Source organism: Prinia subflava, chromosome 2 (genome assembly GCF_021018805.1).
Source record: "Prinia subflava isolate CZ2003 ecotype Zambia chromosome 2, Cam_Psub_1.2, whole genome shotgun sequence".
Lineage (NCBI taxonomy): Eukaryota > Metazoa > Chordata > Aves > Passeriformes > Cisticolidae > Prinia > Prinia subflava.
In genome coordinates, this window is record NC_086248.1 from 95,873,130 (window position 1) to 95,945,218 (window position 72,089).

Here is a 72,089-nt window from a genome sequence, read left to right on the forward strand (position 1 = left end):
GGCATCATGGGTCTTCTACACTATTCATGCAGCCTCATCCCTCTTCCTTATTAACCCAAAATCTTGAGTGAAAATCCCTCCTTTAGCAGGAACTGCCCTACAATGGACAGTATCTTAAAAACAAATTCTTGGTTTCACATCTAGTCAAATATTAAAGAGGTTAAGCAATGAAACAGTCTCACATTCCCAGGCTAACAGAGACATCACGTTTCTTTCCATAGCTCCTTCCCCAAACTCCAGCTTTTCTGGAGGTTTTTGGTTAGTTTGTTGGGTGTTTTGTTGGCTTGGGTTTTTTTTTGGCTTTTAGCCCTATTTCAGTGTAAAATCCCTTCTTCTCCATAACCCTCCTTGCTCACAGTTAATCCTTTTAACATTCTCTGGGTCCTCCCAGCACTACCCTATCCTATTTCTCTTTCTGCTTCAAATTCAGGAGCAAACACATGATCCTCACTCTTTCTCTCTCTTTCCCTTCCCTCTCCTGGCAGTCCCTGAAATGTTTTTCCTCTCAATAGATCTACTGCTTTCAGCTTCCCAAAGCCCCTGCCACACATGGAATCCAGAATCTCAAAGTGGTCTGGATTGAAAGGGACCACGAAGATCATCCAGCTCCAACCCACTGCCATGGCCAGAGACACCTTCCACCAGACCAGGCTGCTCAAAGCCCAGTCTGACCTTGATCACTTCCAGGGATGGGGCATCCCCAGCTTCTCTGGGCAACCTTTGCCAGGGCCTCACCACCCTCACAGTTCAGAATTTCTTCCTAATATCCAATCCAAACCTACTCTCTTTCAGTGTGAAGCCATCCCCCCATGTCCTAGCAGTAATTTTTCTTGTAAAAGGTCCCTCTCCAGCTCTCTTGCAGACCCTTTCATGTGTTGGAAGGGGCTATAAGGTCTCCTCAGAGCCCTCTCTTCTGTCCACTCCAACCCACCTGCCCTTGCCTACTGAAGGCATTTTTACTGAGCATTTTGAGTTGCCAGCCGACCTGGGCAGTGTCCAGCAGGCTGTGTTGGAGGAGATGGAGCACAGCTTGGCATTGGATGCAGGGAGGGTGCCCGAGGGAGCCGTGCAGTGGGAATGCTTGGCCACACCAAGCCGAGAACATCCCTGGGCTTGTGGAGCCAACACAGCCCTGCCTTCCAGAAAAGCTTGAATGTCTGCTGGAGAGCTGGCAGGCTGGAGCTGGCAGTGCTAATGGCAGGCCTAAAAATACCTCCCCCTGGGAATCCAGAGTGCATGGCACTATCGTTAGGACTTCTCATTCCCAATGGAGTCATAAGGTGTTTTATCTATAAAAAACACCTGATCTCATGAAAGTTTTCAAAGAAATCTTCTGGCAGTTCCAGCTGCTACTAAAGTGCTTCAGATTAGGTTTCATACAGGATGTAAGTATAGCAATGCACAAACAAGCCCCAGCCCTTCCCATGGAAACAGCACCTGCAGGGTCCTGTGGTAAGTGCTGCCCTTCAGCAGCCCCAGCTTCTCACTCAGTTCCTGCACATACAATACAAGCTGAGACTGCGGACTGTGGAAATACAACACAAAGCAAATTTTGGAAAGGTTGGGATGGAGCAGATAGAGTTTTGCACCTACAGCTGGTTACATTGTCTGGAAGCAGCCAAGCAGATTCCCCAGTGGACCTTTTTCTCCCTGTAGCTCACTGGAGAGCATAATGAGGAGCTGGAGATACTGAAAACATTGGGCACATGTTAAGTTAAAAAAATACCTTTTATCCTGCTCAATCAAGCAGTATTTTAGACACTGGGACTCAAAAACCTGGCCCTGTTTCCAATCCTGCCACTCATCTGCTGTCTCAAGTTGTGACTTGCTTTCCCACTGGTGACATTTCTCTTCTCTCTGGAAAGCCCTCGAGTGCTGATAAGAACATGCAATGAGAGCTAGCATGGTGCTAACTGGAACAAGTACCAGAAAGAAAGAAGAAAATATTCCTTTCATTACTATTTTGCCCTCTTGCTTCTAAGGCAACCTCATCTCACACATCTTGAAAAAGACGCAAAAAGGCTGAAGCCAAATTGTTGCCTTGATCTGCAGCTAAAATATTTAGTGGGAAAAACCCCCAGCTGTTTCAGGAGTGATTGCTGCTAACATCTCAGTGAAGTCTAAAACAGTCCACCTCAAAAATACAAATTTATAATCATTTGGGCCTCAGGCAAAGCAGTCTAGAAAATTTGTAGCAGGAGCTGACAGAAAATGTCATGCTGCTCTGTGTAGGGAGAACAACTAAAAATAAAGTAATATCAAAGCTGAGACTACTGCGTCACGCTCTTTGGACATTGTTTTGATCTTTCAGTGCACCAAAAGTAAGGCTCATAAATTATAGATGTTTTTGGGAGCAGTATGTAAATACCACAAGACAGAAACAGGCTATTAGAGAGAATGCAAGAAATAAAGAAAGATGGAAATAAAATTGAGACAGCAGGGGAAACCAGGAAAATCTGTTCTTGGCTACAACTGTGTATACAGAGGGGTTTTAATTACAAGAAGTAGCTTTTTCTGTCAAATACAGCACTGTGTTGTCAATGACATCCCACCAACAAATACAAATACATGAGTCAATGCTCTGAAAAAAATGCAGGGCAGATTAATGTGTCATTATCTCCTACAGACCTCCAAAACCATGCAGGTGATCGGAGAAGATGAGATCTTGAAGCCTCCCTCTCTAGCACAGCTTTCACCTTCAGCATCATGACCATCATTTCAGCACTAGGATCTTGTTTCAGAGGTGTCAAACTGCCACAGCTAAAATGTGCCCATATTTTTTTACATTATCAGCAACACTTTCAACCATTTCCTGACTCAAGGAGGATGTATCTTGGCTCAGTCTGGAAGACAGCAAGGAGAAGGAAAATCAAACCAGAAACCAAGCGGTGACACTTTGGTACATGCAAGTGCTTTGACTCTTCATTTTGAGCACCACAAATGGAATGCCCAAACTGCTGATCTAAATCTACTCCCTGCCATTTCATCCAGCTAAAAATATTTGACAGTGACAAGAAAAAAAAAAAAAAAAAGGCACATAAAATTATGAGCTATCATCATTTAATAGCATTTTACTAAGTAACCTAGTAATGAAGAGTCCACATTGAAAAAAAATAAACTAAAAGCCCTTGGCTTCAAGAGAAGTAAGCAACTTGAAATAGTATCAAAACCCCAAGCTGTACACATGGCCAAGTGCAGAAGTTGTTAGCCAATAATACGAATTTAAATCTGAAATAACAGACAATTGAAAAAAAAATTAAATTTAACACTAAATAAAGGGAATTGGGTTTTTCTGAGGTTGCTAAGAAAGGAAAACAGTACAGAAAGAATGGAGCTATCTGTAAAACTAAGAAAATAGAAAAGTAGTTGATAGTTCTCTGCTACAGAAATAGGTAAAAGAGCACCGTCTCCTATCATATGGTGATGAAATACACTGTGTTATAAAAATAACAGGTGAAGGTTAATGAAAGCTAGTGTGGATTCAAGTTTTAGAAATAGTTGTCCAAAGAGTTGCTTAGACCACTGAAGCTGGATCTGGAAACCTCTGAAGCCCCAGGAGAGGGTGAGAACAGATATATTGTACCATAAAGGTACATTTTTGACCAAGACAAGAGGTGGCTGTGTGGGGCTGGAACAGAGATCATGGTTCTTACCCTTCTGTGATAACTTCCCTCCTGGACCAAAGAATGACAACAGTACTGATCCACATGGCACCCACCAAGTGGCTCTGGACCTGGGCAGACACCAGACCTCCAGCAGGCAGTAAAGGATCACTTCCAAACACAGGAGGGTTCTTGTGGCATTCTGAGCAAATGGGGCTCACCCAGTGTTATTTATCACTTCTTGTCAGCTGCAGCACAAATGAAATCACTCTTGATCCAGAGAGATCTGAGAGTCAGGAAGGAAGGAGGACAGGCAGTGATGGCTGCTGGCCTGAATTGCTGGTGAGCCAAGAACAATCTCCTGCTCTGGGAGAGGTGAGTGAGTGGCTCTGTACCCCTAAGGAAGGGACCCAGGCCACGCTCACAGGGAACCAGGCACTATTAGAAAAGGCTTATGTTGATGGCAATGATCAATCCACTGTGACTTACTGTGATCAGCATAATCAAAGCGTGCAAACAGCAGAATATCAGGAAGCCAAATGACCTCTCATGTGGCTCTGTTGCAGCTCCTGCTGTGCTGCATTCTGGTATCCACATTGCCTAGAAAGCAGTGGGGAACTGACGGGTTCGGTGGATAACGAAAACAGCTAAAGATGGAGGGATGTACACAGCTCAGTCTGGAGTATTTATGGAAAAAAACATTGCAAGAGTCTTCTCCACAACTTAATCAACAATTTCCACTACTGCCATAACTAATGGCTCTTACATTCAGCAAACAAAAATATAGTGGGAATCGACTGATGGAAGATGAATCTAGGCCAATTCATCCTAGAAATAAAACACATAGCAAGGGTGGAATGACTGGCATTAGGATCATGTAACCCATACCTTGAGATGGATCTTCAGCAGTGGAAAAAATGTCATCACCTGAAAGCTATGCTCCAGACCAGTTCTGAAGTAGACTTTGTGTTATAGTTAAATCTGGGGAATTTTTCTGACCTTTGCAACACCAGAGCTAATCACTTCTTATATCCCTAATTTCCTCCAAACAATTCTGCTTGTAAACCTAAACTCTTAAAATGGAAATTGGTATTGTTGCCCCAAATACACACTTTCCATTCATTTTAAGGCTTCTGTGTTATCCCATGACCTCACAGCAGCTCCATATGGATATATGTTTGTACATCTGTTAAGCTGATTGCTGAAAGAGCAGTTTCTTGGAAGTAAAAGATGTACACCTGAAAGCTGTCTCTAACCTATGATGTTCCCCTGTGGGATGATGAAAAGAGCAAATTGGGTTTAGAGCTTGAGAAAATGCTGCAGATGTTTATCAAACCTTACCCATAATGGCCACTGCGGTCATCCTGAGGAATGGGTGGATAAACCAGTGTTCAGGAGGAAAAGAGCTCACCACCAGCCTGCTGCAGGTGGACTGGCCCTGAGAAAGGTACAGGGAAATGAGGATCATTTTGCAGTTCCAGACAGGCAGAGCCCAGATTCAGGTCAGAGGCAAGAACCAGAAAACTCACCAAAAGAACCCAAGTAGGTGAGCATCTCTCCAAAAGCCCCACGAGGGCATTGACAAGACAGTGCTGTTTCACAGTTATGGATTTGTCCATGGTAAATTTGCCCATACTTCTGTCCATGGCAGACCAAGTCCCAGTCACAGTTTACCCCTCTTTGGGTCTGATTCACTACTGAAATAACACAGCTGAGCATTTGTCTTTGGGTTGCTGCAGAAAATAGGAGGCTAAAATTACTGTATAATTGTAATCAGTAAAAGAATAAAAAAATTCAGGATTATTACTTGCTTCTAAAGGGATAATTGGAGATCTTAAAAACCAAGGCTTGGCTGGCAGGAGGAATAATCTAGAAAAGCAGACTCTAGGTGCTCTATTTCCATGTGTGGAAGGGAGAGCAGTGTCTTTAAAGGCTGCCAGTTTGACAGGGGTGTGTTCACTGCCATGTACAACTCACTGCTACCATGGGTCAGGTATGGGCAGTGTGAACGTCCAGGGCAGAGTTCATGAACACACACTCAGCCTACTGCAGCAAAGTCTCCTTGGACACTGCAAACAAAGGGGAAGGGGCAGTGGATAACTAATCACTGATCTCTTCTTGTGCTACTAATTCAAGAGCACACATTATGTTGGTTTTCCTTAATGAAGTGCCTCCATCTATTTTCTGTGCCCACAAATGTTGTTTCTTCTTTTAGCAGGTTGAATGCCTGCCATTCAGTCACTGGGAGGGATTTGCCAGGATAGACCCAGCAGACATTTCTGTAGTCTGAAGAGGGAGAAGATCAGGATTCCAGTCCCCATTTTATAGTGCTGCTTCTGCTATTTTCAGAGATGAGAAAGAGCTATATGATTTTCTAAGATCACCACAAACAGAAACTCTGCTCCAAATTTTTGTGGAGTCCTTCTCCCTGTTCCAGCTGCAAAATGTGCATTGTATATCCTCCGATAGTTCAAGAGAACTGAGTCCCGTTTTACAAATGGAAAATACAGCAGTCAGCAAAAAGGATGAGGCATGCATTTTTATATAAAGCTTCACTTAATGTCCTTTTAAACCAATGCAAAGCCCTGCATTGACGTCAGTGAGCTTTCAGTCAGACTCATACCACTGTAAATGTAAATTCAAGCTTTCCAGTAGTAAAACTCATGTAATAAACCCCATTTTTGATGTACTGAACAGTGCAATCAGGCTCCCCTTTGATCATCCACAGCAATCTCCTTCTGTGGGTTTTAAAGCACATTATGAAGGGAGGAAAGCATCATCAGCCTCAATTTACAAGTGAGAAAGAAGATACAGGAGGAGACAAAATGATTAGCAAGGCTGGCTACTACGTCAGTACAGAAATGAGAATATAGCACACACTTCCTGACACCAAATTGGGCTCTTATCTAATAAGTCACACTGATAAGAGGTTTTAATTTATTACTGATACATCAAACAATCATTCCTCTTTATCTTCCTAGGCAGAGCTTTCTGTAGGAATGAGCTCCAAAAGCTTCTGACACAAATTCCGGTTGATACAGAGGTCAAAAACCTCAAAACCAAGCAAAATGAACCAAGAAAAAGGAGCCCTCCCCAAGTCATTAGCAAAAATTAAATGGTGCAAGTCCTTGTAAAATGAAAATGAAAAATTTGGTTTTGAAGTTGAAAATTCCATATTGCTTTAGCCAGGTTTAACACTTTGTGCTGGCCTTACACGGAGCACAGGTGTAAAGAGGACTAAATTTTGATCCATTTCTGTTAGGTGAAGCAAACACAAAATTATCCAGTCCTTTAAAAATCAGACTCATTCAAATAAATCCCTTATCTAATATTTTATGCATGATTTCCCCTGCTCAAAACCTAAAACACTGTCTTGCACTGACAGTGATTTGCAAGTAGTTTGCTTTCCCTAAATTTCAATGGACAGCATGAAGAAGAAAGTATTACACTTCTTGCCAGAGATCCTCATCATTTATGCAGAGAAAAGCCTGATTAATTAATCAGCCTTTATTTAAGCACAGAAGAGGGAAGGAAGGTGGAGATACACAGGCACTCCAAAAGAGACTCTGTAAGGAAGTGTTATTTTTAATATAAACGATTGGCTCCTGATGCAGCCTTCAAAGTCAGAAGGACTTAAAAAACACCTTCTATTTCTGCGAGCAGAGCAGTCACAGGCAGGAGAGCCGGAGCCCGCTGCTGCCCGTGCATCTGCAGCAGGCCTGTTTATGTAAGCTGCCGAGCAGCAGTGCTCACAAACCCCAGAGCACTCTGTTTGTGAGCAGGCAGGGGATGCAGTGGTGCCAGGGACACGCACATCCTGCAGCCCCTCTCCCACACGAGTGGGAAGCGCCGTGCGCTGAACTACCTGAGCCTGGCATCCAGAGGCGCCTCCGCCAGCCGGATCCAGAGCTGCCAGATCAATGTTCCCTGGGATGTGTGCCTGCTCATCGTGGTGACATCCCCTGGCAGGTTCGGTTAGGCTCAAGTGCTGGGTGTTACCTACGTCCTCCCCCTGCAGCACCACAGCTCCGTCCTTGCCCTCTCCAGGCCTGGGAGGAGAGAGGCTGCCGCAGCACAGGGAGCTGTGCTGGAGCCCAGGGCCACTGAGGGGGTTTTCACTAAGGAAATTAACCTCCCGGGTTAACTAATATCTGTTTCCTTGTTTGGTGGGCAGTTGTACCTCTTCTGCAATCGCCCCTGCACCCCAAGCCCTGCTGCTGTTTTCTCCAGGTTCTGTCAGGGGACACGAGGCACTGCAGATACCAGAACAGCAGAGCATCTTTCCGTGCTATGGGACTTACAGCACAGGGCCAAACTACTGCCAAAGTCCCCCCACGTCTCCAGCAATCTGTGTCTCTAGGGTGCTGTTACGTTTATCCCTAAAATCCAGTCCCTTCCCTGAGCTATTTCCTATTCATCTAGACGAGCACAAGCAATAGCTTTACTTTTTCCAGAGGAAAGCCTTCCTTTGGATTTTTTGTGCCTTGCCCCAGAGGGGGTCTCAGATGGCTCAGAGACCTGGCTGACAGCTTCACTGGCATGAAACACATGGAGATCCTTTATGCAGATGGCATCTGAGCTAACACTGTCTGTTAGGACCTAAGGAGGTCAAAACCTTAAACTATTTTAAAAGATGCTGTTCGGATGCAGATAATGGACTAACAAAGTCTGGGGAGCAGGCCTATGTCCCTTTCTTGCTGGATGGTGGTGATGGGGCCCATTCACACCTCACAGACGAACAGTTCTTACACTAAGACAAAAACCATAAAGGGCATCTGTATTTATCTGCAACAGCAGAACTGCCCGGAGCAGTTACACTAGGATTGTGTCTCTACAGAATTTACTAATCATCCATAAAATACATATGTTTCTCCCCTGGGACTCATTAAGAGGGCTGGGGTAGATGGGGCTGAGCCTGTCCTTCCTGGTGGCAGGTGGGAAAGGGAGCTTTTGCCTCCTGGAAAGGCTTGGAAATCACTGCCAGAGCAGGCTGTGATTTAATGCTAGGAAAAACTGTATCCCCTCAGTAAATGTACTTGGACTAGATTTTATGTAAGCAAACTCAGAAAAACCTTACTCATTCTTATGTCACTAATCCAGGCACCTCATAATTTGCAGGGGGTGGGGGGAGGAGAGGAAAATCGACACACTGCTGCTTGCCAGCCAAAACACAGCCCTGATTTCCCACCGCTTGGATTTCATTAATTTTCTGTGAGACAACAGCAGAGTATTTACCAATACCCAGGAAGCCACACACACCCCCCTGCAGGCGTTTATTGCCTTTGCTCATCAATAACTGCTCTAACTGGATGTCTGTGCGCAGCCAGATGGAGAGGCACAGCTTTCTTGACATGCCACGTTTTAACAGTCATAATGAAATGAAAGCATGCCAGTGGCTGCTATTAGGGACATCATCCCTCTAATTTCTGTGTTGTTGAAGATCAAACATTTTACAGATCAGGATGTAATGTCTTAATGTATCCTAGAGACAAGTCAATCTTCCTCTGCATCCTCGTGCCTTCCCTGCTCTTGCCAACACAGCACAGTCATTCTCTCCTCCGCTTCTCCATCCTTCCCTCTGCCCACAAACACTTCAGAGGCACTGAGCAGTTCAGTCACTGATTCTCAGGGCTGCCTCCTTGCCCGCTGTGGGAGCATCCTTCTGAAGAAGAGCAAACAACTGCAGAGTGTCTTTGAGGAAGCGAGACAGCCTGAGTGCACAGAATGTGGGGTCTCTTGATCAGCAGGAACACGCGCGGACAGAGCCCCAAGACACCAGAACAACAGAGTCCCACTCTGGGATTTGGTAAGCTTTGGCTTCATGAGGCAATAGATGCATTTTTATCAACCACTGGGAGGACCCAAAAACCATCTCTGCATAAGCAGAAAAGTAACCAGTTGCTAAAACCTTTCCCAGGAACCACATTACCCTCAGACACAATGATCTCATCGTGCTGCTTGCTGGCTTTGTGGTTCTCCCTAACAACCCCTGGTTCTCTCATTCCTCTTTCCCTAGGGATGCTGCATTTTTCACACGCAGGCATGTAATTGTCCAGGCCAAATGCTGACATCCCCTCTGTCCAAAGTTATTGCTCCACAAGCACACCACTGTGTCATGAAAAAGTCCCAGCACCCACAAATCTGTCTCATTCCTCCTTGGTCAGGCCCTACAAGACTTTAGGACCACAGACAGCAGGAAGGAACTGAACAAACACAGCCACCCAGCAAGCCAAACCAGAAATATTCACCAAAAAGTTTCTAAGTGTTCTCACCTTTGGAAACCTTGGTACCAAGCTGGACACTTTGCTACCAGTTGTGGAAATTAAAAGATAATGTCCTGATCTTTCTGCCTCATCACTTGGTGTTTGGTCAGAAGGTCTCCCTGCCTCTTCATTGGGAGTAGTCACCGCCCAAATTTTGCTTTAGTGACTCCCACACAGAGCTCCCTCCAACCAGCATCTCCCTCACCCATCCAAGGGTGGGAAATGCCTGTACCACCAGCCCTGACACGTCCTGTTCACAGCAGCACTTTCACAGAGCACCCTCTGCTTTCCAGCTGGAAACAGCAGAACTTCCTCCCTTCAAGGAAAGGGGAAGAGGAAGGTGAGAACTCCCCACCCTCTGGTCACACCCTGTTGTAACCCTCCAGGAAAAGGCAGTATAAGCTCAGGGGAGCTTCACCCTGCATATTTACCTGTTTGGTCTCCACCAAGCAGGGGAAGATGTGGACTTGGGATCACGAGAACCTGAAGGATGGTGACAAATGCTCCCAGATCTGCCCAGCCACAGCCACAAAAAGAACAAAAGAAAAAGTCAGTTTGGAGCTCCTCCCAAGGAAGCCAGTTCCTTGTTTTCTGGTGCATGATCAAAACCCCAAACCCAGCCCCATGTAAGTCACCCACACCTCCCTGTCAGGAGTATTCCACCACAGCTGCTGCTTTGGCCACTTCCAGCAATGAATGCATGAAAACTGACACCAAGTTTCATGAGCTTTAGCTGTGCTATGATTCACACTTTCCTAAATGGTAATTTAATGATACTGTAATATTTCGATCCTATTACATCTAATTAGATAAGACAGGGGCTTGTGATGAGACTGTACCTCACACCAGTCAATGACTATTCAGTTTTACGTGACATCCAGCGTTTTGATTCCCATTTAATTTCAGCTTTACTCCAAGTTCATATCACATTTCTAATGAAGGCTGGATTCCTGTCTGCCTTTGGGGCTCCCAGTCTGCAAGCCTGGGGAGCACAGGAATCACATCTCACCATCCTTTGTCACAGAGGTTTGAGTCAGGAGTGTCTGCAAGCTTGGCAGCGGACAACAGGCTGAGGACATGGTGACACAGGCCTCAGTAACTCAGTACTGGCACTTCATATGTGCATAAAACAGCATCTCATCCTCCCCTTTGTGAAGGAAAGCATTGGGAATATCAGGATCTCTTGGGAAAACCCACCATTACGTTAGGGTGAACTAGAACATTTATCACAGTATCTGGTGCAGACATTTTCAGGCAAGGGACTGATGTCCCCGACCCAAGGCTGTTTCCAAGTCACTTTTTAAGCTCTGCATAACAATTCTATCAACCCATCATTTCCTCTGGTGGAAATCCTCATTCACATCTGCCCACTTCCACTCTTTCCAATCAGTTAATGTTTCTTGAGCAATCTCGGCCATAACCTATGTCCTTGTAACCAAGTCCCCCCTTCCTTATCAACAAGGGACAGAGATGGAGAGAGGATTGTGGTTATGCTTATTATCCAGAAAGCTACTTTTTCTTTAAATGCCTTAAATTTGCTTGTTTTGAGTTATTGAATTCAACTTTTCTCGGCTCAAGTTTTATGCTAAAAAATCCCACTATTCAGTCCTGCCTGGCAACAATTACTATGGCCCCAGTTTGCTTCACGATATATGAAAAGGCTTCTATAGATTCTGGCAGCAGATTTGTTTGTTATTTTTATGGAATACTCATAGACTGCAAGCGATCACTGCAAGAGTTGGTGCTAAAGAACTTCCTTCAGGCTGGCAGTAGCTCAGTTTCCCTGCCCATGCACACAGACCAGGAACAGCAATGCCTTTAAACTGAAACTGTGAAGACTGAGCTGCCAATCATTAAATTCTTTACACGTTAAAAAAAAAAAAAAAAAAGGCACATTTGAATAGAGGACTGCAAGTTCCAGCCTCCAGCTGGGATTTAGCAATGCTGAAGTCCATTCACTGCTGGCACATTTTTCATATGCCACAGGTATCTCTCAGCTTTTGGAAACCTACCTGGTTGGACTGGATCTGAGAAGTGACCTGACAAAAGATGGATTTACCCTGTCTCCCCTCTGCTGAGCCCCACGTTCAACAGAGATCAGGGTTAACACTCAAACTCAACACCAGATTAGTTTTTCACAGAGAAATTTTAAGACCATGCTGTCCACTAGGGAGGGAGAAGATCACAGGAACAAGGTGCTTCAGAAATTGAACTTGTCAGGTCAGATTAGCTTAGAAGTCAGGCATAAGGTTTACTTTTTTTCTGATTAGAAGTTAATTTGAGTTATTAATTGGAATTTCAAAACCCAGCATTGCCATCAGGACTGTGATGCAGTAAGTATATAAAAACCTCAACACAATTAAGGTAACAAATGCTGTAAAGTACATTAATAAAATTATTACATTAAACAATTATCTCCTTACTTGCATTCAAAAAGAAATCCTTTAAAGGCTTACTGAATAAAATTAAATAATAGGAACAAAATTAGTCGATCAGCCAACTAGCCTGTGATTAGGAGGACAGAAAAATTGGCTGGCTAAGTGCTTGTGGAGGATTATTTCTGTGGCATTCAACCTCAGGGTCGGGTAAGGAGAAGATGATGAAGGAAGAAAGCTGAGCAAGTGCAAAATAAACAGGATGAACTTCCAGTTGTGGGAAAAGTACATTGTCAGTGGACTGAGATGGATCAAAATGTGAACATGACTGATGCACACCACCATCCATGGATCAGGGACTACAAGAAAGTGATAAAAAGCTGGTGCTAAACATGGCAAGGCTTAAAATCTGGACTTATTAGTAGTCACTTCCAAATAGACACTCAGATTTTTACTCAAACTGCCAGCAATAGTGAGTAATTTTGAAAGCATGGGTACAGAGAGGCAGATATATTTTGTAATAACCCCAACACTCTGATTTTGATAACTAGATTGGAATTTGAACTTTCACTGATTTATTTTCTGGGTTATAGTGGAGCTGATAAGGAAGAAAAAAGGATCATTTTTTCTGAGAAATATTGCATCCTGCCTGGAACAGGATAATCAAGTGGTCAAAACATAATAAGGAGGGAAGGGGAAAGATTCTTATCTCAGAACTTCCATTTACAGAACACAGAACCTGGCGAGAGGAGCAAGAGGAACCAGGTGTGTGGAAAGAGAATCAGAACTTGCAGGTCTTTGAGAGCTTCAGCTTCAGGCATCACTGGCAGGGCTTTGGAGATCAGACATTTCAGAGGGTTTCACTTTGCAGAAGCTTGGAAGCCTCGGGGACTTCATCCCCAAGGCATTAAAAAGAAAAATAAGACATATCAAAGTAGATTTATTCTTAAAAATCTACTCAAACTGCTAATTGCAAGGATATTTTTGAGTAAAATGGGTTGCTTAATACTGTGATCACAGGTCTGTAAAAATTTTGCTAGCAACTTTCAAAAATCACTTACAAACCTCTACAAAATAATTCTGAGGAGCCAACCCTATTATCATCCACGCAGAACTAAAACTGTGTATACAAGACACAAAATTCTAAAATTCTCATTTTAATAAAGACAAGTTGCTGAAAAGTTACTTAAAATAATATCTTTTACCTCATCAATGAAATTATCTGCATGAAATGTAACCAATATCCTTGACACCTGTCCTGCAAAAAAGGTGCTGATGCTTTTATAAGAAATAAGAGGTAAATTACCAACTAAATAATATATATCTCTGAATTACCAAAATATTGAAGTCCCTTTGAGGCAAAATTTGTTTGCTTCTAACTCGACCTTAGACAGCAGGTTATCACAGGCAAATGGTCTTATCATAATTATGAACCAGTTTGCTCTTTCCAGCATATTTTGGGCTGATTTTCTGACAGTGTATTGTGGGTTTTTCTACCAGTTTTTACTGCTTTACCTCAGAGAAACCAAATTTTATGTGTTGTTTTCTTCCCTTCTTGACTATGCCAAACATCAAGCTTCCTTTAATTCCAGTCATCCCCATTGAATACTTAAATCCCTTTGCTGCATCTCCAAATGTTCCTGCTTTAATAACAAGCACTCCCACCCTGATACCACACGCAGCACACCAAGAGTTTTCAGGGTGAATCCAGAGAGGTGCACCAAGGCAGGAATGGAAACAGATGATCTTTAACATCCCTTCCAGCCCAAACCATTCCGTGGTTCCATCATTTGCTCCTTAGGCCACAGCTTCTCCTGAAGGACCTCCAACCTATCCTCTTCCATCCACATTTTCTGCAGGCAGAACTGAGCCCTGAGATAAAACTCCCTTCCCTCATTGTACAGAGGGAATGCTGAGAGTGAGAATTAAGAGCACACTTGAGCAGATAAATGCCTGCCTGCCCAGAAAGAGGAGCAGAAACAAGAAAACCTCCCCTGACATGGGTGCAAGGTGAGGTTCCTGGGGCAGGGAGATCAGCCCCAGCTGTAACCACTGCCCTGGCTGGTGGCCAGCCCTGGGTCAGGACATGTTTCAGGAGCTCACATCCTTCAGAGCATTGGCGCAGCATTGCTACAGCCACAGCAGCACTGATGTTGGCTTGGAGTTGATAGTTTCCAGGGCCTCCAGCTGGGCTGGATCCTCACAGGGACATCCAACAGGGGATCTCCAGCTCAAACTCACTCTCAGCTCGACAGCAAATGAGCAGTTCACTTGTCAAGACCACAAACACAAGACTCCCCTAAGTCCTTCTTTTACACTTTCAGGGCATCAAGTGAAGGATTTTCCCAGTAAACATAGCTGAGTGCTTCTAGTCTGAGTGCTCCCCCAGAGGGGATCAGACAAGCATTAGGAAGGAAGAAAAGAAATACCTGCATAGAGTTTGTTGTTAGAAACCATCATCTAGAAGGGAAGCTTCACTTCCCTCAAAGTCTGGCAGGCTGAAGAGACTGAAGTTTTGTTTGGGAAAGCCTGAACCTCTGTGGAGCCTCTGCAAGTCAATTTTTTTTAAGATCTCTCATGAGCATGAGAATACATCACTATTTTCTATAAAGAGAACTTTGCCTTCACATTAAGACCCAATTCAGAGATACGTGTCTATTTGTACCCCCCTTTGCTGCCAGACAGTCTTGGCAGAACAAATACATTGCCAGCATCCTCCAGGCGAGGCACAGCAGCCTTGCAAGTGCTGTCCACCACTGACACAGACATTTTCCCCTTTTCTTTTCCCACCATGACATCTGGTTTAGCAGCAGCACAACATTCTGTGGGGTGAATTGTCTGAAGACAATATGAACCCAACACAGGATTTGTGCTTTCTGTGTTTTCCCTCCCACCATGGCCAGGCTGGACACTTCTATCTGGCTCCAGCCACAAGTGAAATCTTGGATTCCTCGGGGGGAGCAGCAGCCACATTTCAGGGTGTCAGCACCACTCTGACATCATTTACAGGTCTGGGTCACACTCATGACATGGGCAGTGGAGGCAGGGGCTGGCCACCAGTGCTCCTGCTGGTGACCCACAGCCCCTGGCCAGGCACCTCCACAGCCCCAGGGGCCTTCAAAGACTGTGAAACAACCAAGGCAGGCAGACAAAGCTGCCCTCTCTGACACATTTACTATTTGGGATTACTATCTACTGTGAAATATTAGCATTCCTTATTGGAAGAAAGACCATCCTTTCAAAAACTACCTACACCGAGCCATTTAAAAAATGGTTCCTTCCCAGGTCACCAAAAGGTTTTGAGGAAAGCCAAAGCACTTCTTTGGACCAACAACTTTACTTCATCTTAGATGTGCATTCAGAAGATGAAGCCCTTTTAGGGCGTGAGCAGTTGAAGAGTTCCATCACTAAAAAGGTTAAAGTGACACACTCTGACCTTATCAAAAGGTTTCTTTCCAATTATTTTCTAAACAAAACCCTTAGGAGAATTATGCATTCTATGCAATGTCTCGCTGTTAATGAAATTAATCATTTTCCTAATGAAATTTAAATGATTTTAATCTTCCTCATGAATAAAATCAAAACATCTTATTCCGAGCACTCTCATCAGTTCAAGTTAAAAGAGAATTGCCTAAGAATACAATGGAAATAGATTAAATCAGCTTCAGATGTTCTTAAAGGGGTGCTCAGCCTTGGCACCTACCCAGCACGGAAAATTTCAGCCTCAAACAGCTCAGGTTCAGTCAAATTATGAGGAACAGAAACCTGAGCCTTCTCATGATAAGTGCAAGGAAGCCACAGTGAGGCAGGGCCAGCAGGGCGATGACAAAGTGCCCAAGTCCCCTCCACGGGGACACAGAATTTAACCTTTATGGCAAAAGGAGTGCAGGGAAGACAAGATGGACCTCAGGTGGGGAAAGCTGCCAGTGCTGGGCGTCCAGCCTTGTCTCCCAGCATTAGGATGCCTGTTGGACCCAACCAGCTCTCAGCCAGCTGGCCCCAGGCCCGTCCTGGGAAGGTGGGGATCCGCCAGGTTCTCAAACCCTTGGATGGGCACACAATTACTGCACTGCCTTCTGCAGGTGTCTGATCTCAGCCCAGCTGTCCCCACAGCCCAGGGCAGGGACCAAGGGGGACTTCTGGCCACACAGAAACTCCCTGCCTGTCTGGTCACCGTTTCCATCTCTCCGAACCAGGCCAATATCATAACCAAACGAGTGAAGCACAAGTAGTGGGGTTTGCTCCAGCCCAGCTCCCAGGACTCATCACTATCTCTGGTCAGCAGCTCACTTCAAGAGGTCCTGCCATCAACTACCAGAGGTGGTGTTCCCAAATCCCCACCACTTGGGAGAGACCTGTCATTGACCCTCAAACCCAGGTGAGGGAGGACTCTCACTTCTGTGCCCAGTTTTCCCTGTCCATGCCATCCTTTGTTTCTTCACATCTCCCTTACTTTTCAGTAAGGTGGTAATGTCTTTTCCACCCTTCAATAATTAAAAGCCTGATTTTTTTTTTTTCACCTTAAGGGTCAAAAAAGAAGCAAAGAGCAACACCACTTCCAGCTGAAACAGAAAGGAAAAATTCAATAGGCAAACCATCATTATTCTGTGGTGTGTATACCATGTGCCTGGAATGCTACTGGAGGCACCTGACAGACAAAAACATAGAACAGGAGAGGCTGAAGAAGCAAAAATACTACAGTAAATTTCCTTGGGATGTTAGAATGATCCAGAAATCCTTTTGCCCGGTTTCCCCATACATGACCCTTACTCTGATAGATTGCACCAAGCCACAGTTCCTCTGCTGCCTCATGTACAATGTGCGGTCACTCCAGAGAAAGCAGGGCAAAGATAGCAAGAGTTTATTTATTTAATTCCCCAGAGATTTATCCAGCCACATCCAACCCAGCCACCTCAGGAATTCAGCTGGGAGGGCCATTACGTTGAGCATAGGCTGGACTGGATGGATTGTGTGAAAAACGTGAAATGAATAATTCATGTTCTTATGGCAAATTGGAAAATTATAAAGCTGTATAAATTTATATCAGGTAAAAGTCTATGTTTTAGGAGGTTTCTGCAGCAGATGGTGAAACTGACCGCCCTGAAAATCAGGCGTCTCCATTCAGAAGGGAACAAAAGACTTTGCAGCCTTCTCAAGTATTGGGAGGGGACCTGTCGAGATGAGCCCTATCAGCAACTCACACCTCGGGAGCCACCTTCATAGACCATCAAGCAATATCACCCATATCTCGAACATTCATCAACTATAAGGATCCATAGAAACTGAATATTAACACATGGACTTGGGAAGTGAGCTCTTTTCAATCCGACCGAGATGAATTTGGGTTTGAATAGCTAACCAAGAAACAAAGGGACGTATGGGGAAATATTGCCAGAGGCAGAATAAAGAGTATAAAAACCAAGCCTCGAACATGGCAAATTCGTGTACCCAGCTAGAGACACAGACGGCCAGGGTCCGTGTCTAAGGGTCACCCTTGGCTCTTTTTCCCGGCTCTTTCTGTCAAGTAGGTATCGCTGTTTGTGTGGGTTTTTTATTGCTTAAAATTCTGTGATTTGATTCCAAATTTTGTGATTTGAATTTTTAATAAACCAAATTATTGAATTTGGAAATAAATTGTCCTGACATTTATAACAGATTGCAAGACTCTTTCTGCAAGGTGGTGAGAGGAGAAGGGCTCAGCTCTGCATATGCACACCTTGAGATGGGCTGGCACTGACCAAGTGGCCCCAGCCAGCTGCCAGCACACAGCTGACACATGCCCACCTCAGCAGGGTGCTGTAGGATGCTGCTGACTCTACAGCCTTCAAAGCCAGCACAACGTGCACAACTGAAATGAAGGAAAATGGTGAGGAAAAAGCTACCTTTCAACAGGCATTGCCAGCCTGTCCCAGAGCAAACCTCCTGCCTGCACAGTATTTAGTGACCTGCACACCAGGCTCTCGGCCATGGGAGATGCTGGAGCAATGGTTCATCCCTCGCCAGCAGCAGTTACTGGTCAGACTCAACCTTAGAGGACTTTTCCAGCCTGAACAACTCCATGATGACCGGAGTGCCTGCACTGCAGCACCTGCCAAGGCAGTGTTTTTCAATGCCAGGGCTACACAGACGTGTGAGCACCCTGCAGCCTCCCATGGCAGAGCCCCTCACGCCCCGGGTCATCTCTGCCATGGCCAGCCCAGCCAAGGGGAAGTCCCTTCGGGGCTGTGCTGGGAGCTCGTCCTTTCCAAATACGTCGAAAACAGAAGGCCAGGGCTGGATGCAGGTTTACTGAGATCAGGGCTATTCTGGTGCAGACAGGCTATGTGCTGCTGATAGGGAGGATTAATGAGCCAGGCTGCTCATCCGTTGCAATTAGAAACAACACTACAACTATTTTGGTGCCATTTCTCTGCTGAGCACTCAAAGAGCTTATCAGCCCCTTCCATATCTGCATGTAATCACAGCTTTGTTAAATATAGGAGGGGAACAGCCATATGCACACGGTGCTCTGCCCTGGAGCTAAGGTGTGGAGGACCACTTGCTAAAGCTCACACAGCATTAGAGAGAAAGAGAGAAAGGTGTTGGGTGAATGGCACTAACAAGTCTGCAGTGTCACTTTGTGGTGGCTAAAAGTCCTCTGGCATTTTCAGTGCTCATAGAGCTGGACACAATGAGCACCTAACCTGCTCCAGCTGCAAGGAGAAGGCCCTCAGTGTCTGAAGCTGTAGCTAACCACCACATTTATCAGCATAAGAAATGGTTTTGTGACATTAGTAAAGGAGGAGGAATTCCAGCTCCTGGGCTCTGTTTCTCACCCTGACCTATGAGGAGATCCCTCTCATCTGCCCTAGCTGCAAAGTGGGAGAGACAACGCCTGTCTAAAGGATGAGGTCTTGCCTCCTGCTTCCATGTTGCTATTCACAGGTGTGGGTGATACTTCAAGGCAGAGAGGACTTCCAAATAGACCAGTCCTTTATTATGTCCAACATACTATGTTTCACACATCTCCTATGGAGTGGTAAACATTCTATCTGCCTTGATTCCCTGACAAACATGACGTATTTGTGACCGTGCATCAAATTGTCGATATGCTTCAAAATTCAGAGCAGAAACTGGACTCCTCAAACTTTCTCAGATTGTTACTGATGCTACACTGATAAGAGTTCAGCTAAGACAGCTGGAAGAAACAGCTCATCCAGGGCACTGGAGTTTCCCCTCCAGATACTCTCACAGACCGCAGCCCAGAGGAGCTTCTCCAACAGGGTGCACTCCAGCAGATCAACAGCTGGAATCCAGGCCATGTCCTGGTGGTCACCACAGCCCTCACCACTCAAGGGGCAGAGCTGAAATCTGAGGAGGGAAATAAACCATCAGTGTTTGCACCTGTTTGCCTCATACTGGAAACTAGTCCCTAAAGCTGCTATCAGGATCTGATACAGACATTCAGTCCCAGGTGTTGAAGGGTTACAAGACAGAGCAAAGCATTGAAGCACATGCACAACACTGCATCAAAGATGGATGCCTTGAAAAGAGCTTCCAAATGGATGTTAGCAGGGCAAAGCTTGGTTCAGGACTGTCAGACCTCATTCAGATCTCTGAAAATGTGAACAGCTCCTTAGCCACCTGCTAGTGTCTCAGTTTTCACACCAGCATCCTCTTCCTTTACCCTAATGGATTTTAACAACCAACATACTCTCATTGAAGCTGCTGCCAATGCCTCTGACTAGACATTTTGTACCTGCCTGTGTCCCGGACCAGAGAGAGATTCTACAGTACAGCAGCCCTCTATGCAGAGTCCCTGCATCACAGACAAACCTCTGCCCATCCTTATAGCAACTTACTCTGCTGCTCGACAATGTGATCTTCTGCAAAAGCTCCACTGGCGTCTGCCAGAAGAGCAACTTGATACGAAACTCACAAGTGCCAGACAGCTCCTTCATCTCTCCATGACAAATAAATCTCCAGGATAAGTCCATGCTCTCCAGTGTCACTTCTTATATATAGACAATCAAAGAAACTAAGGTACAGAAGTCTTATTACATGCCTTGAAGACAAGGCATATAAGTCAAATTATATTTAACCCGTCATTTAGTGATTTATCTAACAGAAATAATTTGTTACATTTTTGATTTTACTCTCTGATTCACATAAAGGTTTTCAAGTGTTTCTGTAGTGTACAGAAACATTCCCTGGTTCTGTAGTGTGCTGAACTCTTCCCCTCCGAGATACAGCCACTCTCATCCTCAGGAATAAACCTTCAGGTTATTTTTCCTTGCCACTGAAATGAACCCAGCCCCGAAGCAGGGGGTCGCAGGCTCTTGGCTCGGTCTGACGAACTCCCGTCACATCCTGGGAAGACGCTGAACAGATGGGCATCTCACAGGGCAGGATTTAAGCCAGACTGGATCCAGCCAAATTCAACAGGACCTCAGACAGTTTCCAAGGCCAGGGACTGCATCTCTACATACTGCAGGATACAGGATACTGCCTCCCCAAGATACAACGAGCAGGGCAGCTCAGTCACCGAGTCAGCAGTAGGAATTCTGGCTGCACCCTGGGTAAGGTCTGCTATTGTTCCTCACTCTGGCTCACAGCTACCTGAGAGGCCTCTCCACCTGGGCAGCACCAACTAGAGATGCTCAGCAGGTGACTGAGATATGGAATTTTGCCATCCCAACAGTGCCCCTTGTTTCTGGTAAGGAGGCAGTTGCAAGCTGGAATTGTTCCAGGACGTCTCGGGCTCTGGGCGAAAGAAGAGTTCCTGCCTGAAATTACCAAATCACACCAGAAGCCCATCAAGATCATTGCAAACATTCGTCCTGCTGCCATGTTCCTTAAACATGACTGACTTTAAGTGGCTTTCCTCCAGTCTGAGGAGTGACAAGACTGGAAAAGATGCAGAAGACAGCTAAAGCAAGACAAGAAAGGAGCCTGCTCTTCCAGCTCATGTTCCACTGGGACAAGAGCCTAACAGAAGGAGTGAGGACAGCAGAGGCAAGAAATCCCTCAGCAAAAGGAGCACTGGACTGAGCAGAGAGATTAAAACTACACACAGCAGTGGGAGGATGACGAGGGCTGGCAGCACCCAGGATCACTCCTGGGAACACAGCAGGACCTGAACATTGTTTCCAACAGCTGCACACTCACTGGGAAAACTAATGGCTCTGGTTATTGGCTACTGATCTCAGGCTACTCATCAGTAACTCCTCTGTGGTACCTACAGGAACAGCAGACAAACAGGCCACAGGAAAGTAGATACCTGCTAATGAGCCAGCCCTCAGCTACTTATTATCTCTCTTTGATTCCCTCCTTAGCTCAGTCGAGTGATAGCAGGCTTTATTTTTGTCCTCCCTACTGAATCAGCATCTTCAGTTCCCAGAGGCTTTTTTGTTCTCCCTACTGAATCAGCATCTTCAGTTCCCAGAGGCCTTCCTGCTGCTGGTAGTACACATGGCAGGAACCAGCTTCACCATGGCTAAGCAGGACTGGAGGCCAAAACACTCCCCACATCTGCTTTTCCCACACACCTTGTGGCTCCTCAGTCTCCTCAGCTCCTGCCTGTGCTTTTGAGCACACCTCCCTGCAAGGAGTGCAGAGCTTGTGACTATAAGGCACCAATGCCCTCCCTACACAATTGCTTCAGCTCAAAACACTCTGAGTCTGTATCTGTCAAGAGGGTAGAGACCTTTCATCTGTCTTTTTCCAAAGGATGCTGGCTCATCTGTGAAAGGTAAAGCCATAGGAAGCCTCAGAAAATCATCTGCCAAGACAAGAAGGGGGATTCAGTTATCCCCAGTGTGACCAAGTATAAAGCATACGAGCTGCTTAGCATGGAAAGTTAAGCAATCTCTTGGCTCTAGAACAACTTTAAAGTCAGGATAGCTTTTGCAGGAAGGATGAATTGAACAGTTCTCACTTTAACAGAGCTTTACAGCGGGTCTCACACACAGCTGGATCACCATTTGTAAAGAGAAAGTAAATTCCCAACCAGAAGCAGCGCTTGCTCACACCACCTTGCCTGCGTTGCTTTACAAGGTGGATCTCAGGGAGCCTCTCACAGGACCTGGGTGATATCCCCAGAAACAAGAACTCAGGGGGGAAATGGAAAATGAGTTATGGGGGAGTCAACTTTCCAGGACTGTGCCTATTTTAGCACACCTCACACAAGGGCACAATGCTGATGCTGAGCAGGAAAAAGCAGGTCTTGGTCTCACTGACACCCATGTGTGAATAAAAGGCTACTGAGTGATTTTCTCACGTTTTTAATCATGCTTCATCTTGGAGTAGTTGAGGGGGGTGTCACAGCCAGCAGTAAGAGCAGGCGATGGATGATCAAACCTCAGTTCTATCCTTACAGTCATAAATAATCTTTCTGGTGTTCCTCTGCCACAGCAGTAACAATACCTGCTTGAACCCCATCACAATTCTGGCCCCCATCCCTTCAGCCTTGTTCCCTCCCAGAAATGAGGGCAGATCTTTTATTTTTTAATGGCTAGGAGCATGTAGTGCTCAGGTAGGGGTTTCTACTGACATGCAGGCACATATTTGCAGTGCATCACACTAGGTAGCAGAAAAGGATGCAAAAGGTGCACACAGGCAGGACTCCTCAAACCTCCACTGAATTTCTCCTGCCCTTAGCATAAAGATGCTAAGTGATCATTTACTAGCTTCAGTAAATTCCGCCTTAAAAAAAAAATCAGCATTACCCTCCAATCTGTTCCCTGGTGAATCAATTCTCAGGCTGCCATTTCCCAGTGTTGCCTTGAGGGGGATATAACCCTCCAGAGGTCCCCTCCAAGGAATGGTCTGCACGAAGGAGGGGTTTGATCAGCCCGTCTCCACTATTATCAACAAACCCACAGCAAACCCCACTCACACACAGCCTTTCACTGCCCTGCCCCATCGTTTCCAAGACCACCACACTGGAGAATAAAACCAAGCTTTGCTCCTCCCAGTGACAAGCACAGGCTGACAGGGTTCCTGCAGCAGAAACTCCAGCTCCACACCCATGCACGGAGCAGCAGCAGCTAAACTGCTGAGCCTGACTGAGGCAAACACACGGAATCCTCTGCTGCCAGTAACTCGCTCAAGGCTGCAAGAGCTACTCGTTGGTTCAGGTAAGAATTAGACACCAGTACTCACATGGCTGCAAACTTCATCCTATCACACTTAGCGTGCAGTGGCTGAGGCTGAACCAGAGAGAGGAGTGAGTCGTGTTGGTGCAGCACAACCTTCTTCCCTCTACAGGTGTTCAAACAGGAACAAAAAAAGCAGTAACATGGAAGATCAGCTTTGAATCAAGTCCTCCTTCCTTTCACACAGGGTCCCAGGTACCCAGCCTGCACACTCCCTTTGGTGAATAACTTTTTTCCCTGGCAGAGCACCAGCACTATTACACAGTATTTATGCCACGAACAGGCTTCCAGGACCAACCTTCCAACCAGCCCTCAGTCCTGCTGCTGCTGCCTTTGGTTCTCTGGTAAGAAAGGTTTTCTAACCTCCTCCCTCCTACCTAACAAGGGGCACCTGCAGTCATTGAGAACAGCTGGAAGAGGCTGGCCCCAAACAGGAGGAAAGGGAGGAGGGAGGGAAGCAGAGCAGCTTTGCTAAGGGACCTCCTTCCTTCCCAAAGTACAAAGGCTCCCAACCAGCAAATGGTACCTTCTCTGTCCAGCCACTCTCTCCTCAGCTCCAGGAGCAATCACAGTCCAAGAGGTTTTGCTGCCTGGGCAGCAATTGCTGCCAAGGGTGTTTTCAATGAAAGGACCAATAATGATCACAGAAAAGAAAAAAAAAATTAAAAAATCAACTCCAGTAGAAAAATAATTTAATAAAGGGATAAGTTTCAAGAAAATATCTGTATAGTAACAACATTTTAAGTAAAATGTCCACAAAAATATACATGTCTAATGTGATTATACATTAAGTTTTCCAACAGGTCCTGTTTTACACTTGGTTCAGTCCATCTAGGTTTTCATCTAGGAAAAGCCTTCACTGCTATCAGCCTTCCTGGGACAGATCACTTTCTACAACAGAATCATACGAGAAATGTTTTCTAACTCATTTTAGGCTCATACAAATAAATTTTAGAGGTGGTAACAGTCCAGAACGTATCAGGTTATACCGTATCATTAAAAAAAAGTGAATACAAACAAGGAAAGCGAAAGGCAGCTGCGTAAGGGACACTGTGAGGCAGAAACATCAGCCCTACAATACACACCACACAACACTGACACAGCTGGAAAAGGAGGAGCAGGAAGGGAAGACGGGCAAGAGGGAGGGGAAAATCCCAGGAGGATGATTGCCAGGAATTGTGGAACTGCTAAAAAAGGTGGCTATAGAGAGGCAGGGAAAAGCACACGTGACCAACATATGTCTAAAAACCTGACAATTTTGTAACATAGAAGTTAACTACAGAATATGGAAAGGGATCAGTGGAGATTGTTTATTTCTTATTTTTCCAAATGGCTATTGAGCTGTTAAAATAACAGGTCTGTTCCAAAAAGCCCTCACCAATAGTGCTAATACAGTCGAACCAGAAAGAAAAATCTGGTTACAGAGAGATGCAAGAGTACAGCAGAAAGTAAAGAAAACATGTTCCACCAGCAGAGGACAGGAATGCAACACTGAAGGGGAGATGCCAAACAAGAGAGATCAATTTTGTCAGTGGGAGGGGTACAATGCCACAAAAAAACAAACCAAAAAGAACAAAACAAGACCCCCATCCCATAGAAAGAAAATGGAAAATGGCTAAAGAAATAAAAGGACACACACATTCCAAAAGATTTTTTTGTTTTATAATCAAATTTCTTTTACATAGACAACTGAAACACACCAATATTTTGTGCGAAAAATATTTTTAAATAAACTTTGCTTGTTCTAGATTTTTGTACATTCTGATATACATATGTAACAAGGTTTATGGCACTGTAACCAGGATCAAAATCATATAAAGGAACGAAATAATTGCTCTCATTTATCCTTTCTGAACCAAGCTGGCTGCTGTTGCACTATTAGACTTTAAAAATTATTATCTTATTATTAGTGGGCAGCCAACTCTTAACTGGTTTGAACACTCAAAACAAACCCCAAATTATTATTGCACAAGAAGCCAGTGAAGGCATATGGCATAGAATGATCGAAGTCCCTTACTGTTAAAACCTTACACCCCAAAATAGAAAAATAGAACTGGAACATGAAACACGCCAAATAAACTTTGTTTTCTTCTTTAGTTTGAGTCAGGAGTGTGAAAAGTGCCTTGCAGACTTTTAAGCTGCTCTGATTTCCTTTGCATCGGTGAGCATTTCGCTAGGTTATCTTTAGCAAAGCCTTTGAAGAACGAAGGCCCTTCTGTTTCAGAGAGGTTTTTTTCTGCTTTGTTTTGGCTATTTGTGTTTTGTCTTCAACTTAGGTTTCTTCAGTCTATGAACCTGCACAGACTACTTAGCCATAAACTCTACAAGTAGCTGGAGAGGAGGGAAAAATAAAAATTAAAAGAAATAAAGCCCAACATTTCTTCTTCTTCTTTTTCTTGTTTTTATTTTAAAAAGTACTCCTTTTGCTCTGAAGCCTCCCTGCTCTGCCGGTGTCTGAGAAGGAAATCATAACAGCATCCCAAACCCAGCAAAGCTCTTGGATCTTTTAAAAACCTTTCCTTACAAAAAAAGGTTTTTATTCACAAAAAGTTTGCCACAAAACTCCCCTTTGAAAGCTAAAAAGAAGACGCCCATAACCCACCCATCACTGCCCCAAATCAGGTGAAGAACAGGTTCCGCCCCCTCGCAGCTCGGCTGTCACACGACAGTCTCGACGCCGATCAGCTTTGGTGTGAGGATTCGAGGGGTGACTCCATTGTTCAGGTCTTCTTCAAACTCCAGTAACTGCCCCATAAAGTTAAGGTTGGGGGAAATGATTGGTCGTTTGCCTTTGACGAATTTATAGGCATCCGTCATGGTCATGCGTGTGTGCTTCATTAAGTACGCGATAACGATGGTGGCAGATCGGGAGACACCCGCCTGGCAGTGGATGAGGAGACCTTTTCCACACTGGTGAGCTTCCTCTGCAAACAAGACAGACAGAAGAAAGAAAGGTTTTTGCCAGTCTGTAAATTAGAACGAGCTCAGTGCATCTAAGAGTAACTTAACGTGAAAAGTCCCTTGATTTGATTACAAGCACAGCGGCGTCTCTTCCCCTTCCCCTCCAGCACATCTTCCCCCGAGGTTTCAGAGCTACTGAATGTGAAACTCCCATTCCAGTCTGACACGGAAAATCCTCACATCCACTCTCTACTCTTTATTAGTGGAACATGCATTGAGAGACACTGCTTCACTGCCAGCGAGCATTTCGTGAGGAGGGCAAGGCCCACGATGAGGAATCTTGGGCTCCATTTCCATCTCAGTTGCAATACCACTGTGTTATGTCAGCATCTCAACCTCCTGTTTTTCAAAGCAGGGAACCACTCTTCTAGAAACCAGGTATTTTCAGATTCAATTCATAACAATACATCTGTTCCAAAGCCCTGTCCTCTGAAGCTTTACAAAGGTACTCTTGAAATGAGCTTCCGTGGGGCTCTCTGCTGTGCTGCCTCTGCAAAGGGAGGAGCTGGATACACACACACCCCCGCTCCACCAAGTCATCACTCATAGAGAGGCACCCTGGGCAGCATTTAGGGGGTATAGAGTCCTTCTAACCACATGCAAAGAGGACATGAGAGAGGGGAGTCACTACCATACTACCCTCATCTGCTACAGCTTGCTTTTAAAACAGGAGATGGAACTTTCAGGAAGTGACACTTCAAACTACTTCTTTTGTTTCAATCCGCAGGAGGAATGTGAATTTCGTTTGCAGGTTTTGGCACGAATCCAACCCCACCAAGAGTACAGTTCAACCCACCCCACATGTTCAACCTGTACTGTGAAACCATAAATGAAGCCAACTTCCCTCTAGACATTTTTGCCAGTTAGTATTTCAGGAAGCTGAAACTCTCTAACGCATTTTGACACACATTCCCAGAGAGTTTCTGATGATTTCACTTCCTATGGCTTTAGTCTTAGCTAAACCTGGGGTTAGTTGTGGTTTTTTGAAGACATATTTAAAGAAACATAGGCCAACAATCTGCTGTTTAAACACTTCCAAATCTTCTCAAATGCAATTTAAAGTTTGCCCTGAGGAAGGGAAAGCTTTGACCAGTTACTTCCCCAGCTGGGTAATTTGATACAGAAGAAAAACTCTCAATGGAGAAATATTTGTTTATTAAAAACAAAGACAGGCCCTCAAGCTGTAATTATTAAAAGGGAAAGTTAAATGGGTTTTGAAACGCTTTCTAAACCTTTCCAGAGCAAAGCCGCTTTCTCTTCTCTTGGTAAGGTCACAAGCCAAACACTATCCCTCAGTGGTTTTGAGAACTCTAATCCTGCAATTCATGGGCATGAGGGGAGCAGAAATCTCTCTCTTCTACCTCAGAAAGGCCTTAATGGAGCTTCACAGTCTCTTTACCTAAGCTTAACCTATTGCATCTCCCCATTTTGTTGAACTCAAAGTTTTAAGGTTTTACTGGATTTCTTGACACAGCTGTTTTCCCAGAGGATCAAGGCAAGGTTCCCTTTTCCCAGCCCTTCACCCAAACAAGTGTTCACCTTCCCAGGCACACAGTAACCAGCCTGGGGAGCTGACAGCACTAATGGTACCACTGGGGCTGGGTTAGGAACACGAGGGAAAATTTGAGTTAGAGATCCTTTGGTCCTTCACACTGTAGAAGACAGCCCAAAGGCTCAGAGTGGTAAAACTCCCCTGAACTGCAGCATAAGCAGTGATTTCTCTATTCACTTCACTAAAGTGGGGAGGCTACAGAGCACAGGCACCAGCACACCACGAGCCCCTGCCAAGACTCAGCCAGGCGAGGCTGAGGAGCCCTCTGCCTCCGAGCTGCCAGCCCTGCCTGGCACACAGGAGGGACAGAGGGGCTCCCACCAACGTGCTGAGCCTGGCCCCCCTGCCCTGGCACCCATTCCCACCCTTGCTCAGCCTGAGTGCACTGAGTGCAGAGCCAGCACACAGGAGGGCAGGCAGGAACACGGCTCTGCACCACTCCACTACGGGGTCAGTCAAGGACCGACGCTGCGGCGCAGCACACAAGCACACTTCTTCCTTTGTCTAGTACTCCTCCATCAAGCCTGAAGCATTGGCAAAGGAATTAGCTCAGTCTCAGCACAAGAAAATCGAATTTCGTGTCAGTGGTTCTCCTGGCACGTTTCAGAAAACCTCTCAGGACACGTACTTGTGCTAGAGAAGCACCTTTACTACAACACAAAAGCAGTGTCCACAAAGACACCTAGAGGGGCAAGGAGAGGTGCTCAAAGGCTTTCAGTACCACATGCCCAAGTCCTCTCTGACCAGCCCTGCTTAAAGTGGCCATCTGGCTTCAGCCTAGCTGAGCATGGCCCTAAACTCGGCTGAGGGCTGTGCTGTGCTGTAATGGGGTCCAGAACAATGCTGCTGGGTCACTTCTTCAGCAATCCCCACAGCACGCTGCATGTCTGTGGGGAACTCTCTCACACAGCCTACAGGGTTTAGAGGCTTATTAATGCAAGTTTTCATCACTATCCACTCAACCACACGTACACTCTGAAGCTACAAATCTAATGGTGGAACCAGCCAAGTGTGAAAGTTTGTCAGTTTTCTCATTAAGTTAGCAAAGACTGAGACACCATTAAGAATAGTCACTATGAAAAACTGGCTGGAAGCCACTGTGTGGAAACTAGGAATGCAAAGGAATCAAAAAGAGGGGATGACGAAAATCTCAATTTTGTGGGGTTTCCTGTATTTAGAAGCCTGGAGGTAGGAGTTACTATCATCGGATAAAAATTGTAACCCCGGGCTACTTAACCGGATGTGCCAGAGATGAGAAAGGACAGAAATATGAGGTGCTCAGCATTTCTGACAACCCAGACTAAAGGAAGTATGGCCTCAACCAGCCTTCAGAGTTGTTGGCAAAGCATAAAGTTAGCTCTAAATTGTTATAACGGGTAAAAATGATAACAATAAAAAAAACAAACAGGAGTATTTCCAGGCACGGGTAATTACCAATGAACTCAAAAGCCTCTTCAAAATACTGCCTGAGATTCTGCTTGTTGCTGTCAGTGGCCGGGAGCCGCTTGTAGTTGAACATGCCCTTCTCGTAATGGTACAGGGGCAGGTGGGTGGTCACGTTGATGACGTAGCCGATGTTCATCCTCTGCATTTTCTCCAAGTCCTGAGCATCGTGCTCGTTTCCGAGGAAGAGGAAGGGCAGGATGGGGGTGAGCTCAGCGTTCTCGATGTCTGGCGTGGTGGGGATGGACTGAGGTAGCACGGGGGGCACAGCAGAGGCGCCGCCCCCTCCTCCCCCCTCGGGGCACTCCTGCAGCTGGAGGGAGTTGTCGCAGAGGTTTTCGTGGTTCTGCCTGAAACCGCTGAGTCCTCCTGGAAAAAGAGACCAAGCAGATACTTTGGTTAGATACCCCAAGATTTCTTCAGAGCACACACTGGGGCCACGAGGGCTGGAGCTGGCTCCACTGTCCCCACCACCCCTGTGACAGTGTCACTGGGCTGTCAACAGAAGGGTGGCATGAATCAGCAGCAGGCATTGTCCTCCCTCTGCACGGCGGACGGTGCCAAGGACCGGGCTCAGGGACAAACACGCCTCTGTGCAACACCAGCCTGCTGGGGCTGCCTCACCTACCGGCCTGGGCAACGACAAGGAAGGTGTTTTTCCAGGAGAGAAAACGTCACCAAAACTAGGGGCCAAGGGGCTATCAGCACATCAAAGCAGAGCAGCAAGCCAGCTGGGACAGTCTTAGCTTTACCTGCCCTTCAGCAGCCACCCAAGAGCTCTGAGGAGGATGGGAGCAGCTCACCCCAGCACCGCTCCAGGGAACAGCCCGTACCTGTCTGTGTGCCCGAACAAAGGAAAACCACTCCTTGTAACCTAACAGCAACTGAGGTGCTTGCTTAACATGTGGCAAACAGCTCTCCTTTTGCTGCCCCGGCCACCTGAAAATATCTAGCAGGAGTTATTTTTAGGACATTAAAATAGATTGGGAAATGGATCTGAGGGGGCAGGGAGAAGTCACTTTTTCAGTGAAGGAAGCTTGTGCCTTCCCTGCTCTGTTGCTGGCTTTTTCAAGCACCATTTCCCTCCCATCCTTTTTTTTTGTTGTTGTTTTTTTTGAGGAGGGCAGCTTCACAGGGCTGAAGCAAGCAAAGTGGACATTCTCTCTACACCTCATTCTGCACTGACATCAGCGGCAGGCTCCCCACCTGCCCGGTTTCCATGGCGATCCCACAAAGCACACAATGACATCAGCTGGCATGACATCAGCTCTTTCTTTGAGTGCAAACAATGCAAGAATCACCACTTTGTGCGAGGCCTTTGGTAGGCGGCGGCGGCGCTCCTGGGAGCCGCTGATGTAATGTTAACAGGTGGCTCCTCCGAAAGGAAAAGGCGGAAAGAGGAGAAATGCAGGGATGCATTCCCCCCACCTCATGCACGTTCCTGTTGGACCAGGATTCTAGAAGTCACGCTCGGCATCGAGATGGGCCAAGTGCTCGGGCTCAACTGCACTTTGTTAACTGCAAGCCAAAGAACACCCAGGAAGTGGGAGAGTGATTCTGAAGTTACTAGAAAGAGCCACACTAGCCAAAAAAATGTGGAATGTCACACTCCCAATAATGTTATTTAAAAAGAAAAATTAAAAAAAAAAAAAGAGAGGCTATTTGTCTTTTCCATGCTCTTTCACAGTGATCCAGTCAAAGTTTTAAAGTGAAGCAAAACATGCTGCCTCTCGGGCTCTGGATCAGACAGAGCAATGTTTCTCTGGAAACTCTCAGGAGTTTCAATGCCTCCTGTTAAATGCTGCAATTCAAATGTCCAAGTGAAGTGTCTGTGACATGCCTGCCCATGGACCCACCCAGGCCCATTTCGGTGCCCTGTGCTGTATTCTGAGGGCACGAGACACCCAGACTAGGTTACAACCATCTAAGCCCCTCTAACACAAATGCCCTTTTCCACATCCAAACTCATGCCCTTCACACACTGCTAGTAACGTAATTTCCCAGAAATTCTTGAAATGTCTACAAAATGCAGACTATTTCCCCTGCCTCAAGTATGTGCTTGTCTTCAGCTATTTCTGCAGTTTACGGGACACAAAGCAAACAGATTTGCCTTAAAGAGCTCTATTCTCAAAGTTGTTACAACAGGATCAAGATAGAAAGAAGAGCAAGGACAAAAATCTGAGCTCAACTGCACCCACCACCTGGCCTCAACAGGGCCTGAAAAGTCTTCTGAGTCCACTCAAGAAAACAAACAAGATAATGGTCCCCAAGGTGAAGATGTCTGAAGTTTCATTTAAACCAACAGCCCCAGCCCACTCTCTAGGCTAAAGGCTAAACCCACATTCCCATCTTTCTGAATGGGCAAGCAATCCATTCAGTTTGAATACTGCTGTTTAAACAACAGCCATAGCATGCTAGGGTTCCCAAGAAAACCCCTGAAAAGTTATTTAAGTGACCCTGGAGCCAATGCTCATTTTCCACTGCTCCTGCTGACTTCTGGGAATAGGCAGGAGGAGGTAGGACCTCTTACCTGGGGACTGATTCATCACTCAGGTGGGGACACACTGATGGTGTGGCAGATACCACCTTGCTTCACCAGCTGCCTTGGGTATCAGGGTCCCAAATAAATACAACATGTGGAAGGGATCCCAAATACAACATGTGGAAGATGCTCAAACAAGTGGAGTAGCCAGACATATAATAATACCTTCATCCACAAATTTTTTACAGGCATTTGCCAGTGTCACCATTCCTAATGTCAGTTCACATCCCCCATTCTCCTTGTTCACCTTCTCACGTGAGAGGAGAGTTAAAACATCAGTTCAAGCAATATTAAAAGCAAGTCTCAGAGCAAATGCTCCTGAAAGAACGCATTGCTGGGCAGAGGATTACCAACCTGAACTGGCTCAGACATGTCAGCAAGGGAGGACTGGACAAGAACATTGGTACTCAGAAAAGATGCAGCAAGACGCAGTCATGGAGGGAAGCTGAACCCTAATCCAACAGCAGGAGCTTAGTTTGGATCTGTGCTGCCATATGAGTCATGCAGGTCCCAAAACGGGACCCAGACACCTCCGGAGTGCTGTTCCACTCTCAACACACACGTTCTTGTACAAACTGATTTATGAAGCACTAGAGTAATTTAAGTGGAGCTCATGCATACATAATGCTCAGGCTTTTCTTAAGTTTGAGACTATCTCCCAAAACAAGTCCAAGCAAAGTTAATAATGATCAGTCAAAAGGGGAAGGATGGATTTTCCACATGAAGGTAAATACAATGTACAAAGTATTCAAATGCATCTATTCCCTTATCAAGCGCTTCTATTTCAGCATTTAAAGTTTTCATGTAGGAAGGGTAGAAGAGGTGGGACAGAAGAGGCTTTACCCACAGCAGAGGCCAACACAAAGCTCTTGCAAGCCTGGTCAAAGAGTTCCTTCATTGAACTCAGTAAGGTGCAAGACATCACTGCAACTGACCACAACTCCAGAGCACATGGGAGCTCAAGGCATGGATGCAGAGACTCCACTTGGGGTTGTAACAAAAGCTGTTTCGTGGCTGACCCTGCCCAAGCCTTCCCAAACCCGGGGAATGAAGGAAGCATTACAGAGGGCAGTAACAGCACCTGTGGCCAAGAAGCACAACTTAGCAGAAGCCTCTCACTAGCACTGTATTTTCAAAGCAGCTTTTCAGATGCTGTCTGCAATATGGGAAAAGCCTTCATCATACAGAGACAAGTAGAGAGGCACTACAGAGAGGCACTATAATATATGCACCAAGAAAGCCCATGGGAACACATGGCAGTGCTGATGGAACCGCAGCCACGGAACCTGGACTCCAGAGTGTAGCCACCCTCAGTGACAAACCAAAATGCCAGCAATGGATGTCCACTGCAACAGACTGTCCTGCCTGTGGCCCATCTCTCCTGGCTTTAAACACTCCACAGACCTCGCAATGACCAAAGCATGGGGTAGTATGCCCAGCCAGTGCAATGCAGGCAGTGCATGGGCACAGAGAACATCCCAAGTGCTTTTGCTCTGTTCCAGAACGGCTGCTGGGCGGGTGTTCAGAGGGCTGAACCTACCCAAACCCCAACAGATGGACAAGGACACTCAGCACTCTGGGGAACCCGAGGGACTTCTTCCATGAGGAAATCAATCAATGAGGCAGAATCCTTGCTGGCAGATGGCCTTGCATAGTATGTAGCAGAATACAACAGAACACCAAGGGCTCTTGCTCATCGCTGATGCAAGGCCCAGGTTGCAGAACCATTTTTGCAGTTGTAACTGCATGACATTTTCCAACATCCTGCCCCGCCAGAACAGTTAGTAAGTGACAACAGACTTTGAAGTGTCTGAGACCTCAGAACTTTTGGGAAGTTTTAAGTCAGCACTGTACGTGCTCCAGCTATTCCCACTCATTTGTACAAGTTCAGCCATCTGCCCATAAACATCTCACTTAATGCTCCTCAAACTCCCCCAAGCAGCACCCGAGCAGCAGCTGCACACAGATTTCCCAGCTCCAGAGCCACCCAGGAGCCCGGGGCTTGCACCAGCACTGCAAGACCAGGTGAGCAGCTGGACAGCAGCCAAAGCAGCTCCGAACAAATAAAAAAAGCAGCATGGTGCTGGCATAAAATATGCTTAACACAGTGTCTGTCATCTGCCATCAGAAGAGGGCAAAAATGATGCAAAACAGGCACAAAAAGTACAGCAGGAACGAGGCATACAGCTTTTTATGACGGACTATGGCCTTGCAATAGCATCATCTTCAAAGAAATCCAGAAAAACAAACCTTACCTACACAAATTTATAAAAGTGGATTGGCTGGTTGGGGATTTGTGTGAGGGGATTTTTTGTTTGTTTGTATCATTGCAGCTTTTTAGTTTAGGGGTTTTGTTGTTTGTTGTTCAAGAATATTGAGAATTTAAGTACAAAAAGCACAGTAGCACCTGCCCTGCTCCTCTGTCTCTCCTTTGGCATCTCCTTCAGCCACCACTGCTGCTCTCTGGCAGTGTGACTATATGCAAACCAGGATTTGGGTTTACAATATGCTTTGGCACATTTGCAATATGTTTCCTATCTGGAAACAGGCTCTTACCCCACAGTGAAGAGAGTGAATTAGCTTGTTCCCTCTCCAGTGGGAGAGCTTAGGGAGAGGCAGCTACAGTGAAATACCCTCCCCACAAAGCAACACCTTTGCATTACCTCATTGGTGTGGATATACTTTGTCCTGAGCGTGGCAGGTACTGGGTGTTCCCGCTCCCACTGCAAACAGGAACATACTTTTATGCATGACAGACTGCAGATGTGGGAGCCACATTTAGACTAAGCACGTGGTCTCGGGAGACAACCAGACCTTTTATACAGCTTTCAAAGCTGTCCAGGCGGATTTCTGGATCTGCTCATCCTCGATTACAATACCACAAAGCCATCTCGGAAAAAAAAAAAAGAAAAGCAATGGACACACAAGTACAAGAAGAACAGAAATCCCAGGACACTGGAAAGTATCATTAAAAGAGATGTTCAATCTGTAAATTCCCCTTCTCTTGTGTTGCTGGGCCCTTGTGGGGTGCACAGCAGAGAATCTGGTGATACCACAGTTCTGGCCACTACAAGCTTTACTCGCTCAGGAATGAAGCCAAACTTTGAAACACCCACTCAGCATGTGACCTGTCAGTACCACCACCGCAAACCCTGCGGCTGTGTTTGCGTGAGTTTAGGGCTGAAATGTCACAGGGAGCATTTGGGGTACAGGACAAAGACACTCAGACAATTGGTGCATATCTGTTTAAGACGACGCTTTGAATTTGTGCAAGTACAGCCTGTTCCTTTAAACCTGTGACCTCATTTATTTACATTACTGCAGAAAAGCACTGCCAGAAGCAACAGCTGATGACAGTCTCATGTATTTTTCCACTAAGACAACAATTAAACTGCTCCTGTGTTATTAATGAACAGATGACTTTGTGTCAAGTTGATTCAAAGCACAGGATGCCTCAAGGTTAAGCAAACGTGACTCCAGCATGTAAAAATAGAAGTTAGGTATTGTCCAGACGCTTTGCCCACCCTCAGCTCTCCCCCTTCCTCAGCCTCCTGGGCAGGAGGGCCCAGGTGTCATGGCCACCCCCACCACGCTGCCAGCAGTGTCAGGAGGTCCTGCTGCAGGGTGGCACACGGGTGCTGAGCCACCACCTCTGCAATGCCACCACACAGGCTGCTCCTGTACCAAAGGCCTTCTACCAAGGAAGATGCTGCTGTACAGGCTGAAGCAGAATTCTGCCATTATAGGCCAAATCCACTCCCAGCATATGGGCAACCACCTAGACCATCTCTTCATACTACCCACACTGCTGTGGCTGCAGGTGTAGGTCTGCTGGGCACCAAGGAAACTGTCAGGGAGGGCATGGAGGCACTGGGGTTGCATCCACAGGGCACAGGAGATAAGGCTGCCTTGCAGGAGATGATGCAGCCATCACACTTGCTCACAGATGTTGCTGGAGTGATTTTAGCCACAACAAAGATGATTCCTGGTGTATCCCAGGGATCATGCTCTGTTCATCCTGAGGCACTGAATGAAGGGATGCTCAGATCTCCTGAACAACACAAGGCACACTCTTTCCTCACTCAAGCAGGGCTCTGCTTTTCACACTTCTACAGCAATAGGGCCAGTCCAAGTAGATCACTGTAGGAGTGTCCTACTCTCCTAGCAGATGTCCTCCTCACCACAGCTACAGCTGAGCAGTGCTCAAGGCTCGCCCTCACAGCTGCAGCAACCTTGACATGGCTGGAAATGTGGTATTTGCCCACACAGCAGGAAGGGCAGCTCCCTTCTATCCACAGGGGTGGGGACCTATTGGACCACACTCAGCCAGGTGACATTAGGGAACTCCTCACCTGTCTGTGGGATGTTCCTAGGAAACCCTGCCATGGGGCTTTCCCTGTCACCCACACAGCATTCAGCACCAGCCGTGCCGCAAAAGATTAAGCTTTGAGCAAACATAAAAAAGTAAAAGTAAACAGCACACACAAAGAACAGCTTCCACCTCGATACACTCAATCTAATCGAGTCTTTCCCTCAAATTGAGCTGCCAACAGCACTTCAAAAAAAAGGCAAAACTTCGCATTCTGAAGAACTTGCAAGGTCAGGTTTTTTTCATGTGGGAACTATCTTGAGAGGTCAATTTGTACACAAATTCTGGCCTAGAGGAGTCACAAGCACCCCCTTGACACAATGGCTTTGACGTCTCTTTAGAAGTCAAGAGTGTGACACTGGATGAAGAGGAAAGGTTTCCTCTCAGTATCGAGGGATGTGCGCACATGTTTGCATATTATTTCTAATTTTATCTCACTATGGTTCACACCCCTCGCCACAGCACATCCTCTCCCACTGGCTTTTGAGGTTCTTGGCCTCATCTACTTTTATTTTTTTTTAAAAAAGGCACAGACACCAGGCACAGCAAAGCTGGCTCTCCCAGGGACACATCCTCGGGAGGGAGGTGAGAGGTCATCCAAAGCCCCTTCCCCTGCCAGGCTGTGCCAGAGTTGCTGGCTCTGCCCGGCTCCATTCTTGGCTCTGCCTATCCCACCACCACCCATTTTCAACCACACCATCACCCCCAGGAGCCTCCCACACCTCAACATATGACTTGCTTTTTTCCACCATCAGCTTTCACCCCTTCACTTTTCCTCTTCTCATGACTACTAGATCATCTAAACTCATTGCAATTAGAAAGAAACAATCTTTTTTCCTTGACTTGTCACTAGAAAACCTTTCTTGGATTTCAGTTTAATACTTTTTTTTAAATCTTTATACTTTTCTGTCTTAAATTTAGGGTTTTTTTCTCAGACCCTGGACACCCATGCAAACCTACACATCCCATCTATATCATCCCTTTTCTTGTCAGCTTTTCCAAGAGATGCCACAAATCTTTGGACTGCTTACCAGCCTGCCCAGAAGCCACCCTAAATACTTTGAGACCACCTCTCTGCACTAAAGACAGCAGTTCCAGCTTGTAACTGGAAATCTGCCCTGTGCTACGGGAGTGCTGAGTCTGCTTATTTCAAAATAAAAACTCAAGTACTCAAAAACTCAAATAAAAACTTTCAAGGGAAAGGAAGCCAGCATCCTTCAAAGCACTGCATTATCCTTGGGGACCGGTCAGGAAGGTGAAAGAGGAGAAGGCCTGCTCTGAATTTTGGTACAAGGACTAAACTACACAAGAATGTAAATAGGAATAAGGCAAGAAACCCCAAATCCCAAACACACTATGGTGACGACCGTGCAGCCACCAAGCAGGACTGGACTTACCCTCCCTGGAGGGCAAACGTTTATAGCAGAAACTCAAAATTAGTCCCATTACAACTTCTCATGGCAAAAGTATGTGTTCCCATGGGGATGCAGGCTAACATGAAGTCCAATTAAATAATCACTGGAAATGTCAGTGTAAACCCTGAAGGAATACATACTTCTACTGTGAAATGCTCCCACTGGAAATCATATTAACAGAAAGGTCATCAAGAAACGCTAAAGCTATGTACAAAGGAGACAGGGGAAGTGAGGGGGGAGGGAACAGAAACTATTTTAATGCAATAAAATACCACAAATGGTTTTATATTGACAAAGAGCTATGGGTCTGTTTTCCCAGACAGAGGTAGAGCTGAGCAGATTTAGCCAGAACACCAAGTTTCATTTGGTTTTTTTAATCTATTACCAGTTCCCTCCCTGGCCATCACCATATGCAACTCTCAATCAAGTGTCCTGGAAAGAGCCAGCACAGGAGCAGGATGAGGGCAGCCGTGGCTCAGCACATCTGAGGAGGGAGAAGGGTCCCAGCACTGTGTCAGACATCCGTATTCCTGGATGCGTAGGAGTGGACCTTTCTGTTTAAGCTGTGTGTTTTAGAGAACACTGACTTTTTCATGCTTCAGCCATCCATTTATTCTCTTTCCCCTTTTAAGGGCAACCTCTCCAGGACAACTTCCTTCTAAAGAGAGAGCAGGCTGCTTTGTTTCTCCTGAGGATAACACAGGCTCTTTTCCAGTCCAAACCGCTGCTCCTCTACATCAGAAACACCAGCACCATGCACATTAATATGAAAGGAAAACAGGGTGCTGATAATACCACACCCCCATTTGGGAGTACCATCCATCTCTGATGAATTTAAACTCTTTTTAGACTGAAAAGTTTCTACCCTCTTATCTAGAAAGAACAATGTCTGGCTCTGATTTGACATTTTCCAGCAAGGTATTCCAAAGCACATGAAGGAAAAACAGAGAAAGCAAAGGATGCTGTCTGGACGTATCCCAGCGCTGCACAATCCAAAATAAAAGCAGCAGACTACTGGAACTTGCATGCCAGCTCCCACTTTGACAAAAGCTTCAGGGCCAGCTCTGCTGGCACATTTATCCCAGTCTAAATAGTCAAGGAACCAAGGCTAGCCCCCAAACACCCCACATGGAACAAGAAAGTTGACCAGACTGCATCCATATTCTCCAAAGCCACGGCAAGTAGGAAGTGGGGAGAGGGGGAAGAGGAAATGACATATTTACAGAATCCAGAGCTAAAAGCAATAAAACAAGGAATATGTCCAGCCAGAGGAAAATCAATCCTTGTGTCCAAATAAAATAACTCCTTGTCTCCATGGGTGAGTTAACACTAATATTTCCCAGTAAACATAAGGATTGTGTTATCCCTCAACAGAGATGTTGCTCTGCCTTGGTGGAATAACACCAATGAATTTAAGATTAATTTCATTTTAAAAAATCAGTTGTTTTGTACCTAAAATATGCCAGCAAATTTTAAGCAGCAGCAGCAGAAGTCTTATTCTTAGCTGTCATCAACTGGACAGACAGATTCGCATCACCTTAACAGAGAATAAGAAGAATTAAGAGCCCAGCACCAACACAGTGCAGGTCAACTGCTCCAACAACAGCTTTTGCTTTAAAACATTAGTGCTCAACTGCTTATATAAGGCTTAATATCACACTTTGGCATAATGAACTGGAGACAACCAATTTGACTGATATGTCAGAAGCTTGCAAGTTATCTCCTATTTTCCAAGTCTCTTTAGGCCATTGTAAAAAACATAAAATATATGATAATTCACGTGTGGACAAGGAGTAACATTTGTTCTTCTTTTTATTACCTTTAATTAGAAGTAGCTCTTCTCTGTTGAAGTGAATCAAGTGGGAATTTACCCAGGCATGCTGCAGACTTTTTAAAGCTAGGGCATAGTAAAAGAGTTGGAGGCAATGTGTTCACATTTCTGTTATTCTCTTAATTTCTTTTTTCCATCTTACTCCTTCAGAGCCCTGATCTTGGAAGCAGGGTGTTACATGCACACAAAGCAGCACTCAACCCTGGCAGGAGAAGTGGCTCCCAAGCCCTCCCACCCAGTAGGAGCACTCCAGTCCCTCCAGCAGCAGGCAATGACAGATTTACGGCTCCCTCCCGACCCCACCGTCCCCAGACCCTCCAGTGGGGACAGCCCAGTGCAGAAGCTCCCACTGCAGGAGCTGTAGTGTAGCTGAGCTACACAAGGGTGGCACTGCCCCGGGCAGCAGCAGTCAGAAGCTCATTCCTTCAAGTCAGAGGCACCTACAAGGTCCCAGCTGCTCCCTGTAGCTTTGCCAGTTTGGGTCTCCCTGCACACACTCTCCTGGACAGGCTCACTAAAACCAAGTGCAGGGGATCAGAAGCTTGTGACCCTTCTGGATCTCGCTCTCTGTATCGGCAGCAAAGCATTCCTTTGAAAGGGAGGCAACTCCCTCAGCCAAGCAGAGAAACCCACAAAGATGAACCTCGACTTTTTTTAAAGCACAAAAAACACCTAGAAGCAATCAGAGCCTAAAATTTAGCAAAAATGTACTGTCAAGGGAAGAGGGTGCTCCTAAATCCAGCTCCCACTTTCTGCAGCAGGCAGCTGTGTTGTCCAAGGGCACCACTGTGGATGGAGCTGGGGTCAAACACCCTTCACACCAATGGCAGCAAGAGAGATAAACTCAGTGTTACAAAGGGTGTAAAGGACAGCAAAAGAAAAAAAAAATCAGATGAAAATAACTTCTCTATGCCTCATGGCAAGTCTGCTGTGTGGGCTTAGTCAGAGCTCCTCTGGCCACAAGACCGCCCTGCTACCTAGGCCCAGATTTATCTCTTTTTGCTCCACATGCTGGACTGACCTGCTCCTCCATCTCTCCCCCTTTCCTTCTAGCCCCAAAATGCTGCTCCAGAACTAGGTCAGAGACCACCTCCTGGTAGGACACAGGCATCTGGGGAATCAACATCTTTCTAAGCAGCAGAGGACACACCAAAAACAACCTTCAGAGTGCTCCCGGATGTGAGGCTGCCTTCATCGTAGATATTAATTGAAGCAAAGAGTTTCTTGCAGTAAAAAGTCAAGGTGTTTAAACAAACTCAAACAACAAAACCCTCAAGCTTCCCTACTGAACCACAGAGCATTCATCAACACACTGCAGAGACCAGGAGCACCCCTGGATTTGCCAGCTGCAGAAACACCCCCCGATCCCTCTGTGCCTCCTGCCCACAGCAGTGCCCACTCTGCCTCCTCACAGGGTGGCCTGGCTGGCACAGCCAGCACTGGTGCCCGAACCCAAGGGCACTAGAGCACATTTCAGCTTTCCCACAACCCTCAACATCAATGATCAAGAGCAGGTGAAAGGTCTGCCCGAGGAGGCTGAAGCAAATGCAGTGTTTGAGGCAGCACCCTGATGCAGTCTCCTCTCAACACGACTCCTGGCAGCCTTCACTTCATGGAAGGCAGGGAGGGTGACATGCACGATGTATACACTGCTCTTCTTTAGCCCCATCTTACCAAACACTTTTGTGATAGCAACAAATTAACTTTCACGGTACAGAGGTGTTTGAAAAACTGCAAAAGACAGATTCAGGTGAGAACTTAGAATCAAAGCTTCAGAAAAACAACTGCTCACAGTAATTCAGGTCAGGCTTGTGATTTCTGTAGCCAGCACACTCCCAGGCCCACCAGGGACTTCCCAACAAGGCCAAAGCACCACAATCTTATCTCACACACAGAGGGACAATGCATTAGGTTATCTTCAGATTACCATAATCTACTTCTTTAAACAGCATGACTTCTATAGCCCTGCAAGCTGATGATGAATCTTTGAGAGGTGCTTCCCTCCTGGCTGGCTGGTGAAATTGCAAAACAGGTAAACATTGAGATGTGTGCACACTGCTCATATTTATGCATTTCTTCACTTTTGAGTTGCTTGCATAAATAAAAACCCCTAACTATAATGGGGCTTTTCGCAGGGCAAAGAGTCATAGCATAAAGACAAGGGATGAGCCTCCACTTCAAATGCATCCTAAAGCCAAGGCAATCGCAGTAAAAACTTCTGTGCTCATAACTTTAGAAAAACTTTGGCTGCTGCTTTTGAAGGAAACCACTCATATATAACTCTAAAAAAGTTTTTTAAAAATAGTCCATCTGTATTAGTTAAGATGCAGATACCACTCAAGCCTCAAACACAGCTACCCTTCCACCCTGAGCCTCTCCAAGAAGTTGTGCTCACTCCAAGAATAAAAAGCCAGAAGACAGACAAGCACACTGTCCCAGAAAGATTTCAGTAGCAGAATTTCTCACCTCTGGCAGGGCAAGGGTAAGGGCAGCACATGAGGCATTCAGCTAATTATAACCCAACTTCTAGCTACCAGGAACATCATAGGGATTGTTACCCCAGTTTACACAGAAATGGAACAAGAATTTTCTTTACAAGTATCAGAAGGGTTTGCCTGATGTAACAGTTTGCTTCTGAACTCTTAGTTCTGAATTGCAAGGGTATAAGAAACTGGAGAGCCAAAAATGGGGGAAAAATACCTCCTTTCTATTCCTCCCTTTCCAATGCAGTGTCATTGCCCTCTTCCCAAGGACAGTTAAAATGTGATAGGCATCATGCAAGCCAGCACAGCGAACTCTCAGATGCCATAATCTGGGAGAAAATGACACATTTACCATTACTGTTGAACAGGAAAAGTTTAGAGGTACCTCTCCTCTACCCTCAAAATACGGTAAAGACCGTGGTCTCCAGCCACACTCTTGTCCCAATTTATCTATATGCAAAAGGCAGCAACACATACAACCAATTTTCCAGTGTGATGGCCAAGAAGATTATTTATTCCAGTAGAAAGATACTTTTAACACCAGCAATCCGAGTCTGAACACTGAAGGTGAAATCTCAGCCCTGACAGAGCCAGCAGAAGCTTTCTCCCCAGACTGATGGGGCCAGTTCTCTGCAGCACAGAGGGAACACACTTTATTTTTAAACGTTAAGTAACGCATGTGAAACATCCACTGTTTTTAAAACTACACATTTCCCTATTACAACCATGACCTAATACTTATTCAGTGGAGATCTCTGGTGGAAATAAGCGCCAGGCACATGTTTTGTTGGTCAGCTGGATTTGTTGACCATTACATCAAGTTTTACTTTCAAATACACTTGTGCAGTGTAATCCAATTAGAGTTTAAAGCAACACTGACGCTGTTAAATTATATAATTAATGACAGTAATAATTAATGCATTTGTACAGATTATGACCAGGCCAGGTATTTCAAAGGCAGCTGATCACAGTATTTACATGAATATAGGAGAACATAAAGCAAGTAATTATTCATATTGTAAGCATATCAATCCCTCTGTAGCTGTTTCAACTTTGCTGATATGTGACTCTAGTGTGGTAAGAGATCTGAAACTATTCTTAGACCATGGCAGAAAGCATGAAGTGGTTTGTTGGCAGATCTTACACTCCCCACTACAATGAGAGCAAGTCACTTCATTTATTTCCCTGTCAGATGAGCAGAGAGCAGACCAAAATCCTCAGACTGTGAACAAGAACAGAGAAAGAACCAGTTTTTGTGGAGAAACCAGCTGCTTCCTCCCCACCTTCTCTGCAGAAGTCCAACCATTAGTTTACAGCATATAGTGGGAATAAAAAAAAAAAAATTAAAAAAAAAATTTAAAAAAAAGCCGAATCATTTTTTCACCTCTGCTTTTGAATTCCGTTGCTTCCTTGAAGTCAAACACAGAAGCCTTTACAAACCAAACATAAGACTTAAGCAGGTTCACAAGGCTCCCAATGCTGAGTCTTGAAGAAAGAGGAAGAACAGCAGGATGGAGACAATGCCACTAGACCGTGGTCAGGGAGACAAAGGCAACTCCTCTTGTGCTAAAAGCTGCCAACACGTGCTAACACAGATGCTTCAATTTTCCATTTTTGTTTCCTTTGCAGATTTAATTTAACTTGTGAAAAAGGGGAAAAAAAAAAAAAAAGAAGCCTGAACTTCAAGCCTAAAAGCCTAAATGTCTCAGTCAGGGGAAAAGAGTACTTTCCATCTAAATGCAAATGAATTTCTCACTTTCCATTTTTAGGTCCCAATAGCAAACCCAAGCACAGATGTCCCCAAGACTCCAGGCCACTTTGCTATGAGCTGAGGTGCTCAGGGAAGGCAGAGATGCCTCACTGTTGGGCTTCCAGGAGGTAAAGGGGTACAACCCTACCAAGGAGGGCCAGCGCTGCTGATCCAGCTCAGAGTCACAGCACCACACTCTTCCCCCCCCCAAATTCAGCTTTGACATTGGCCTCAAGCAGAAGGGACACTGGGTTCATACCACCAGCTTTGCCCCCTCTCCCTTCAAATGCTAAAGAAAAAAAATATAAATTTAAAAAAAAAAAGCATCCATAAAAAGTGAGGCCTTTAGGTTTCAGCAAACATGGAATACCATGGTCTAGGGGCATTGGGGGAAATAGAACTTCTTCCTATTTTGTTTATAAACAGACTGAGCAGCAGCAGCTTCAGCCCTGACAGCTCAGGCTGCTACAGCCTGTGTAGCGGGACTGTGAAATGCAGGATTCTTAAGGGTTTATTTTTTGTAAAAACAGAGGATTTATGCCTGTCTCAAGCTGCTGTGCCTTGTGGCAAAAGAAATAAGCAAATCTTTCTTCTTAAGAGCTTAAATCAAAATTATGCATTCGTTATGTCTATGACCAAAAAAAACGTTAAAGGAAGCAGAAAGGAGACGCGTGGATAGAAAGAGAGGACCAGAGGTCTTAAAATCCTCCATGCCACAGCATACACGAAACCCTCTCTTGTCACAGCGCTAGTTTATACATCGGTCTGCTACATTAAAAATAAACCAGACCACCTCTTTTTAACTCGCGCCTAATAAGGTGCACCGTACATACATTTATCTCCAGATCACGGCCCGGCCTCGGAGAACAGCACAAGGTTTCTGTGCCGCCTCAAAAGCCTGGGGCACCTGCAGCCCGCAGGCAGAGCTGTAACCCAAGCCCCGGCCGCGACGGTGGGACGGAGCCCGCGGCGTGCCAGCCCAAGCTGACAGGCAGCACCAAACATGGAGAAGGTGGCACCGGATCAGGGCCACAGGGACTTGGACAGCCCGGCTAGCAACCAGTGTTTGCAAACACAACACGGGGATCAGATGGGCCGGCGATAAATCAGGGCCGGGCAGCAGAGAGCGAGGGGAATCACTCAAAGTAACAAACCCAGGCAGAGAGGGCTCCCCGGCACCCCCGCTTTCGTTTTAGCGCCTGGACCCAGGGATGGGGATGCACCAGCTCCGGGGCTGCTGAAACTCGATGGAAAAAACCGCTACCTGTCAAGTGAAACTAAATAACTAAAAAACTTCCAGCTCGGAAACTTAACTTAACAGCCTTCCCAAACGCTGCTTTATCCCATACTCCACCTGACCCCAGCTGAAGGCCCACTTCAAAGAACAGGAGGCGAGTTACGGTAATGGGGGGAGCTCCTCACTACAGGCTCCACGAGGTGAGGTCTGCTCCAGCCCAGCTCATCACCCCATCCAAAAGGCAAAGGATTTGGGCAAAGGATTCTGGCACACTTCCAGATCTGTTGACAGGCCAGTTTGGGGAGGGGATCTCTCCTAAGCAGGGCTTTGAGGCAACATTTCTCAGTGTCTGAAAACCAAAAACGGCCCAAGGACTCCCACCAGCACCTGGGTAAAGCAGAGCAGCACACAGAGCCGGAAGGTGGAGAAGGGGCTGCCACAACCTGCCCATGGGGACAACACCTCAGCGCTCCCCAGTTACTGCTCTGCAGCTCCATCCCAACCTCACTCCAGGTACTGAGAAAGTACCAGTGTGAGCTTCAGAGAAGCTACAGTATTTTCAGGGGAACACAGAGAACATCTACAGCACACCACTTTTCTAAGGATAGGAAGGACTACAGACCACTTGCACACTACAACCACATATCCAGTTGCAAAGGCTGTACAGAAGGATTACCACCAGAAAACTGGACTCCAGTGGCAGCCTCATCTCCCTCTTCCACAGATGAAGGGCATCATCATGATCCCAGAGACTCAATAAAAGCCTACTGGGATCCTGTAGCAAATATCAAAACAAGCCCAGCATGACCACACTCTTGCCAGAAGCAAGGAGACAGTTCAGCAATTTTAAGCTTCCACAAAATACACACACAAAAAAGTATTTCACAGGACCTTTAGGTCCAACAAAGCCATGAAACTCAGCTGAGGAAAAGGGATAAAGTACCAGCTCACTCCCTTCTCCTGCCACACCATGCAAGTTGGAAGTAGCAAGATGCACAGAAAAATTAAGCAAATTAAATACATACAGTATGAGCTAAGCAGCAAATCCTTCCATAGTTTCCCACTGCCACAGCCAGTCTCTGCCAACCATGCCTCCAAATGGCATAAACACCCAGGGGAAAGGAAATTTAATCTAGAGGGCAGCATTGTTATAAATAGGATCTCAAGAATAAAGTGAAGAAAGGGAAGTATCCTTGGATGATGCCTTAATTGGTGGGGCTCATCTCCACCAAAATATTAAGGGATAAACCAAATTCCATATAAAAACAGGAGCCTTTACAAGAAAGCCATATGCTTACATAATCACTCATACACAGAAACACAACACTTTCAGAACACTTTTTAAACAAATTATTTCCCTTTGTCCATTATTCTGACCCTGTATCACCAAAACAAGGCTTGACTGTTCCTTAAGTTTTGCTCACTGGTCCATGACACAATGCCTCCGACCAAGTGACCTCCCGTGTCTTTCCTCCCCCTCCTTCTACTCTCCCACTGTCCATCTGGTCCAGCACCTATGAGTCCAGTTTTACATGGACTAAAATAAGGCCGCTAAGTAAAGGTCAGTCTGACAAGCTAAAAGAGAAGTATCCCCTCCTGGACCTCTGCTCCTTGGGCTATAAATACTCAGAATAAGCACTGGGGGAAATTCTCTGTCTGCACACACAGACACCAGGAAGCACATTTCCTCCTCCTTCCACTTCTCACCCCTCCTGCTACTCAAGGACAACATTCAGAGGAAAGCAAGCATCTCCCTGCTACCAGCTCCATGATTTGCCCATGGAAGACATTTGCTTTGCCACTGGTGACTTGAGGCACACGGGCCTTCCCAAGGATAAACAGATGCTTTCAAGGTCCAACCATCAGGGAGGCTGACAGCAGAAAGCACACGCCTCAAAGCCAACCAACACACCATGTCTGGACAGAGAGGAGGATTACCTTTTAGGACTAGGGGGTCCTTGCCTTCTCGTTTGAGTGACTCCAGCACTATGTGGAGTGGCTGGGAAGGCATGACTCTGCTTGGCTCATTGGTATTCTCATCATAAACTACGATTTCTTTGGAAAAGATTCTCTTGAAGGAGTCCTTGCCTTCCCGGCAGGAGATCAAGTCCAAGACGGTGATCTTGCCTTGCTGGAGCCTTCTGCGGCTGATCTTGTCAGAACAGTTAATGTGGACAGCCCCTTGAATGTGGCTCTTATTATACTCCATGAAGGGCCTGCAGTCGATGATGACAGGCCCTTGGTTCTGTTGGTGGCTCTTGCTGCATTTGGTCATCTTCTTGGCCAGATCATTGGGGTAGATGATTTTGATGCTGGCGAGCTGCTTGGCGCTGCCCGAGACGGGGCTCCCCACTCCGCCCAGTGGGCTCAGGCTGCCGGCGCTCTCATTGCTGTTGACCATTTGGTTGGCAGGGCAGGCAGGGGAGGCTCCGGCGTGGGCGCTGCTGCTGCTCGCTTGAGTTTGGGCCTGAGTGTCCTTGTCGTACGTTGCCACAGTGCAGCAACTGGCACTGCTGCATCCACAACTCAGGGAGCGTGCAGAGCCGTTGGATGAGGGCATATACGTGAGATTAGCAGTCTTTAGGGACACGACAGCTGCGCCAAGCAGACTGGAGTGGCTCTCACTGGCAGAAGAGGCAGGTTCAAGGAAGCTAGAGTCTAAACACAGGTTGAGATCCTGAGGTCTCACTGGCCTCGAAAGTGCCACTACTACCCTGTCGTCTAAAGGAGATGGAGGCATGAGGAGGCTGAGCACTAGCAAGTTAAGAAGAACTCAAGATCACCCTGAAAAAGAAAAAGCAGAAGGGAAAGAAGAAAAAAGATCATGAAATCACATAAACCTACGGATTCAACAACTTATTTTGCCAACACCCTTAATCCCTAACCTAACAACCCCTTCTAACAGCTACCAGGTCACGGTAGTTGCTAAAAAGCCTTTTCAATGCTGCAGAGAACACTTCAGCTATCTGCATGTGCACCCGTGGCACGCAGAACCCACACGAGCAGCCTGGACTGTGCAGTGACACCCAGGAGGAGGCATTCAGTTACATGCAGATGGTGCTGAGCTATTCCGAAAGCCCAGGCTGCAGGGCTCACCGCTGATAATGACAGAGGCTCGTTCCCTCATCCCGTTGCTCACTGAAAAGGAAGCAACTACTGGGCTGAGTCTACTACAGGGAGGAACGCGTAAGAGCTGAATAGCTGAATGTGTCAGGGGTGATATGCAACTTTTCCAGCATGCTGGAATAAAATTAGCCTGTGAATAAATTTTCTGAGACAGCTACAAACTTGAGCACGTAAGGCTGAACAAAAAATACCCAGAACAGAAAAATTAGCTCCTGGAGGTCCTTATAAGCGTGCACCTTGCACTTCCCTCCCCCAGTTAGAGGTGAATCCAGTCCCAGTTAAGCCCCTATCTCCAGGCTCGGGAAAGCTGCTGTCTTCCAGCGGTCCGTGAGGCACGTTCCCCGCTCCCCACCACCTTTCACAGCTTCTGCAAAGAGTGGTCCCCTCTGCCCGGGCCAAGGTCACTGCCTGCCCAACCTTTGCCTTCCCATTTGCTAAGACGCAGCACGCAGGATTTGAATCCCCCCGTTTCCACTCGGCAGACAAGAAAGACGACAAGAGCAAAATACCCAAAGCCAGCCCTGCCACTGCGTGCCCTTCACCGGCAACTTTGCGAGCAGCCGCAGCTCTCTCTGAAAAACCCATCCCAGCACCAACTCCGCCAAGCCCCCGGAGCGGGGCGAGCACTCGCAGCTCCCGCTTGCCGCCCCGGCTGGCTCGGCACCGGGCCGGCTAGGAAGGGGCACGGAGATGTCCCTCCGGCACAGGGGGTGGCCGGGGGCACTTCCACCCGCAGCAGCCACCGCTGTGCGGAGCGAACCCGCGGGCACCCCCGGAGCGCGGAGAGGCGCCGCGACCCGCCCGCCCGGGGCACGGGCAGAGCGGGGCCAGCGGCGGCTCGCTCGGGACGCTTTCCCAGCCCGCTCTTTTGCCAACCCTCCCCTCGCTCTATTTTAGGACAAGAACTAGGATAAGGGCCCCCTGAGCGCCTTCGCCTGACGCAGTTACAATTTTTAAATGAAAGAGGGAGATCAGCCAGTTCCCCCGGCGAGGGGAAACAACGAAAGAGCCCACGAAAAGCGGGAAGCTGGAGTTCTGCCCCCGATCGCAGACAGCCGGGGCTGCCGCCAATCGCGCGGCGAGCCGGGCCGGCGCCCCCCGCCGCGGCAGCCCCTGCGCGGGCTCCGCAGCCGCGGGCCCCCGCTCCGCGCCGTGCCCCGCACGGCTGGGCTCCGCCGCCCGCACTCACCGGCGCGTCGCGCTCCGGCCCGGTGCGCCGAGGTGGCGGCGGCCGCCGCGGGAGGTGCCGCTGGTGCCGGTGCGTGTCGCGCCCGCTGCCCCGCGCCGCCCGCCCCGCGCCCCGCGCGCCGTCCGCACCATCCTCGTTACTTTCTCTTTTGCTACCGCGTAAATGTACGGCCCGGGGGGGGCGGGGCCCGCGCCGACGGGCGGCAGCGCCGACGGGCGGCAGCGCCGGCCAATCGGAGCGCGGGGGCCGGGCCGGAGGCGGGGCGATTACGTCACCCGCAGCCAATGGGGAGGGCGCGGCGCCGGCCCCGCGCCCCGGGGCAGCCGCTGCTCTCCGCGGACGGGCGGGGGCGGCCCGGCGCGCGACCCCGCGCAGCGCCCCCCGCAGGATGGGGAGCGCCGGGAGCGTCCGGCGGGAACGGGGCAGCGGCACCAGCGGCACCAGCGGCACCAGCGGCACCAGCGGCACCAGCGGCACCAGCGGCACCAGCGGCACCAGCGGCACCAGCGGCACCAGCGGCACCAGCGGCACCAGCGGCACCAGCGGCACCAGCGGCACCAGCGGCACCAGCGGCACCAGCGACAGCAGCGACAGCAGCGACAGCAGCGACAGCAGCGACATCAGCGACTCCAGCGACCGGGGCCGGGGGAGCATCAACCCCGCTCCCGGAGCGCCGCGGCAGCGGGCAGCGCTGCCCGTCCGCCCCAGCCCCGCCGCAGGCGGCTCGGCAGTGAACGAGCGGCGCCAAGCCCAGAGGATGCTGTCCAGGTGCTTTTCCGAGCAGCCCTTCCCTGTCACAAACAAGCCCGCACGAGGTACTCGGAAGGAGCAGAACCCAGCAACCACATTTCCGTGGCAGCGTCGCTCTGCCAAGCGCCTCATCTCCCTCTTCCACCGCCCCAGAGACTGACCGTGGTGGGTCAGTCCATCACGCATCAATCCACCGAGGCAGAGACAGGCAAAGTGGCATCTCCAGAATGATGCATCCTTCCAGTCCACCCTGACCACGGGAGCACTGGAGAGTTTCACCTACAGCCCAGCACGCAAACGCTCTGAGCTACAGGGGGAAGGATGAAGTTGAAGCAGATAAGAACAAGCCCACGCTAAATACTTGGGAGTAGAAGAATTGTAATTTACCCACCCCAAAACAGTAAATCACAAGGAGGGCAGGAGATGTGCCCCACACTGCCCAGAGACAGCCAGGCCTCGAGGCTCCATGCCTGCCCGACCCCCAGATTAAAGATGGAGGCTGCTACTCCGTGTTATAGAAACTCGGATAGAACCCAGCTTTGGCACATTGTCCAGTAAAGATCCTGAATGTTCGGATTAGACTGGACTCTCCCAGTGTAAAAAGGAAAGCAACACAGGTCAGAGGACAAGATTTTAGGGATCCATTACAAGGATAAGCATGAATCCCTTTCATCCTTTCTGTCAGAGGGTGACATGGGTGAAATAGGGAGCTCTCGCCCTTGCTACGTGAGCACTGCAAGGTGAGAATTGATTTTCAAGCCGCACGGATCAGCTTATCGCACACTGGGAGGGTACCTGGCTGCAGCACGGGATTTCTGCACCCCTTTCTTTCCTCACTGTGCAATCTATTTACACATTTCCTCGTTCAGCAAACCACACCTCATCATGTACCAGTCCATCACGTATCAATCCACCAAGTCAGAGACAGGGAAAGTGGCATCTCCAGAGAAATGCGTCCTCCCATGTCCCTCCTAACCATGGGAGTGACAAAGTGTTTCACCTACAACCAGAAATGCCAACCTTTTAAGCTGCAGGAGGAAAGATGAAGTTAGAGCTAGTAAGAAGTTGTCAGTATGATAACATTGAATCTAAATTAGCCCCCAAAGACTTTGGTTCTGGGATGTATGCAGATAATTAATTTTTCAGCTGGGATTTTTTAGCTGTAACTACCAATCCAACTGGGTCTATTGCAAAAAAAAAATGTTGTATAAAATGTAGTCATATCATCATCCAGCAACTCTGATTATAAAAAAAAAATATTATGAAAACAGCAAGATTTTAGAAGCACTGAATACTTGACTTTTTTAAATTAATGGTTCTAAGATAAGCAGCAAGTCAAATCGTTTCCTCACAGCCATTCTTTAAACAATCAGTTGCTTCTCCTAAATGTTCCTTGTAGGACAGCAACTCATCCAGCACAAACTCAGGCTTTTGTTTTCCAGTGCTGTGATCCCACAGCAGGGCACGGGTTCCCCTGCACACTGGGAAGGCTGGGGAAGTGGGGGAAGCCCTCACTTGTAACAGCTTCACCTCCAGCAATCTGCTCCCACCGAGAGCAAATGCAGGGAAAGACTTTGAGCAATTAAGTCACAGAGTGACTTCACCCAGCAAAGACCACAGTCTGGAGGTATTACCTTCTGAAGGCTTATAAAATCTAAGTTCCCATGCTACCCAGCATAAATGCAAAGCAGGCTTTAACAGAGCTGCATGAGCTGCTGCCCTCCCCGGCGAGGGAGCAAACAGCTCGATGGAGAAATGCGCTGGTCCCAGACTCCACAGACGCCGGTCAGTTCCCCAGAGGTGCCACTGTGAGACACCACTGGAGCATTTCCCTGCTCTCTATTCCTCTTTGTCCTTGGCTTGCTGAGGTTGGCACTGGGCTCACAGCAGAGGAGGGGTAGCTCATGCTTCCCTCAAAACCTCCCTTTCAGGCCACACTTGGGCTTGGGGAAGGAGCTCCCCATGGGCTTGTGTTCAATTCATGGCCTGAAATGGTCCCTCCAACCAGGGCAGCTGGAAACCATGCTCCTGTTGGTGCATTTCCCAAAGCTAGACATCTCCTAAGGCAAACATTTGCTAGAAAACACTTGGAATCATTGATTTAGCAACCTTTTACTTTCTGACCAAACTTCTCAGTACAGTACTAATGATGTGCACCAAGAAAATGTTTTGTGACTTACTTATGGAGGAGTTCTCCTCAAAGGAGAGCTGTGCAGAAGTTACTCACAGCAAGCAATGCTCCCTTCTGAAGGATACTCAGCCTTTGCCAAGTTTTCTCACAATACAAAGAGAGGCCAAATATTGTTTTGTCTCATATTTTATTTAACTTTTTATTTTTCTAAGAATGTCGACTATAAGTTGCTATTCCACCCATTTCAGCGGACTTCCTACACAACTTTACTGACTTCATGCTTAATACATTTTATTGGCCTATGACATAAGATTGGCCTTTTTCCTGCTCTCAGAAACCACAGCCTGCTGTGACTTTTTTTTCTGAGCATATTCAATGAACAGCTTTCTAAACGCTTTTGCCCTCTGTAATTCAACACCCCAAACAGACAAGACTTGTCTATTCCCTAAAAACTAAACTTCAATTTTCTGAAAAGCACACAAGAATTCTTACTATGAAAGCTGGCAGATCTTAGTTGAATTCCCACTTCCAGCAGTAGCAGCGCATGGGATTTTGACATTTATTTTCCTCAAATGCTTTTCCCACCATGGTGCACTTGCTCAGACATTTGAAGAAAACCACAAGCAGACAAAGTGAAATCATCTCAGAATTGAAGCAAATTCTCACAAACTCTCACAGTATACTAATTGCATAAAATCCAATCAAACCCGTTCAACCTCACAAAAAGGGTAAAGATTGCTAAAAGAACATGCAGAATATTTAACAGATGTGAAAAAGAAGCCATCAAAATTCTCGCCAACAACACAGACACCACTTAAGTGCTCTCAAACTGAACAGTTCCTTCTTATTGAAAGATTTCTTCCACATCAACCATTCTTCCACTCGACAATCAGGGACCTTTTATCTTGTTTAGGAAGAGGAAAAGACCCAGAACATAATTGTCTTCATCAACACAGCCATGTACAGTACCTGCCCTGCACCTAAGCAGAGAAGAAAGTGTGCTGTCCTGTCCCCTGAACATTCAGCTCTCTGGAGTTGTGCATGAAGAAAGGATTTCACCTCTTGTACATATGACTGCAGAATGGGGCACTCCAATGTTGGCTGCTCTCTGGGGTGGCATTATTCTGGTTTTAGGGGCACAGCAACAACCAAAGACAGGAGTTCACAGTGACAGGCTGTGTGTAAACACAACAAAGGACAGACACTTGTCCCTCCTGAGACTGTCAGTTTAACAGAACAATGCAAGTTCCCAATTTTACTGGCAGAAATGGGAAGCAAGAGGCTGAGTGACTTCCCTAAAGTGACACAACAGCTTTCACAGCAGAGCAGAAAATTGGGAAACTGGGGAAAACAAACGTGCTAGCCAGCAGAGTATTTCAACTACAAACCTGTAGCTCGCACTTCATCAGGTATCACATGAACTGGCTAAAAGAAAATGTCCTTGGGGGCTAGACTGAACTTCCATGAGTTCACTACTTAAGTTTGCCCATTTGTTTTTTTAACTCTTTGATTCTTGTTACGTTTTAATATATCACATGGCACCTTTGCTTGTCCTTGTTAGAAATGTCAGTTCAGTACACAGGCAAAGCCGAGAAACCACTGTTAGCCTTTCTGTTAGCCTTTTGCAAGAAAATTATATCCCCCTTTTTCCTTTCTTTCAGAAGCCTGTTTTAAAGGCACCTTAGTAGAATACAAGCTTCCCTCTTAAATAATCGTCTGGTACGAGAGGAAACAACCTGTTTTAGACAAACAGCTCATCTTCTAAGCAAGGGAGTGGGATTGAAAGTGTGCACAAAATGAATTTTTAAGGAAAATGAGAGCCAGTAGTAAACACAAAGATGCATCCTGGTACTCCTGCTTTCTTTTTATGGCTTATCCCCAGTGGGGAAGCTGCTATAAAATGACCTAAGTGAGAAACTGAAATGCAACAGCTCTGGCACTGTAACTCCTCGTGGATGCTCTTGCTGCACAGTTACAGCCCGTGTGGCTTTGGTAAGGCACAGGTGATGCCAGGTGTCCCTTCCCTGGGGCACACCACAGGACAGGTAGGGCAAGGAGGTCATGGTGGTGAGCAGCATCCTTTAAACAAAGCAACAACACAGGCGGCCAGACAGGTGAAGTCAGCCCACATCTGATCTGCTCCAGTTCAGCTCTGGGTCACTGCCGTGGGACTGTGGTCAGATACTCACCTCACAGCCCCTGCAGACATGCCTGCCTGCCTTGTGCTTGGTGGCTGATGACACCTCAAGACCACCCTGCAAACACCCTGAGCTGCTGCAGATGGATGATTTAGTTTGATGAATTAGGGGACAAGCCAGCCTGGGGGAGTTTGCCTCCAGCACCCCCATCAGCATCCCCCCAACCCTTCTGCCAGCAGAGTGTGGAGATGGCACTGGGAGAGTGGGAAGTGGCTCAACACCTTTAAGATGCTGGAGTGAGATGATATGTGCTCACAGACTTGTTTATACAATTTCATTAAACAAATGCAGCCACAGATTGACATTTTAATTCCTCTATATGACATTTACCCAGGGCTTCAAAACAAACATATTTCCACTTACCTGGCTGTATATGCCACCTTTAAAGCAACAGAGGAATGATTAAATAGGAGTTTGCTAGGGTAAAGTCAGCTAGCTTTTCAAACCAGCCTGGGTCCAACCTGCTCATTTTTATTTAAGGTTTTCTAATCATCTCTGGCTACAGCCTGGCCAGGGACCTCAGCAGGACAGAGAGAGATTATTATTTTCTTAACAGTCCTTTTATCATTATGATTTTCCCATTTAAACTGTGGCTGTTTGAGTGAACAGGCAGTTACTGGTCTCCCCAGGGTATTTGTACCTTTGAGAGCAGAAGAGACTCTGCTTACAAGAAGTCTTCAGGTGTGTTCCTGCAGCCTCCACACCACCAGCATGAAGCAACACATCAGGAGCACATCAGTAGGACAGGACAGGACAGGCACATCTGTGCTGCCCAGGAGGGGAGAAGGACTTAGGAGGAAAGGAGTAAAAGAGTATGAAAAGAAAAAAGGAAGTTCTTTCTGAAGGTCTTTATTTATAAATTGCCTCCAGGCCAGACACAGTATTCTTTCATTTTCTGAGAGCTTGGGTGAGATCCCTCACTCCGTCTCTCCTCAGGAGAGCCAAAGGGGAAGACACTGGTGATAAGGAGCAGAGCAAGAGGGCTGGGAAAAGTCCAGTTGGAGTCACTCCCATAACTCTGTTCAGCAGTTTGGGGCCATAAAGGCTAGTCCCTCCTGTCTTCAAAAAGAGATCAGGGAAGGTGAATTATTCAAATTAACTCTGTTGGAAAATAAGTGCACAGACAGTCGCTGCCGTGGCAATCGCTGTGAGCCGAGAGTGCTGCAGAGTTAATGACGGCCAGCTGGGCCAAATGCCACCCCCGTCACACCCAACATGCCCAATCGATGCTGCGAGAGCACACAGTGCACACAGTGCACAAGGGCTCCTTCCCAGAGGCAAATATCCGATTGTCCTGGCCTGGCAGCCGCAGGCAGCCGCACACGGGGCACAGGAGGGCATGCTGCGCTGGCACAGCGGGACAGGGCTCTCCTGGGGCTCCTCTCAGGGGCTGAGAGACGCTGTACCTGTCATCCTGGGCAGATCTAAGCCTTCCATCCCCCCTCCAAAGCAAGGTGGCAAAGCCTTTGCTTCTCATGCCAGGGGGGATGGCTCCCTGCCTGCTAAAAGTGATGACTCTTACCTTTGGTGTGCTCTCCCTCCTATTCCTTCTATCATGGATCAATGTGGCTCCTCTCTCCTAAGCCACAACAGTGAGAATACTCTGTCTTGCATTTCTGCCTCCACCCCCAGAAACAAAAGGGAAGCAGGACAGGAATATGACCTTTATGACTTATCTGCTCTTGGAAGCGTACCAGAACAGATCATCAGAGATGCTGGTTTCAAGTGCTGCTGTAGCTGCTTGAGCAGCAGCCCTGTATAGCCCTAATTTGGGAAGGGCAGCTCCTGGTTCTCACCCTCCAGATCAAGCTTTCCCATCAGGCCTTCCACCTGGACCACAGTTTTGGTCCTGCTTCCCTGCAAACACTAGTCAGGCCCTGAAGGTCAGGGGTGTGAAAAAGCGCAGTGCAAATGAAGCCCTTCCAGACAGCAGATTTGTGTGGATAGCGGAGCTGAGCTCTCACCAGCCTCACTCACTGACATAACCGACCTGAGTTTTGGGGTTCAAACAGCAGCCCAGATAACTGGCATTAGCCACCCTGATTTACAGGCAACTTTTTAACTCAGTGTTTTGTACCTGCACCACCTCCAGCTGCCTGCCCTCCGCTGGCCCACTGAGACAGGAACCAGCAAAAGAGGCACAGATCCCCCTTCCTCCACCTCTCCTTGCACCAGGTCTGATCCTGAATTTGCGCCAGCCTCTGTGCCAAAACAGCAAAGGGGCACAGAGCGGAAGAGACCCACGGGCAAACACCACCCGTGCAGGGAAATCATCAGCCACGCTCCTTTGCTCAAAGACCACCTGAGCCTCCACAGCCTCTGTCGGGGCATGAATGGCACGGCTCACTCACCTGATTACCCAGGTGGAAGGACACTGGGCTCCCAGCCCTCCCACCAGCCCACGGAGATGAGGGGGTGGAGGACCACACAAGCAGGCTTCAAGGAAAAGCACTTCAGTCAGCCGTCAGCAGCACTGCACTTTGGCATTTGCAGGTGTTTCGGAGGAAATTAATTGAACTCTCATGAAACCACTCCAAACGTTTGTCCTAAGAGAACATCCTCACTCATTTGTTTATGGTGGATGCTTTGTACTGTGAGTTGCTGCATTTAGATTAGCATTCAGTGCCACTTTCCACCCCACCCCATTTCTGTCTGAATTAGACAGTGCTGTCAGCATCTCACCTTCAGTGAAAAGAACATCAATATTTCCTGGCAGCAGGCAGGGGAGGCTCTATGCAAAGCCAGAGTTTTAACAGTTTAACAAATGTGCAGACTTGCAAACCTGGAAACTTATTCTTGGCCAACTAGATATCTGGCATAGCCCAACTACCTCCCTCCTTCGGTGCAGCTGCTGCCAGAAGGGAAGGAGAACAGGTCTTCTTCTGAGCACCATGCCTTCTACGAGGCTACACTGATGGGAACAACTCCTGAACCACACAGACCCTCCCCATGGGCTAGCAAAACCTTTCTTACAGTATATTTTCAAGCAACTCTTCTTTTCTGGACTGGGCCTCAAGCAACTTCCCCTCCATGGGATAAACAGCTTCTTCCTCAGCTTGATTACAGCAATCCTAAAATTGGAACTGAGGAGCTAACAGGAAGAAAGAGCTGGGATCTTATTGAGATCAACTCTATTTCTGTCATGTTGACTGAAATAGGCAGTTGACCTTGTTCTACTTATGACTACCTCAGTGCAAGCCACGGCTTGCTTTATCACCAGCAAGGGGCAAGCAGGTACAGAAGAGTGTCCTTGGCACCCTCTGCCTGTCTCACAAATCCCTCCCACTATGGTCAAGCAACCAGCTGTCACCTCCATGCAGCCAAAGCCAGGGAAAGTGGAGTTCATGTTAATGGGCTCCAGAATTTCAACTCATTAGTGAATGAGCAAAATGCTCTGGGTCACAGGATGAGGTTTTCTCCCTCCTCCTCCACTTCCCTGAGGCAGTGAGCAATAATTACATTCACCATTTTCCTCATACTGAGAGACAAACCAGTTTAACTGCAGAGGGTGCTTCCCTTGCCAGTCAGTTGTACTAAAGGCTAGTGAGGCCCACTGGAGTTTACACAGCTTTCATTAAAGAAATTTTCCCTTTGAAAGGGATGAGATTTTAATCAAAACCATCTCCTGCCTCCAAAGAGCCTCCCTCCAACCAGAAAACCACCCCTCACTTCCTTCTGCTCTTGCAGCTGCCAGCTGAGTCCCACAACATGCCTGGGATCCCCCTCAATTTTGGCCCAACAACTGTGATGCTGGAGTCTGCCAAAACTTGCCAGAGTGGGTACAGGAGGCCAGGCTCCTGCTAATCCCTGCAGGGGAGGTGATGCAGGACACCAGCTCACATGTTGCTGCTGCAAAGTTCTCTCCTTGGTAGGTCACCACCCACTCTTACCTTAGTGTGAGGCTCTGGCCTCGCTCAGCCTCCAAAAATGTTGTTGTTCCAAGGGGAAGAGCATGTTCTCTCACCATGGTTTAGGTGTCCCCTCTTCCTTTGTGAGGTCAATATGTACCAAAGCCGCCAGGAGATGAGGGAAGGACACTGGTGGCTGAAGGGGGTAAGAGAAGACCACAGATCAATTTGGCTCTTGCCAGATGAGCCTGTCTCTGTGATGTGTGCTTCCAACCAAACTTTAAGCAGGCAGACTACACTCCTACCACATAAATTAGTGGCAGTATAATCAATGGCTGCAATTGTTAAATGTTTAATGGCAAATCCTGCTTGGTTTACTCATGAGACTGAGGGACTTCCTAAGGGACTTCTACCCCCCTGGATAGAAGGAAAATGACATGATGTAATCTAGGCAGAAGAGGAAGCTGGCTTCCTTGTGTCCCCTTCTGAGAGCACAGCAAGCAGTACTTGGCCATAAATACAGATCCTGTGCAAAATGCTTTTTCTCACTTAGCAGAGAGATTACCCAGCTCGGGTTAGGCTGTCTGTTCCTAATAGGAAATCACAGTGCCCTTTTCGTATATAGCAAGGCACTAAATATAAACCCAAGTTTCTTTAGGTTTAATGGTAATGTCCCAGGCATCTCTCATGACTTCTGTTTTCCCACGCTGATGATCCTGCAGCTGATGGATTGTGAAAGGGACTCACACAAGAGATGTCAGCAGTGGAGATTACACACTATGGGCTTGCTTCCCCAGCCCACTGAGGATTAGCACCACACCTACCATCTACTTAGATACCTCCTTGAGAGATTAATGCCTTGGTTGGACCAGTAATCATTTTTTCCCCTGTTGCTTGCTGAAAGCAATTTGGCATGCAGCCACCACCTGACCAGTTCTTTTTACTGGTCCAGGCCAATTCTTGTAGTTCTCCTGACCTCTTCTGCAGTCTTTGTAAGTATCCTGTTCTCACTAGGCAGCCACATGGCTGCTCCTGAGTTGGCTGTAAAATCCCTGCCAGCACCAGAGGCGCTGGCTGCAGATCCCAGAAGAAGCATTTTCCCCTGCAGCAGGTGCAATGTATTGGAAAGACATCTCCTAGTGAGATGTTCACGTCCCAGCTTTGGGTTACACAGCTCTGCTCTGCCCACAGGAGTGTCTCAGTGAGCGCTGCTGCAGCTCCACTGCAGTGGCTGCTGGTGGGGTTGGTCAGCTCAGCCTTGTTTCTCTGTTCAGCAGCGATCTGCAGATGTCAGGAGCCGGATGGGCAAGTTTAATCACAGCCCCTTCCCTGCCTCAAAGCTGCACCTCCACCAGTACATGCCATATTCCAGCAGCTGTGGGACAGGCTGTCATATCCTAAGGATCATCACCCTACAATACCCCATTGCTCCATCACCTCACCACAGCGGCCTTTTGCAGGTGATCTCTAACTCATGGCTGATCCTTTGAGATCTGGCTGGAATGAGTCACTACAGATGAAAACAGTGATGGTGCCAGTGCTCCATGGCTGAGGCAGAGATGTCCATGCCACTCTCACAATGACGACCACACCAACCCCAGGATTGCCTCCTTCCCCATTGCTGAAAGGCAGTTTTGCCTGAGGTCATAGCCATGGATCTTGTCCATCCTGAGAGCATCGTCAGCACGCTGACCACTCCTCTGTGCTGCCTGCCTGAAACAAGGGAAAGAGGACCTGGCACTCTGCAATCCAGTCAGAGGGTGCCATACTCCAGAACTGGCCCTGCAGGCTCCAAAGGATCCATAAGATCCTGTTCAAAGTAGGGGATCATTGGTAGCTCAGAGATCCCAGGTGACTTAAACCCAAACTGTTCAGGACATAAAAGGGTGAGAAGCAATACCAAAAAGAAGACTCTGGGGCAGCCCCAACACCAAACCATTAAGTGCATGCCAAGACACCCATCAGAACTTCAGTTCTTTGTGAATCAACAGCAACACACGAAGATGGGCTGATGGCATAAACAATGCCTAGCGTTTTTCGCCCTTGTGTTCAAATTCTGCTCTTCCTCCTAAAACACTGATCAATTTTGCCTTTTATAAACATGCTCAAAGAATACCACTTCCCTTCCTTCTCCAAAATAAGGCCATTAATTACAGAGATATAATAATAAAGGTACAGAAAACTTGCATGTTATTTGAGATGGTGACTCAGCCTTAAAATGCTGCGGAAGCCAGCGTAAGTAGCTGTAACCTAGCAGAAGAGAAAGGTTCTGATAGCAAAAGCAAGTAAAGCAATCATCTGTACACCAGGACAGAGCACTGTGCAAATATTTCGGGGCTGTGCTAATCATTCATGCTGCATCAGGCAAATCAAGCAGATTTCCTCAAAAATAAAAAGGACTTTTCCTAGATGAGGGTGTACCTTACTATTAGTCTGATTAAAGTAGTTTTCCTAATTTCCAGACTAATCCTATCTAACCAGCAAGAAAGTAAAAAACAGGGGGTTTTTTTCTCCCCTGTCAAATACAGCGATATACCATGGTGAAAGCTGTCATTCAAGATATCCTATGGGTCTGCTCCAAATCCTGTCACAGGACTTTCATTCAGGATTTTAGTCCTCTTCCTTTCTAGGCAGCCATGCCATGCAGATGAGGCAGCCAAACCACCCAGATCAGGGACCCAACTGTCCCTGCCTAAATTAGACACCACCCCCACATCACTCCAGCACTCTGAGTCACCTCCCTGTCCACTGCTTATCCCTGGAGATCTAGAAGGAGGTGCCAAAGTCAACAGTGCATGTAATTACTCAAGGTTTTAATCGAAGGAGTGTAAAAATAAAAAAGTGATGATAAAATGAAGTGAAAGATTCTTTCTTGATGAGTGTTAATTAAGTCATGGTCACACAGGCCCTGTGGGAGCTGGGACTAGATTATTGTCTTCAGGTGGGACAACAGACCCACCCTGGTCTGCTGAGCCTGTGAGATTAATATTCTCTGATGAGCAGTGCCCACAGCCACCCTGACAGAGGGGATTACACCCTTCACCTGGTGTAAGGTGTCATACAATGGCTTGGGTTGGAAGGGACATTAAAGATCAAGTTCCAACACCTCTGCCATGGGCACGCAGAGATCACCTCTTCCACTACCCCAGGCTGCTCCGAGTCCCATCCAACCTGGCCCTGAACACTTCCAGGGACAGGGCATCCACAGCTTCTGTGGGCAACCTGTACCAGTGCCTCACCACCCTCACCACCAATTCACTCACAAGAGATTCACTAAACAATCTCTTCCAAATATCTCATCTAAACCTCTGCTCTCTCAGTTTGAAGCCATTCTCACTTGTCCAATCACTACACTTCTGACAGAGTTCCTTCTGTGGCTTCCCTATAGCCCTCTTTCAGAATACTGGAAGGCTGCTGTGAGGTCTCCATGCAAGGAGAGGTCTCTCTCTTCTCTTCTCCAAGCTGAACAGCCCCAGCTTTACCAGCCTGAATATCCTGGTGGCCCTCCACATCCCATTCTCATTCTGCTTCACTGCTTGGCTGGAGAAAATCCACCCCACATACGGTGATCAGGCACACTTGGTGTTTCAGAAACACCACAGAAAATCACAAAGAAAAAACAATTGTTCCAAGAGGTATTTCCAGAGGCACTGCGGTAGACACATGCATTGACAACAGGAGCTGCCAGATCCCTGTGTGTCTGTACAGGCACAACACATTCAAGATTTATCTTCTCTATTTCTTCCTACAGTGCAGGATGACCTCTTCAGAAGTAAGCACTCCAAAGGGACTTTGCCCCTTGTTTACCAAAGATGTACTTCCCTGCCCTCAAGGGAAGCCTCACAACACAACTATTAGCGGTAGCAACACTTCAGGGGCTGTTGGGAGGACAGAAAGGGATGGAAACTGGACTTCCATTAACTTTTTAAGAGCTCAACTCATCACCTAAAAAGGTTCCAAAACAAAAATGTAAAGGATTAAAAGAGGGTTAGCATTATCTTCAAATAAGCAATAGTCCTTTCAAATAAACATGGCCAGACAGGGGCCAGCAAATATCACAGCCCAACCCAGCTGAGTGTCCAGAAGCAGCAGCAAGCACAGCTAAGTTCACCAGCATGTACTGCTCTCGCTGGCACACGGGGAGAAGCTCTGGGGTGCATTAAACACTCAGCCACACAGCTGCCTGCCCGTTTGGAGGACAAAGCCCTGAGTCCACACCCGGATAATTTCCCATGGAGGTCTATGCCCTGTACCTACAAACCACGTGTGTAAGTCTGCACCTGCAGCTAACAGAGGGGAGGAAGTCTATTTATTACTAATTTTGCAAAAAGGAGAGATCTTTGCTATAAAAAACATTCCTTCTGTGTGTTCAGTTTTAGAGATGAGCAACTCAATGTCAGTTTTTAGTTCCGAACTAATTTCAATGGTTGAACCATAAGCACTCGAGCAACAGAGCAATGGAAATTGTCACAAGCCTTATCTGCAGCAGCTCTGGCAGCTGCTGCTCTGATGCTGCTTCTGACTCCTGAATTTATTTTTTTTCTCAAAAGCCTGTGCCTGTCACCGAGTTATCTGCAGGATGAGCAGAACAGGGATTGAGAAATGTGCAGTAAAATTGTTTCAGACCCATGGAGGCTCTGATAATGAATCACCAAAGCTTTCCCTGCCAGCAAACACATTTTTAATCCCAAGCACAGCCAGAGCACTGCTCCTCCTTTACCCTCATCCTCTCACCACTCTCTCATCCAGGCAGCAAGACCAGAAGAGAAGAGGCATCCTGCAGTTCCCAAGAATCCCAGGTTTGTCCTGTTGTCTAGCTGGCCCCCTCCCAGCTCCTGAATCACACCTTCATTCCCAGGAGGGCCTGGGATAGTACAAGGCACCTGGCAGGGATAAAGTCTGCTGCTGCTGAAGGTAACAGTGATATTCCCACCTCGAGGTTTCAGAAAACCAGCAGCCCTTTGTGTACTCCTCACTGTGGCAGTCTGACTCATGGTTAGCACTCATTGTAGATGACAGGGGAGTGAGCAACGTCCTCTGTGTTAAACATGGAGCGAACACAAACAATTAGCACTCAATACACAAATAAGGCATTGCTTCATCGGGCAAAGGATGTATGTAACTGCCACCATGGCCCATAAACAACAGGTCTCTTCATCTGTTCCATTTGTCACTGCAAATACAAGTCATCTCTCATCCACAGCACTTCTTAAAAGACTGCATTGTATTATACGATTATACATCCTTTCAAAATAGATTAAATAAAAGCTTAGGAGGACAGTGATCTTATGGATATTTCATTCATGACTAACATTTTTCTGGCAAACTGTGTAAATAAAACTTCAGCTTGGGCTCAGGAGAGTGATGGGAGCTTCCAAGCATTCTGTCATTCTGGCTGGCTCAGTGTTCTGCAGCCTGGCCTGCTGGGGAACAGCAGGGACCTCGAGCCACTGCTCACAGGATTAGGACATGCACGTTCCACTAAGATATTCAAAAAGAAACACAGATATCAGGAAGAGCTTGGAAATTTTAATTTAAACAGCAAACTTTGGTGTGAGGATCTTAGTGTACATTTGGGTAGGCAGTGGGGAGAGAAAGGGAAAAGGAGGTTGTTTTAAAATAATTGCTTGTTCAGCCCATTATAAAGAAAAGATTTGGCAAAACTCAAACCTAGCACAGTGTAGGATTTGGGAACATGCATGTGTAAGCAGCCAGGAGGCTTTGTTTTGTTTTTTTTCCTTGATATTGCTGTCTTCATTGCTACAGTTGCTGAGGTCAGTATATAAAATGGAGACTGCAAGCAAAAAGGTGATAAATGCAACACTTCTCCTTGACAAGGTCATGGCTTCAGACTTTTTGGCGGTAAAACTTAGTAAGGTCGGAACAACTCTGAATATTAAATAGTTCCAATTAACATTGTGTGCATAGGCACATTTGCACACACACAAATTTGCTTTGGCTGATTCCCTCCATGCTACACAAACAACAAATTGGCATTATGGGCAACCCCTGTGACCGAGCTTCGAGCCTCTGACAGCAACGAGATTGAGCAAAAAGTTGACTGAAGCCCTCAGTGGACAAGCAAGGAACAGCTACAGTAGCCAAGCCTTGGCAAATGCTTCTGAAGGTGAAACTCCTCAGTGCTCCTGATTCCTTCTAAGAGAGCTGTTAGGAGCAGTCTCATTAACCTTCTAAGTGTTTCCTTCACTCTTTTAATCCCTCTCTCCTGCCTCTTGACCTCGAGACTCTCTCTGAAAGGAATTTCCACGTGTTAATTATGCCGTGGGTAAAACAGTTTTATTACTCCACCACACACCCACTGCCTCTCAATTTTTCTGGGATACTCCCACACTGCGAGAAGCACATAAAAATTTGGTGAGCTAACTTCCCCTATTCACGTGCTAGTTACTGAGTGAAAAGGGCTGTGACAATCTCAGGCGCTTTCAGTGAGCCATTCCCTAATCTTTGAGTTTGATCTTTACCATTACAGAAGCCTTCCTCCTCCTCTGTGACTTTAACCCCTGCTAATGAAGAAAATGCCTGGGAGAAGAGTCACACTGGGCCCTAAACGATGAGGTCACTCCTTTCCATCAAGGGACAAATCTTCATCAAGGGACAATATTGCACAATTTGTAATCATTCACAGCAGTGATGACTGGAGTTGATCAGTCATAGCTAGATTTTAAGGAAAAAATATTCATTATCAAGCTATGGAAAAGGGAAACAGAAGGTGACTCATAAGCTTTAACCATTTAGAAATCAAAATGTCACAAGGGTGGTAATTACACTGGGAAGGTGGTGAAAACTTTCAGTGACTGCCCTCCAAGCTGCATGCAGCTCACACCCTGCCAGGTCACCACCACCTTGCAGAGAGAGGATTTTCTTTTCCAAGAATAACTCTTGCTGGGTGTGAGAAGTTTTGCTGAAATGCCACCTCCAGTGGAAGATGTAACATGTACCCGAGGGTTTCATGGTGCCACAGTTTATCAGCAGTCGGGTGGATGTGCCATAAAACACAATCATTCCCTATGGACACTGCAATCCCCCCTGAGATTCAAGAGATTGCAAGAAGACTCCCTGAGCTGCAGAACACCTTCCTGCTGGTACAATAATGCAGGTCCATAACCTCCTGAGCATGTGCTATACATAAACACAAATCCACAGGTAGGATATTGGGCTCTTCACGTTTCGGCTCACATCTACAAGACAAAATCAGCCAGGTTTTTTTTGTTTTCCTCTGAAGATGCCTCTCTTTTGGCAGAAAAACAAAGGATTCCTAGGCTTTTTCTTTGCTAACTTCTCCCAGGTTTTTAGGCAGAGGCAGAGGCAAATGGATACCAGAAAGCTGTTCCCACCAAGGGGTAAAGCTGATACTCCAGTGCCAGAGGAGCACAATAACCCACCAGTACTGCACGCCCACCACACAGTAGGAACACCAGGGACAGTATTTCTTGGGACAGCTGTGGACAAGTGTTGGCAAATGTCTCAGACCACTCCTTTCTGCACAGACATGGGGAGCTAAATATTACAGTGCATTTAAATGCCTTTTTACGTCCCAGTCCCCTTAGTGCATCATTTTACATAGCCTCATGGAGCATTAAATCCAATTCTATATGGTTGCATACAAAATAGGAAGCACTATCAACTGCCTGAAAGTTGATACTACAAGGAGAGATCCTGTATATAGTATATTCATATATAATACCCATCCTCCCCGAGCATATATATTTCTCATAAATCAGTACATTAAAAATAAGATCTTATGTTAGCATAAGATATCATGAACTGTGCTAGACTCATTCAACCCTGCTGAGTCACCACAAATATCCCATTTGAGAAAGCGGTGTGAGTAATTCTGAGTGGAAATCAGAAAAAATGAGTAACGAAGGCCATCAGTAACAATGAGGCCAACATTCCCTGTCACGCTGGACAAATGGCTGCAGTGACACCCAGGCAGTTTTGTCTTTTTATGCCACTTGAGGCTCATGCCCCTATTTACGAAGGGATAGTGAAAGCTATCAAGAAATGCCTTTAATAGTCCCAAAGAAGGGCAGATATTTTGCCATTGCTACCAGACCCATTAGTAACAATTTGCTGACTGAAGGCTTCACTCCTTATAAGCACATCCCTCGAGCTATTCTGATGGGCCAAATGTTTAACATTTTGTTGCCTTAGAGAAGCAAGTGGTGAACCCTGATATTGCTTCAATGTCCTGACATCGACCCTGACCCCAGGGAAGAGTTTTCCCCTCCCCAGCTATTTCCACTGCTATGGATGGAGCAGATCTGCAGCCAGCAGCAATGGGCATAACAGCAGCACTGGTCTAGCCAGGCTTGCCTGCTGAAGCTGATGACACAGCTATTGCCTCCAACTTCCATGCAAAGTTAATATATGCTCAGGTCACCTGAATTCTGACAAGAAAAGCCCTGGTAAACCATTACAAGAGTTATTTTATGGTGCACAAGTGGTGCCCAGCATTCAAGAATCTCTATTCAAGGTCTGGCAGTGAAATCAACACCCTGGCCCTGCTGAAGGTGCCACAGATTTACCTCCTGTCTCCAGCTGAATGTGGAAGTGCTGAACATCATGGAAGAGCAAGGCAAAAGGAAAATTTTACTAAGTGTCATGCTGAGAGATTGCTATGTCAAAAGCCTGGCTCTAATCCTGACTTTCAAGTGACACTTCTGTTAGCCCTAAGGTGTAGCCAGTGTTAACATTCTCTCCTGTGCTGGTATGCCAGGAGAGGCAGTGCCCTGCTGAAAGAATGAGAGATGGAGGATGGAGATGGCTCAACAGCCTTCTAAAATAACATTATATTAATAAAGTTGCCTACAAATCTCGAGGACTTTCCCCATGCTCCCTCATACCTCATGCACCAAACATGCAAGAGACGTGCAGCACTTGCATTACACAGGCTCTTGCCACGTCATCCCCCTTCTACTCAGTGTGCCAGCCTCTGTAAAACCTCTGCCACTCCCACACATCTCCTCGATGTGTCATGGTCATGGGACACCCTGTGTCTGAGCTGCCCTGGCCTGAACAGTCACCTCCATGAAGGATCACCTGTGCAGGGGAACACCTCTGAGTCCATCAGGTGTCTCTGCATCCATCTGTGTTCTGCTGAAGATCTGGCTCCTTTCTATCTACCCATATCAAGGTCTCTGTTTCCATACAGGGCCTTTCTACACCAGTGCTCTCTTACCTAGTAACCACAAGGAAGCACATCAAAATAAGAGAGCAGTTAAAGGAAGACATCTATGGCAGAAAAGACAAAAGAAAAACCCTCTGAATCCAAACTACTAGTATTTTCCTGCAATGTCTTGTGATAACAGGCCGTGAAATGCGACGTGCCCAAATAGATGCAGTGAGGACTACTCAAGGCTTCCGCTTTGGATCATCCTTTTTGGAAAATCCCCAGTAGCTGCAGACAAACCTCGCCTCTGGAAATCCCCTGCTCACTGCACTACTGTCATTTTTTGCCTAGGGACAAAACCCCAGCTGTGCACTTTACTCTCCTATGTGGGTAGTGGGAGGCCAATCTTGCACGAACAACATTTGGACAGGAGGCAGAGATTATTTTTGGTCGCTCTGATAAGGAAAGAAGTCCGGGCTGAGAAACATAGGGAAGAATTAGACATGTCTCAGTTGGCATTTCCTCTACCAAGGCAGGGGAAAGTTCAGCTGAAGAGGCAACAAATGGGAGAGTCACATGGATTGGAGCCAGGCCTTACCCACGCTCCCAGCCCTTCTGTAGCCCAAACCAGGCAAAGGGGACATGTCCTGACCACAGGGACCACACCAAGGGCTTTGCTATGGAGAATGGCCTTATCCAGCCCAGTGGTGGCAGGATTGTTCCCTCATCCATCCTACTGGGCAGGCTGGAAGGAGCGGCCCAGCAGAACTCCATGGCCTGGGTTGACTGAGTCCCTCCTGGGTGACCTGGAAGCTGCAGTTCCTGAAAAATACCCCTCTCTCCTGTGCCAAGGAGATCTTGCACAAAAAAAAAAAAAAAAAAGAAAAAAAGAAAAAAAAAGAAAAAAAAAAAGAAAAAAAGAAAAAAAAAAGAAAAAAAGAAATAAAAAAAGAAAAAAAAAAAAAAAAGGAAAGAAAAAGAGCTTGGCAGAATAAACTGAAGGCTTCCCTTCAATGAAATCAATGTGGGCAGGCACGATGAGCATATCTGAGCGCAGACACAGAGCTGACATCACACAGCAGTGACGTGTTGGACCTCAGCAGTGAGGGGAGCTGACACCTCCCTGCACAAAGGGTTAAAACAATGTCACCTCATGCAGGAAGAGGGGGCCCAGCATGGGGCCAAAACTCAGCTCTTTCTGCCAGCCTGAAGCTGTCCCAGTAAGGGACCCAACTCCCGCTTGGCCAAGTCACTACAGAAGTGGGCCTGCAGGAGGATACCCATCACAGCTCCTCATGGAACATATGGAGATGATTTTCACTTAGGACAACATCGGTCGTGACTCATCTGCCAAAACTGGAGGAGTAGTGACATTTCTGGGGTTCAGTACGTGGAGCAGACCACTGGCTCTCCTCTTGCTACCTCATCAGAAAAGGAAATTGAAAAAACCTGAAATATCCCAAGAACTGCTACCTTACAGTCCCATCCACAGACCCAAGGGCTTGCACACAGCTGCAGCCAGGCTGAGTCACCCTCCAAATGCTGGGGAGAGGGGTTGAGCAAGAAGCCAAACTGCCAGGACCTTCCCAGTGGCCTTGCTTTGTGATGAAGCAAATACAATCTCCTTGAGGACAGCATGATGCTGCCACAGTTTGTGCTTTGTGTGCCTCTTTCTAAGGTCTTTCTAAGCCTCACCTTCTTTAGCTGTTTAATACTTTGATGGCAGGCAAATAGAATCATTCCTACTTTCTAGAGGGAGCCAAGGGGACACAAACAGGAAGCACAAGTCCATGACAGTTTAAACAGGTCTCAGCAGGACTGAGTTAGACCTTAGACTTGCCTTAGCAGCAAGTCCAGCCTTCCTCTTTTCCCTGGTGTTTCTTACAGGTCTGAGCTTGGAATGCTGAAGGCAGGTGAAAATGAAAGGAGGATGTGGTTCTGTAACTTGAACAGAAAGAGGAAGTCAATGAAGTCAACAGAGTTTTATTAAATAAGCCCTAGGCCAGTCCAAATTCTGCATCTTGTTGTGCTTGAATAACACCATCTCCTTCAACAGAACTGCATGAGATATGAAAGAACACTGATAGTTTTACCTGACTGATGGTAGGGAAACACTAAGACTAAGCAGTGGTCATTTGTTGGTCACTGAGCAACTGATTAGGATGCAGGTAAAAGGGATAAACTCTCACTGAAGCAGTTCGTAGGCAGGTGGATGCACCTGCAGCCAGCTCTGCACTGGTGTGTGTATCCCAAGGGACCTGACACCAGACTCACCACTACAAACCCACTGATTCTGGTGATCCAGGTGGGATCTCTGGGGGTTACTTGGTGCAATCACCTGCTCACAGCAGGACTTGCCTCAAAGACACAGCTGACTTTGCAGACAGATCCCACTGCTCAGCTTTTCTACAGAGTTTAGTAATTACAGAGAAGAAGGAGGGAAGAAGCGGGAAGCAATTCCCAATCCAGCAATCAAGCTTCAGAGACTTCCAGGTAGTTGGTTCAGCACCCTTGAAGGAATGTGATGGAAGGTTCATGCTGCACCAGCCATTTCCCACTGAGTTGCTGCCAGCGCAGTCAGCGCTGCGAAAGCCCCACCACCGCGGCGCCGCAAATCTGGGTCAGCATATTGAGGCACCCGGTGGAAACAAATGTTCCCTCCCTCCCTCTGTCCCAGCTCTGGCCAGGGTGTGCACTGACATCATCTTTTCTTTGTATCCCCTCATCTGATGAGGATTTCCATCCACTACCCTTCACCCACGCAACACACCCACCCACCATTTTTTTGGACACGTTCCCAAATTCATTCCAAGCCCCCAGCAGCCGCAGAGCAGACATTTTTAGCGGGTGAAACGCAAAGGAAAATTCACATGGAACAACATGCCTTGCAGCTGGCATCTCAAGTGAACAAAATCAGGGCGTGCTCCAGATTTGCTGCAACTGCCCTGAGAAAGGTTTTTCAAAAGCCACTGTCGTGCGAGTGCTTCTGCCGCGCTGCGCTCATTAAAGTCTCCTCCTAATCTCCAGTGAATATTTGCCCAAGGCCCTCAGCCCATGTCTTAAAATTGACATGAGACTGGAAGTCTCTGATAAAAGAAGACGCAAGACAGCGGCAGCCAGAGATATCAAAGGTCAAAGTTGAAATACATTGCAGGTCCAAACAGATTTAGCCTGCTCATTTTTAGCTGCTTCCCATCAGTGCACCACACTTCCCCATGAGTATTGCAGACAGAAAGTAAGTGCTGGCTGCACTATCCATGTGGCAAGGTCCAGTGCAGAGTGGAGACTCCACTGCAGCCACACCTCTCCTGCAAAAGCCTTGGGGAGGATGGGTCAGGGCAACCCAGGGGATCCACAGAGGCATCCCTGCTCCCCTCCCTAGACCTGAGAGTCTTGTGGCTCCATTGCAACAGATAATCTTCTCCAAATAATGGCATTTCCTCACTCAGAGGTCTGAGGGATCATTTGTATCTAAACCATCTGAGAGCCAGCAAAAGGGTTGAAATCTTTCTTCTAAACTTTCAGTGGGTTCATAGTTTAATTTTCAGGTCACAGCCCTTGCCATCTCTTGTTTCCCTGCTCTGCATCAGAAACACCAGTTACACAGGCAACTACCTCCCTGCTGTTCCAGGCTGCATCCTTTCCCAACTGGGAAACACAAATGGCCATCCCTTTGATCCTGCTGGGCTAATTAAGGCTAGATAGGAACAGGAATGGGAAGCAATTCAAGGGAAAATTGTATCTTGCACCCCACTATCTCAGAGAAAATGTCCTCCAAAGTCAGCACTTCAGATGAAAAAGGGGGGGGAAAGGGAGAGGCATTAAACAGACCTCCACTTAAACCAGGGTAGCGAGTAAACACTCAGAGAAGTTTCTTAGCAAGGCAGTAGCAGACAGAGACCAAGAGCTGTACACAAAAAGTGATTTTTTTTATTCCCCTTGGGTTCAGGTTTGTGGGCTCTACCATGGTTAGCAGCTCTGGTCCCAGTTTCTCCATCTCATGAAAGTGAGTCCCAAAGAATCTGACTTGAGGTTCTGGCCCCCAAGCAAAATCAATTCTGCAAGTTCATTAGGCACAGCCTAATCTAGGGTTTGGAGAAATTATTCGCTCCAAAAGAAAACCTTTTTTAATGCTCCACAAACTAAAGCATTCTTTTAAGGAGTATTTCATTTTGTAGAAAACAGCATCAGGAAAAAGGCAAACCAAAACCTGCACTAAATTTCTGCACAGCCTGCAAAGCCTCATTTCCTATTTCCTAACAAAAATGCTACCATGAAAGAGTTTCAAATTTTTAATACCCTGCAAAAGTGTTAACAGTTACTGGCCACGTGTAATTCAAAAGAATCACATATGATAACTCTGAGTCATCAAAACCGTAGCAAAAATCCTACAAAAGCAGGCATTTTGCAAGACTATCATTATTCTGCCCCTTAAATAAGCCTTATTAACAGGAAGGATCGAGGTGGCCCCGCAATAGCCTGCTGCATGGAAGTTAATCAGAAGGAGCTAATTTCAGATCCAATGTTCCTGAAACAGTTAGCGGACTTGCTGGAAATTCTCACAGAGCCATTTAAAAAAGGCTTTTTTTGAGGAGCCGCTTGTCAGTTTAACCCACGTTTGAGACTATTATTTGCCAAGCTGAGGAGTAGAGCCAGCTTGCACACAGCAGAGGGCTAGTGAAATGGAGGGCTCTCCTGCAAGACAAGTCCAGATGAGACTTCCAAATCAAATTAAAAAGCCTGCCTAAATATAATT

The 72,089-nt window shown here is 46.9% G+C and overlaps 1 protein-coding gene across 1 annotated transcript; it reads right to left on the reverse strand.

The window, feature by feature from the left end:
- Positions 1 to 24,050: 24,050 nt before the first annotated feature.
- On the reverse strand, positions 24,051 to 49,434 carry DUSP10 (dual specificity phosphatase 10). The gene is made up of 4 exons (XM_063391081.1): positions 49,274 to 49,434; positions 46,897 to 47,742; positions 29,323 to 29,700; positions 24,051 to 26,299 (listed from the first exon to the last, which is right to left on the reverse strand). The coding sequence occupies exons 2-4, from the start codon at positions 47,696 to 47,698 to the stop codon at positions 26,034 to 26,036; spliced, it is 1,446 nt and encodes a 481-aa protein (XP_063247151.1). The 5' UTR covers positions 47,699 to 47,742; positions 49,274 to 49,434; the 3' UTR covers positions 24,051 to 26,033.
- Positions 49,435 to 72,089: the final 22,655 nt, after the last annotated feature.

Bases quoted from the DNA above. Each gene is read 5' to 3' on its own strand.
- DUSP10 (XM_063391081.1), bottom strand. From the start codon at position 47,698: ATGCCTCCATCTCCTTTAGACGACAGGGTAGTAGTGGCACTTTCGAGG. The intron at 29,701-46,896 runs GTAATCCTCCTC...CTCTTTTTCCAG, and splicing joins GGACCCCCTAGTCCTAAAAG to GAGGACTCAGCGGTTTCAGG. The intron at 26,300-29,322 runs GTAATTACCCGT...TCTTGTTTGCAG, and splicing joins AGAGGCTTTTGAGTTCATTG to AGGAAGCTCACCAGTGTGGA.